Genomic DNA, 60,948 nt, shown 5'->3' on the forward strand with positions numbered 1-60,948 from the left:
ATTAAAAATCAAAATTATCAACTAAATTTGATCGAAAATATACCAAAAATGGAAACAAACAGAAATCTAATATAATAATTTTTCATCTTTTCACATTCTTTTAAAATTAACCCTCAATGTCACAAAAAAAAAACAAACTTGTAAAATAAAAAAGAGATACTAAATTAGATAATATGTAAATGTTGAGGGTTAATTTTTTAGAATCAAGACTAAATTGACACAACGTACAACTGTTGAGGGTTAAAGTTGTTATTATGCCGACTTTAAAAACTACCAAATGATTGTTTTGTTAGTAATTTAATGGTTGGTGACAAAAAAAGAAAAAATTAAATAATTGAGTGACTATTTTGTCATTTTTTATAGTTGAATAATAAAAAAAATTGCTAATAGTCGAACAACTATCAATGTAGTTTATCTTATAATAAATATTGTAGATTTATAGTTAAGCTTAATTTGCTCTTTGGTCCCTGAAGTATACCTATTTTTTTGTGTTGGTATTTAAATTATTTATTTATTTTAATTTGGTAGCTAAAGGATTGATCCGCTATGATTTTTAGTCCAATTTTTAACAAACGTTTTTAAAAAAAAACCGATGGCCAATTAAATAAAGCCACATGGCTTGATCTATATTTTCATAAACTATTTTTTGGTAAAAAGAAAATAAAATATTAAAATTAATTTTTTATTCACCTTCCCTTCTCAATCCTTGAAAAAAAAATCATTTCTACAAAAACCCATATTTGCATTTTCTTCTGTAATTTTTATATACTCTGCTTCTAATTTTACTACATTTCAGATTCAAATATCATTCTACTATCCATAGATCTATTGTTGCGGAAGGTGCGAAAACAATGGAGAAAATCTCAATCCTTTTTTGAAATGTTTGCGAAAGGTCAAGAGGAATGATGTTGCTTTTATGATGGTGGTAGAATACTCGGTTGTTGGTTCTTGATTTGAAGTTGTGGAATTTTTATGGTATAATGGATTTTTCATGAGGTTCGCATTTCAGATCATGGGTTCTAATTATGAGTTTTTCTGAGATCTTACATTTGTTGACGATGAGATATATCATTTTCAAGCAACAGGGCACATGCTAAATTTATTTGACGAAGCAGATGAGATATTTTTAGCTTTAGGGATACAATGCCAAAAGCTTTAGTGAATAGATGATGGAGCATTAGATTGTTATAATGTGTGAAATCTTAGGAAACCATGAAGAATTTTATTTTATTTTTTTTGTGATTTGAGATGATTCTCGCTTTCATGATTCGATATTATATTTGATTTTACACATTTAATATGGATAGTGTTGGATTGTTTGAGTTTAATCATTCAAGTGTTTCAAACGTATTCATTCGTTTGATTCCTCCATTTCAATTGTTTTCAAACTCAGATTTTGATTCTTCTCTTTTTATTTTGTTGTTGATTTGAGTTTATGACAGCACTTATTTGTACCTAAAAAATAATCATAGCAACAAATACGAAATAAAAAGAAGAGGGTGAAAAAAAAATTAACCAAAAAATTAATTAAAAAATACATTTTAAAATAATATTTTTTTCATTTAAAAAAGATTTTAGTTTTTGAAAATATAAAAAAACCACGTGTCATTATTTGTTTGGCAGCCAATTTTTTTTAAAATTTATATTAAAAATTGGACCAAAAATCATAACAGATTAATACATTAGGTATTAAATTGAGACAAAAAAATATTTAAGTACCAAAATGAAAAAATAAGTACACTTCATGGGCCAAATTGTGAATTAAGCCTTATAATTATTGGGTAATTATTTGATCTATCATTAGTGAAGTTTCTTAAACTCTACAAGCGAATTGAAGATGTAGTTAATTTTTTATATTCTTTACTATATTGTATAGTACATTTGTCAAACACTTAACTCACTTGTAAAGTCTAAAAAACTCCATTGATGGTGCATCAAATAATTTTCATTAATTATTAAAAACTATATGCAATAATTATTAGATTAAGGGAAATTATTTGATACACAATTAGTAAAGTTTTTAGACTCCACAAATGAAATCCTATAAAGATATAGTAAAATATTTAAAAATAAATATTTTAAAAAATGAAAACATTGATAAGACTACTTGTGGAATAAAAAAAAATACATTATAAATATACCAAATATTAACCCTTACCCTTAGGTCAAAATATGCTACCAGTCCTATGTTTTGAAAAGTTAAAAATTATTATTTTTAAAATAAAGTTTTTGTTAATTAAAGATATTTTAACCCAATCATCAATATTGATAGTATTATCTATATAAAAAAATTGTTCATCATGACATTAATGTTGATAAATTTTGACGAAAAATACCATATTTTTAATTATTGGATTAGAATTTTTTATTTAATTTTCTGATTTTTAATTTTTTAAAATCCAAGGACTAAATTTCAAACTTTGTCAAGTACAAACAGTAACAACATATTTTACCTAAATAATAACATATCCAAAGCAAAACAAATTTCTCTCATTATATGATATACAAATTTTGAAGCAAAAGTTCAAAGGGTAAGTTGCATTGTGGTGTGAGCTAAAATACTAATTAAGCCATCAGTAAAATTTTAAGTATGCATATACCCCATAACCTACCAATTCAGCTCATGGGAATCATGGGATCCTTACAAGAATTTGGTGAAAATCAAAACCTGCATGCGGTGACGTCGAGCTTTCAGGAAATATTTCCGGCTATAATGCCGATATTCGGAGTCCATTGTTCGTGCTTTGCTACCTTCAGTCTAGACAAATATGACTTCAAACTTTGCACAAGGGTTGCTTTGAATGTGGTTCTTAAGATCGGCATCTCGTTCGAACTTGAAGTTATATAGAGCCTGTCTCTGTGTCAACCCAACAGGGTATATTCTGTATACTTTTAGTTCATCACCACCTCTTATGGTTTCAGGTCTTTCCTGCTTCCAAACAGGCACGAGTTTTCGAGACCTGAACTTCGTAAGCACAGAAGACTTCAAGGCGTCTAGAGTCAAATTGCTCGATCTGTTCATCATTGTCAGAAATAAGGATTGCATCCCGTTTCAAAATCGAAGAAACAGTTAAAATTAGCTTCCACCAAGTGGAAGTTGCATTACACCACCTAATGCCGCATTGAGAGATTGGGTCATGCTTAAGAACTAAGATTCATGAGTTGCGACAAAGCAGCAGAAATTGAAGATAAATGGCCATGTATCATCGTGAATGAACACAACGCTACGAGATTTCAAGTTCTTTTTTCGATTGATTGTTTGTTATGATTAAAGAAAGTCTAATCAAGTCCGGGTTAAAGGATCATAAAATTGATTTGTAACATACTAATAGCTAAAGAGTAAAGAGGTTACCTCAAAAAAATAGAATCCATCTCAAACCTCCCTCGCTCTCGTACATATAAATGATATACGGTTTCTGATCCTTTGGTACACTTGCAGGGGCGTTTCCCGAAGTCTGAACTTTTTTCTTCTTTCTCCTGGATGATGGTAGCCAAGTGAATGCACAGACGACATGATGAATGAACCGCAGACATATCTAAAAGGGCCTTGAAAGAATCGGATGGGCCTTCGTACTTCCACCTAATCCATGGAGACCTCATTGTCAGCAAGATTCAACATAAGAAACAAGTTTCTCGTAAATTGACATAATTTATTACAGGGATTGAACCACACTACACCTTAATGATTGATTATAAGCATCAGGGTTTTCGGCAAGGTACTTCATTTTGTTTGCAACTGATTGAACTTCGGCTAATTCCTTAATATGTAAAATTGAACCGGGATAAGGAGCAAAGTCTTCGATATTCGGAGCACCAACCACCACGGGTATAGTTCCTATAAAAGTTAAATAATTCCATTAATCAAAGGTGAAACCAAAATGGAATGGTATAGCAATATTCAAGTCCAAAACAAACACACGAATTCTTTCCAGCCCAGACCGCAATTATCCTGACCCCATTTCTCAAAGCTTTTCCAGAAATTAGTTTTGTCACAATTGTTTTCAAATTGTTGGCAAAACTCTATTCATTTACTGATTTAATCCAAACACAAACGCGCACACAAAGAAAATCCTTACGGCGACATCTAAATCCAATTTACGAGACTCAAGTAGGAAATAACAAAGTTTGTAACATCAAACATCAGAAATAACGTTCATACCTGCAATAAGAGACTGGAAAAATTTTTCAGTGACATAATCTTCCTCATTGGAGTTCTCAAAAGCCAAGCTAAACTTATAGCGTTTCAGAGCCTCAACTTTGTCCACTGCAAAAATTTACATGAAATATGTTCTTAAAATAGATCCACGAAGAGTAACCGAAATGGCTGACCAGAAGCGCTGAGTTGACTAGGGTTGTATCATAGGAAAAAGTGTAAGAACTATAAAAAAAGGAAAGCTTCGGCATAGAGAATCAGCAACCTTAGAAATGCAGGAAAATGTTTAAACTAAAAGAAAATATAGACACAGATCGCTTGTAGATTACGCATAGCAAGTACTGCAAATTAAAAATATACAACGTTTAACAATAACAGTACATCTTTCAAAGTGCATATCAGTTTATAATTAATATAAAAAAGCATAAAGAAATGAAAATTCACCTTTTCCATTGCGATTTCTATGGCAACCACCATAAGAATCTATCTTGATATTCGCCTTTTCAAGCCCAACAAGAGCTTCCAAACGAAAGTTATGGGCACCGCAGTTAGAGATGAAAGCAGCTGCCAAAGCCTGTTCAGTCTTTGGCATCACTGGTGCCATGATATCATACTCGGCCCACGAAAAATATCCGACAGGAACATCTGATGAGAGGCTAGTCGTCATTACAATATCATAACCCCTCCTAAATAAAAATGTTTAAAAAGAAAAAACTGTTAGCTTTAGAAAGACTTCCCCATTAACTAGAATCAACAGTGGAGTCTAGTTTTCCAGTGAAATAATAGGCAAATATCGAGTTTGAAGGGAAATAGTCAAATTCATTTATACTGAACATTCCAAATAGAAGCCTGATTACTTCCAAATATATATTAGATGTATGGTAAACTATGGGAAATATAAATGCATATACATAGCCATGTCAATGTGCCTAGATTCTTGGAAACATCAAACATGTCTGTGTTGAAGCATCACAGTAGTATTGTTGTCCATAGATCATAGCTTCGAAGAGTAATTCACTTAAAATATCTTATTCGATACAAAATTAACTCTCATAGAGCAGGAAAAAAAAGCTTGCTAGAAGAGAATGTTGGGGGAAAAAAAAAAGCACTACTTAATAGAGCATCACAAAAGTCCCACAAAATTACAGGGAAAAAAAGGTGTTTGTTTCAAATGCAATGTGCTTACCCACCGTCGTGCCTGAGCAATATTATTCTCTGAATAGTACGAAGCTGATTCCATTGAGCGCAGCACAGTAGCTACTCCAGGTTCTTGAGACAAACCAAAGGCAGCATCGGGTTTCTTACTGGGATCAAATCCGAACTTACAACCCACAGCACAAGTTTTCCATTCCTACATACCATAAAAAAGGAAGTCAACAATAAACAAGGACATGTAATTTAGGCCTAAAAAGCCACTAAAACAACATTAAAGATGGGAAGAAGAATATGCAAAATGACAAGTCAACAAGCACTGGTATCATTTTAAGTCCTAACATAATTAGAGTAGAAACAAAGGGAAATGTCCACGATAAACTTAAACAATCTTTTATTGACTTCTAATACTACAAAAACAAGATCTTCTTTTTTGGAAAAGTGGTATTTTAGCATCCATGTGAGCAGAGAAAAACTCGGCTGCAGAATGTACATGCAAAACCAGCAGCGTATGGCAGCCCCTTACATCAATTACTACAAGCTGCTGAACCAATGGCCTAATTATTGAAACCAAAAACTTCTACAAAGACTTTTCATCCTGGTACATACATCAAAAACAATGAACTTCTAATATGCTCAATAGTATAGTGAAAAAGACCCGATGTTCCCTCAAAACAAACAAGTGCCATAAGCAGTATTTCATTTGCAAATAACACTTATCGGTAAACTTCAAAATTTCATAGACAAATCATTCAGAAAACTTCACAATCTTAAAAGCCAAAGGTTCAAACCAGCTCAGTGCTCAATAGTAATGTTGTTCAGACTCTTCATTTTTGTTGAACTATCCGTGTATGGAGATATAATTTTCAAAGATCCTCCAAACACAGAGAAAAACATTGAAAAGACTAATAATACCGTATCAGGTATATACTTGTATCCTACACTCACACAAAAGTCCGAGTAACATAGTCCAATACATTATATGATTAAAGAACTTGCAAAACATCAATAAAAAGTAATGAAGGAACCTGCTCAGTGCCTGAAACCCAAATGGGATCTTTGCTAAAATCCCTTGAATAAACCACGGCATCTTCTCTCTCAAGCCACTGTTCGCAGTTCTGTGCAACTCCGTTCTGATCACCACCCAAAGCTTCAATCTCATTGTCAACGCCAGATACTGCTACTCCCTCAGAAGAGTGGGATTTATAGAACATATCAGGCCATGAATCGAAAAAGGCGGCGTTTTTAGCCATGTCGAGGCGACCAAGAAACGAGATTTCAGCTATGACCACGACGGCCACTACTAAAGGCAGCAAATTGGAGCACTTTTTCTTGTGGGAAACAGATGTAGAAGATGGCGGCAACCCATTGGATACGGGTAAGCCTTCTTGGGTTCTTGACCCTTTTAGGTTTGAGACAATACCCATCATTCAAAAACAGAGTCTTCTTTTTTTTCAACGTCAAAATTTTGATGTATGATATTTTGAAGGAATTATCTGTTCATGTTTTTAGAAAAAAGAAGAAGAAAATGCTAATGACTTCAAAATTTCCTCGTTCAGAAATTCCAAGGGGACGGGGTCTACGGAAGACGTTGAAGTACTGCTTTTAGTTGAATATTATTTTGGATTTTTTTGGGGCTTTACTCTTAGGCGCCATGAAAGGAGAAAAAAAGCCTAATTCTGTTCTTAGTCCCTGTACTGTTCATATATTTAAGAGTTCGTTAAAACTTTAGTTAAATTGGATGATATAATTTTTTAAAATAAAAAATGTAGTCAATTATTATTTTTGGTAAAAGAAAAGAAACCAATACAAACTAAAATCTCAAAGGAGGTCCTCAAACAGTATTAAGCCTAGACTTCTAATACGAATAATCTGGGCTAAGCTATCGGCAATTAGATTACTTCCCTTAGGAACATGTTGAATTTTCAATTGCTCTATCTTTTTAAGCATCTGATGAATTTTTCTAATAATAGTAAAATTAGAGATTCCCGTATCATCTTCCATGATAACTTTTATAGCTTCAATACTATCAGTTTAAATAAAGACATTTTGGAAACACCTATCTACCATAAGATTGAGCCCATCCAAAATCCCCCGGAACTCTACCTGCAAAATTGAACAATTACCCAAATATCTCGCAAGCCTTATAATTCACTCTCCCATGTGATCTCTCGTGCAACCTATAGTAGCTGCAAAACTCTTGTCAATCCTAACTGAACTATCAACTATTGGATATAGGCCAATTAGGTAGATTGCTTCACATTTCAAACTTTGAGATCAAGGAAACTGAGGAATATTATACTTCAATTATTAAATAAAGAGTAAGAAACTAAATTACTGAAATTGAAAATAGTAAGAGTCAATTTAGAATGTGCAAAGAGTATAGGGACTCAATTTGTGAATAGTTTGTTTCAATTCTTTTCCCTTTTATTCCTTTTTTCGTTTTGCTAGATTATTATGAAATTTACACATTCAAATCGAGGCTATTTGTTAGAAAAGGAATTTATAATTTAAAATATTATTTTAATAAATAAGTCAAATATGTATAATTTTATAAAGAAATATCTTTTAAATAAAAACAGAAAGTTGGATATATAGGTTTTTTCTTCAGCAAAAACGATATTTTGTTTAATTAGTTGGTGTTGAGATTTAATTTGATTTTTTTTATTGATACCTTATTACGAAGTGTTCGAAACCTTATTAAAGAAGTTTCTTTTTACTGCAGAGAATTTGATATATTCTAAAATATATGGTCACATAATATCTTAGTTACGTATAAATATAATTGGTGTAATTCTAAATTCAGTCCCCTAACATTTACTATTTTTAACTTTTTATCCCCCACCCCCATGTTTTTAACTTCTTCCATCACTTTCTTTGTTAAATGTTTGTTTCTCTATTTCCTCCTCAGTGTGACTCATCGTTATATATATATAAGGTATAGTTCACTGATGTAACATATTGGAGGTAATTAGGCTACATATGTGGTGCTATGTTGCTCTTAGAATTACACGTGTTGGGGAGCTAGCCAAGCGAGTAGCTGAACCATACCTCACCAACTATAATGAGTAGCGAGCACACGTATCGGGCAAATAAAATTTACATGGTATGCTCTATATTATTTGTATAACATACTTTCGCCCCTAATTTTTAAATTTTATTCAATTAACTTTTTTAGATAGTGTACGCTACATAAGGTTTTAACAAATACATAAAAATTATTAAATATTCATAAAATACTCAAAAAAATCAATTCATATCAACAATTCAACAATGTGAACTGTAATGCAAACTATCACACAAAAAATAATTGTAATTTGATTAAAAATTGAAGGTTAAGGATTGAAATGATAAAAAAAAGTATTTAATATCAAATTAATAAAATGAATTAAAAGGTTATCTATCATTATACCAATATAATTTGGTTTGTACTGTGTGTACAAGTCTGCATCATGCGGCTGGAAACCAATAATAAATCTAAAGAAAAAAAACGCTTTACAGAGCAAACCAGCATTGGAATTTCAATTGCTTACAGTTTTAGGCAACATTAAGAATATTATATTGTCTGTTTTGCATTATACTATGTCATCAAGATTCTAAATTTATATGCCTTACCTCCAAATAAAAGCATCTTTGATACATCTGGAGTTCTTTTTTTTCTAAAAAAAAGGTACCACAACTCCTAACTTAGTTAAACAACCCTCCAACTCTAGTTCAGACTCAGGTTTTTCGAGTTCGGGCTCATTTTGCCATCTACAGATCCCTGGATAGCCAACGGTTCAGATAGCCTGGAGAAGTTTGCTAACAATTCAAGTCTAAACTAAGTAGGGAGAAAAAAAAAGGAAAAAGGAAACCCATACTTGAATTCAATGTATGCTAAATCTTCTGACAATCTGCACAATCACACCATGTTGTGCCCATCCTGTTGTATAAAGCCACTTGCAAGACAATCAACAGAAATCAACTCTTGCTACTAATGCATTCTCACCTACAATTTTTCTTCAAAAACTAGTAACATCAACTCATTTTGAGATCTATATATTGCTTCATTATGTTTCTTTATGCTGGATCTTACTAAAACACAGTTCCTCTTCTTCACATAGCATGTCTCCACTTCAAGTTTGTTTGGATGTAATTTAGTGATAAACCGGGGTTTGATATTGTTCGGTCCAAACTGGCATTACGTCCATTTCATACTCCGAAAACTAACATATCTTTAATAGTAACAAGCTACAAAATCCAGGCAGATGTCACAAGAAGCTGTACATTCACTAAATCTAGAGACACCAAAGAAGGATGACAACTAATCATGATACTTCACATCAGTAAGATCAAGCTGCTTGCACCAGTGACTGGTTTTAAACCAGTAACATAAACAAAAAGGGGCGTTCATGTTAGGGAAAGTAAACAAGTTTGCTTAAACAAAAGCTCCAGGTAAATGATGCACGTCCGAGGAAAAGTACAATACATATGTTAGTTAGCACGGAACAGAGGAACTCATAGCAAATGTGAATAATGATAGAATGAAGACAAAAACAAGATGGCAGATTGAGGATAATTAGATTTTACCGCTCATGCAGCTATCCAAGAGATGCTGCTCTGAATTTCTTGCTGGTTTGCAAGATAAAGATCTTATTACTTCTCGAGTAGATTTCATCGTTCGAAAATACAGTTTCCCTTGGAATGGGGAGTACTGAACTTATTCTACCAGCAGATGTAAAATGATATAAAAACGGACTTCCATGGATATCACAAGAATCAACAGCGCTTTCCAACTAAGGGTCACTGCTCTTATAGTTTATCTTCTAGCAGCGCCATCTTGTAACAAATGGAAGCTTTGCAAAGGGAACAAGAGCATGCTGTAAATCTACAAATCCAAATAAACGAAGCAATTCACCTCGATTATTCTTATCATAATATTCCCAGCATGCATTAGATCGGGCTAAGGGTTGCAATGTTCTCCAAGATACTTGTTTTAAGCCTGTAAGAAACTAGAATCACATCTTTCATGAAGATATAAAAGGAAACAATTGGAAATTTTCTAATAAAAATCACTAATTTTCAATAAAAAAAATTAAAATTTAACAACAATCCAATCCAGCACACTTTAAAATTTTCTAGTATTTCTAAACCCTAAATCTAAATCATGTCTTAGAATACAAAATTGAAGTTTAGAACTAAAAACTAATTACTATATCAAAAATTGTTATCGCCTCTATACAAAAAGTACACAAGAAATGAAAACCTCCACAATAAATCACTTTGGTCCGCGTGGAAACTGCCGCACCGAACATGCCACCACCTGAGCCCATTGACGCAACTTAATCTTAACCGTCTCCGGATCATCGCCTATAACACAAAATTTCAAATCAAACAATTAAGAACGCCGTTTAATTGAACTTACTAAGAAATTTACTTTGATACTGAATTTTACCTTGATCAATTATCGAGTTAGCGCTACCGGCGTCACTAAAAGAGTCCATCGATGACGCGGACGAAGACCTCGATATCCTGCCATTGTACTGACGATTAACGGCACAGTAAAACGGCAAAGCGGGTAAAGCATGGGATAGTTTCGGATCTAACTCAGGCGAATCTGGTTCGAAGCCGAAACCTAAATCTAAACAACCTTTGAGCTCATCCAAATCATCTTCCGTGAAGCTCTGACTACGGCGGATCCCCGAGCCGTAAACTTCCTTCCGCCTGAGCCACGCCTCGTCTCGCTCAGCGTCAGGAGACCATGACCGCTGCTTGAACAAAGGGCTTGATTGTTGCGAGGGAGGAGGTAGCGGAGGCACGTAGCGTTTCGACATTGAGTTCACGGCATCCACAAAACGACGTCTCTCGCGGAGGCTGGGGTTTTCGAGGTCGGCGAGGGAGAGAGAGGGATCGAGATTTATGCAATCATATATAAGCAAATTTATACACGTAATTGGACTTGGGAGTAATTTGCTACTTTTGAGAGGGATATTTTTGGAATATTTTATTCATCTATATAGGTTGTAATGTTTGCGATACCTTAGATTAATTGTTGAAAATTTTAAATAAATCAGAAGTTAAATTTTTTCAATAATTTAAATTTTTTATATAAAATAATTATTTTTATGGAAAATATATTCAATTAATTTTATTTCATTGATTTATTTATTTTAATATTACATCTATATTATATAGTCAAACCTATAATTGGATTCTAAATCATTGTTACATTATTAAAAGGTTTTATTTTAATAAAATAAATAAATATTATTTTGAAAATATTTTTAAAATTTTAATAAAAATCAAGAAAAATGCATGCATGAAATGGATTTTAAAACTCAAGACACTATAATCATTACTCTCTCGTCTTTTAACATTTCAACCAAAATCATATTTAATTTTCATGTCAATCTTTTAATAAATATATTACATAATTATTTTCACTCACATTGTGAGTGTGTTATACGGTAAATAATTTACATTTACAATTTAATTTTATTTAAAATAAGATGAAATATTTAAAAATAAGATTAAAATGTATAATGAAAATTTTCATAACTTAAAATTTACATTTATCAAACAATCTAATTATGTTTTATGCACTTAATTTTAAGTAGTTTCTCAAACATATTTTATAACTGAGGGAGTTGTTTAATAAATTGAAAATTTAAGTACTAAAAACTTGACATGCCTTTATTAAAACAACAAAAATTAAAATTTGTTCGATTCCCAAAGAAAAATGTTTACATAGCTCAAGAAACCTCCAAAACAAAACCATTTGAGCAAAACAAACCAGAAAAGAAAACACTTGAGTTCCTCTGTATGCCAGCCTTGAAAATCCTTCAACTCCAGTCCTAAATCGCCAATAGAACCAATATTATGAAGCATTTTCGTATAAACGATGTTTAAAATCGAATATGCAGCACATCTCATAGATCACACATTGTCTGAAACAACTCAGCTAGGCCCTGTCGCCTCCTCAGCCACTAGGTCCATAATCGTCGGAGGGCCCTCCTCCACCCACTACATGTCTCGCTTTCGGAGAAATCCCTCAATTGCTAAAAGGTGAGCCATTCAATTTCCACCCCTTTTGATGTGTTGATATTTAAACCTCTCAAAATGCAATACTAATCGGTTGGCCTCCTATATATAAGTACTAATCTCCAATCTGTCAACCTTTTGTGCTTTTAATTTTGAAATAACCACTATGGAGTCACATTCCAAAAGAACACGGCGAAAACTCATGTGTTGTGCAAGCGGAATGGCCTGAACTGCAGCTAAGGCCTCTGCCACTTCAGCAGATAGGACATTCCTGTTCCAAGTACTAGAGGCTCCCATTACCAACCCTGCCTCATCTTTTATGACGGATATTGCGTTGGAAAATTGTAGATTCTTATAAAAACCTACATCAAAGTTTACTTTTAACCATCAGGGCTCTGGAGGGCACCATCTCACCGGAGGTCCTTACGTGCTTGTCGGGTAAGTCTTCTCCAATAGCACCAGTTCTTTAACATATCCTAGCACAAAATTACACAAATCATTTACTATTTGTCTTCTGCCTTCATGCATCAATTTATTTCGCAACATCAGAGATTTGCCTACATATATGTAGATTTTGTCTAGTAGGCACATAGTTATGAATAATTCTCCATGTTGTAATTTTCATCTTTTCTAGGACTTTTGTTTCCCAAAGGTATTTGTATAAAAGCCTCATGTAGGTCTCAATATCTCTGTAAAGATCATCATCTGACATAGGAAAACCCCTCAATGGCACTCGGTAGCCACTCTGGACTGTATACATACCAGACTCATCAGGACACCATCGTATTTATCTACTAGGCCATTGGGCGGCAACGGGATACAAAGAATCCTCTTAGCCTCTTACTCATTAAAGGTATTCCTCACAACATAATCTTTCCAAGTCCCTTCTTTAGCATCAATCAAATCTGCAACCATAGAAATACCATCAACCTTGTCTAATTGAATAATCGTTGGTTTGTCCCCAGGCAACCAAGTTGTATCCCATACCAGAATATGCTCACTATTCCAAAGCTTCAGCTGCTACCTTTCAGCAAAAGTCCCTTTACGGCCAAGACACTCCTCCAAATTGCCAAAAGTTGACTCTTTAACTCAATTCTCATGAAATCACTATCCGCATAATATTTAGATTGCAAAATTGATGCTACTAGAGATATAGGGTTACAAATAAGTCTCCAACCTTGTTTAGCTAGAAGCGCAAAATTAAATTTCGCTAGCTGCCTAAACCCCAATCCACCCTATTTCTTTAAATTACATAAAGCCTCCCATGTACCCCAATGTATTCCACGATTTGATAGGAATTTTTGCCACCATTAGCAACTAAACACGATTTCAATATACTCGCAAAAGGTTTTTGGTAATAGAAAACATGAAATGACATAAGTAGGCCTAGCTTGTAAGACCGATTTAATAAAAAAAATTTACCTCCCTATGACAACCAACGATTGGACCACCCACTGATTTTTCCTTTAATTCAATCCAAAATAAGATAGAATGCAGCTCTCTTATTACGCCCTATTATTATGAGAAGGCCCAAATACTTCTCCGGGTTTTAAGGGCATCTCACCCTAACTCATTTTCCACTAAAACCCGGGTCTCATCAGCAACTCTTGAACTAAAGTAGACCAGAGACTTACTAAAGTTAATAACCTGCCCGAAACAAGCCTCGTATTCAGCCAAAACATTCTTAATATTTGTCGCCCTAGCCACTAATGCCTCCCTAAATAAAATATTGTTGTTAGTACGAGCGACTCAACTTTGCCCATTTTACCAACCTATCCTGTATCGCTAACCGGAGCAAAACAGACAACCCCTCTATGCAAAACAAGAATAAGAAATGGCTTAGAGGGTCACCTTGTTTTAGCCCACAAGTGGGTGAAATAAAACCTCTGGTTTGCCTATTCAACACCACTAAATAACTAACAGTCTTCACGCATCTCATAACCAGCTCAACCAAATCCACTCGAAAACCTATTTTTAACATCATATCTTCAATCATATGTCATTCCACCCTATCATAGGCCTTACTCATATCCAAATTAAGCGCAAAAAATCCACATCTATTCTCAGTCCTTTTTTTTTTAAAGAATGTAGCAACTCAAATACGACAATAACATTATATGCTATAAGTCTACCTGGTATGAACGCACTCTGTGCTTCATTAATACAATGAGGCATAATCATTTGTAATTGATGGACAATTTCCTTAGTAATAATTTTCAAAATAACATTACATAAGCTTATTGGACGAAAGTGTGTCATATTAATAGGCATAGATTGTTTTGGGATAAGCACAATATTTTTATGATTAACCTCTACCATTGGTCCTCTATTATTCATAATATCAAGGCATTAAGAGCTTACCTCTAAGCTAATAATGTGCCAAAACTGTTGGTAGAACAAAGTCGGCATACCATCCTCCCTCGGTGCCTTTGTAGGATACATTCTCCACATCGCCGCACCAATCTTTTCTTCAGTGAATCGAGAGCACAAAAAATCATCCATGCCATCAGAAACATGAACTAGAATTCCCATCAAAAGCCTTGTATTATCGCCCCTACCCCTTGAAGTAACCAGATCAGTGAAGTATCTACACGCAATTTGTTGCATCTCCTCATTTCCCGCACTCATTCTACCTTCTTCATCTTCGAGCTGTCCTACATAATTAATTTTCCTACGTTGGAAATCCATTCTTTGAAAAAACCCAGTATTACGATCCTCATTCCTCAACCAGTTAGCTCTTGCTCTCTGTTCCCAATAGCGTTCCCTTTTTAACAATCTCCAAATTGAGCTATATTTTTGTGATGACCAATTACTCCAGCGCTTCATTAGTCGGATATGAATTATTAAGCTCGTCAAGCTTCTACCTTAATTTATCCAAGGTCATTCGAGACAACTGTCTATTCTCTCAAGCCCAATTCATCAAACCACGCTCGACATATCGAATTATATCCAGTATAGACCCATCTGAGCTATTCCATAATCTTTTAACCTCTCTTTTACAAGACTCTTCAAGCAATAATGTTGCTTCAAATCTAAACTCACATGTACTTTGTTCCTGTTGATCTACCCTCCTACAAATGTTAAGTAAAATTGGGCAATGATCAGATATCGAATGCATGCAATGCTTGAGAGAAAAATTAGGAAATAAATTATTCCATTTTGGATTTGCCACTCCCCTATCAAGCATTTCCTGTATGTTATTGTGGGCCAATCTCCAATGTTCCCATGTAAACTAGTGGTCTTGATATCCCAAATTCGACAAATTACAATCTTCCAAAGCTATCATGAAAGCCTCAATTCCTCGCTCATCCCTCAGCCTCCCCTTTGTTTCTCATAAGAATACATAATCTCATTAAAATCCTCCATAATCAGCCACAGTATCGCACTTTTAGTAGAAAAATCTCGTAAATGATCCTACAAATAGTGTCTCAAGTTCTTTACAGGATGCCCATAAAACCCAGTAAACCTCCAATGAGCACTTTCTACTTCTTCAATATTTATATCAATATGGCTCAACGAGAAGCTCCATTCTAAAGATAAACCACCCATTGTACCATCACTACTAATATTGATTCCCTCCATCAATCCCCAGCTCCTCCATCTTCGAACTATGTAGCTTTGTTTTCATGAAAAAGTTACATCAGGATTAATCTCCCTCAGCACCTACCAAAGGCAAGGTCTTGCACGGGGGTTCCCCAAACCCCAGACATTTCAGCATAATATTTTCATTGCATTCGACTGCTCTGTCTGTAGAGCCAACCGATATCTCAGAATCATGAACAAAGACATATCCATCAATAGCTTTCCCTGAATTCATTCTACTAGAAACAAAAGAAAACCGAGTATTACGAGGCCTCTTATCCCTTTCCCCTAATTTCTATTGGACAATCCTCCTCTATCAACTCTCTATTCGGATCAAGATTCTCTAAATCCCCAACATCAAAATTTACTCTTCCCCCCATTTCAAGCCAAGATTGGCCTCTACTTGCCTTAAAAAAATTGCATGCATTTTAGAATAAACCTTGTATATTTTTATTCTTCCCATCTTGTCCACTCTCTAGAGTTCTCTTTAGTTCCCTCAATCGTGGTCCCTCCTCCTTCTCCCTTAATCACGGACTCGATGCCACCATTTCTTGTTTAGGGATCGCGTTAATCGATAAATTCTAGCTAGGCAGAACCTTTCCGAATGACCCAATTTGCGACATAGAAAATAGAACGCCGATAGTTTCTCATAATGGAAACACGCATAGAGATACCATTTACTACCCAAAATAAGCTTCTTATTCCTTATTAACGGATTTCTCATATCAATCCGAACCCGAATTTTTATATAGCCTCTATACCCTTGATGTAAATATTTCACATCATACTCTAAAAATCACCTTACAAAATCTCTAAACTATTTGGCCATCGTCTCTGACCTCAGGCTTGTTAGGAGATCGTGAACCTGGACCCAAAAATCAGACCAACACAGCAACCCTAGCATGGGATCCTCCTATTCCCGCAATCTATGAAATACGAACAAATGATTATTAAATGTCCAATGACTCACTTCCAAAAGTTGATCCAGATTTATCTTATAATAGAATTGAAACATAAATCGCTTTTCCCCTAGATCTGTTATTGTAACACCTCCATGCGAATGCCATAAATTAACCAAGGTTGCTTGGTATTGCACAATGCTCACTGTTAAGGAATCGTCGACTACACTCAGATCCGCCCCCTCCTCTCTCGTCTCCTTACCCAAATCGACATTCCAACCCACCTCCTCTCCATTAGTAATCAACAACGCCGTTAAGCCCTATTTCATTCTTGAAGCACTACCATCTATCAAAACCCTAAACTAGATTCAAAACGTGCTATTAGAAGTAGACTAAAAACGTGCTATTAGAAGTAGACTAATATGCTTCTTTTCAAAATTGAAACACAACACTAAAAATTAAGGGTTGAAAATTTAAACATTGAATTTAAGTTATAAAATTTGTTTGTTATACATATTTCTTAAATTTAAATATGAAATATAATTAGATGATTTGATAAATACAATTTTAAAAATTTTAAAAATAAAGTATTTAAAAGATAAAATAAATAAAATAAAAAGAATTGAAAATTTTCTACTAAGTGATAGGTAGCTCTTTATCTACTTATCATTTTCCACACTTTTTTATTGAAAAAATTCAATCATTTGATTTTTATTATGAATTATCAAATGTGTTAAAAAATTTAAATAACTGAAAATATTAATTTTTAGCTAATTTATTTTTCAATGGTTATCAAACAAGGCTTAGGAGTTGTCTGATAAATTGAAAATTTAAGTGTTGAAAAATTAAGTACTTAATTTTAAATATAAGTGTTCAATATAATCATATTATTTGGTAAAAGTAAATATTAATTTTGTTAATTTTAATTTTATTAATATAATATTTCATATTATTTTGGATAGATTTAGATAAAAGTTAAATATGATAATTGAATATCTCAATTTTAAAATATATATATATAAAATTTTAATAAAGTATAATCAACTAATTGAGTGTTAATTAGTTACCTATCTATTTATCCTATACAACATTTTTTTTATTTAAAATTTTATAATAAGTAAAATAATAATAAAAACATTATGAAACACATTTAAAATAATAAAATGTTGAAATGAAAATTTGTAATGATTGATTTTTTAACAATTATTGATCAACGCTTAATTTCTTTTCAATTTATCATAGGATGTTTGGTGGGTTGAATTGAACCTATTTTGAATTAGTGAAAACTTCTCTGATTCTTTTAGAAAAATACCCACCTAATAATGCAAGGTAAAAATGCCAATAAATTGCCAGTGTTTGAATTGTTTAGGAATATTAGTTTTGTGGGGAAAGGGTTTCTATTATTATTATTATTAAAAACTATTTTTTTGGGGATTTGTTATTCCTTGCATTGCTTTTATATTATTTTAATTTGATAGAAACGAATATTCTCTTCCTTTTTACTTTATATTTTACAAAGTTAAATTCTTTTTAAAACAACCAACTTCAGTGGATTGAGTTTTAGTTCAATTAACATGAGTATTATTATCAATATAGGAGGATGTAGATTCAAGTGCACTAAAACACATTGTAAAATTTGTTAACAGAATCCCACGTGTCTTAAGTTCACTAACAGCAATAATATATCATGTTTACGTGTCTCCTTAACGGTGGAATTAACTGTGGTCAAAGTATTTGATGAACCATTAAGTGCTGATGTGGCATGGAGAGCTTAATTATTTTTAATTATTTTGCAATAGTTCTTTTAACATTTAAGCCTATTTTAAAAAAAATTAAAATATTTTATAAAATTATTTAAAATTTTAAAAAAATAAAAAACTATAAAAACATAGACAATTACATAAAAAATTGTAAAATGTTATTATAATTATATATTACAGTTCATCATTGTGAACCCTGACACCAACTTTCCTCGTACTAAAACAATTATTATCACGCATCTCAAGCTGCAAATAATAAATTCATTGTCACTCAAACCTAAAAATGTCAATAAGTCGGGGTCGAGATTCGGTTTCAAAAAATTTGTCAAGTCTAAGCTTATTTTCCAACTGGTTTAACCCGCTTAAAACACCCGTTTTAGTATAAAAAATAAGATATATTAAAATATATTTTTAGTTGATATTTTTATAAATAAATTTAAATTTTAAAAATATTATTTTATTATTTAAATTGAATTTGAATTGGATTGGGTTGAGTTGAGACGAGGTGAAAAATCATTGTCCCTGAGTCGAGCCAAATGAGCTACCCTACCTTTAGACAGGTCTATTCAAACCCTTCACTTGGCATTCTATATAAGTCTAATCACCATTACAGTTCAATCTTCTCATTTCCTTATTACTAAAATCAAAGACTCCATAGAATTTTTTTTTCCTTTATTTTTATATATTTTTTTATAAAATTTTATTAATTTTCTATAATTTTATAGTTTTTTTTAATAATATTTCAGTAGTTCTAAAATGTTATAATACTTCAACATTACTTTTTCATATTATCATATTATTTAATAAATTTATGATTATTTATTTAACATTTTAGTCTATTATTTTCAACTAAAACTATTAAACTCGTATTCCAAATATATATTGAAAATGCAAGAAATTTCATTTATCTTTTTTATTATTATTACTTATTAGTTATTATGATGTTTTTTAATTGAAAAGAAATATATCATTAGATTGAAAAACGAAGGAAAAAATGGATTGAAAATCGAATTATGGTTTGACTTGATTTGACCCATGAATATGAGTAGTAATAAGCCTCTACCTTTTGCTTCTACCAAGCTGGCACCGTGGTTGGTACTTGATGCACAAGCAACAGTCAAGCAGTTGTTTATATTTAAAATTTTAATAAAAGAGAAAATATATAATTATTAAATATTAAATTAAAAACCACGTAATATTCTATTATTAGTACATGTATTTTGTATAAGTTATAAATTCGGTTTTTATATTGTATTATTAGTACATGTATTAATGAAAATTTGCCAAATAATTTGTTAGTAGAAATAATTAATGTTGTCATCAATGGTCTTTAGTAAGAGATTTTTTACTCTGTAGAAGAAGACAATAAAGTGTTATTTGCTTAGAGTTGATTGATTTCTTAAGAAATCCGATATCATTCTCAGAGAGGGATTATGTTTCTTGATTTTTTTTTTTGAAAGTCTGAATACTGGAAGAGGCAATGTGTTCATAGAGCTGACAATGCCTCGCACAATGCATAGGCAAACCACTTAGCACAAGTGGAATTCAACTTGCACCCATGCCTCATTTAGGACATAGGTTCAAATTCCATCAATTGCAACCTTTTTAGTTTCTTCAATGGCTCGCTTGTTTAGACTTCTGACAAAGTAATCCCGCTTTGTAAATCCGTCATCTCTTCAAATAATTAGGCTTTTGACAATACCGAGAGACAAAACTCTCATTAGGGACAATACCAAACTCGTTAAAAGGCATGCCGGTTTTATGTTGACACACTTTGTGTAACGACTCAACTTTTGTCAATGTAAAAAAATTTGATTTTCGGATTGAATTTCTTGAATCGAGTCATTCTGAATAGTTGAAACGAAAGTGGTGAAATAAAGAAATCATTAAGTAAATTATTAAGGAAAAATTTGAAATTATATTTAGAAGTTAACAATTATGGTACAAGGACTAACTTGTAAGGTAGCTAAATTTAAGAGATCTAATTAAGAGATTAAATCAAGGCCTTGTGAGCAAATTGGCCACAACACAAATTAAGTTAATGGGAGAATTATGATCTAAACCATTAATCTCCACTAACTAGTTTAGATATTATCATTAGCCATTGATTTAAGTGTTAAGATTTAATTAAAGTAAAGAATATAGGTTAGTGGTGAGAGAAAATAAAACATTTTTCACTTAGAATTTTTCATCTTCTTCCATCGAAATTGAGAGAAGGAAAAGAGAAAATCATTTTGAAAGTTCCTCCATTGCCGAAGCTTCAACTCCAAGAGTGGGTAAGCTTTCTCTGAATTTTTGTTTAATTAAATGGTGTTAAATGAAAGTTTAGAGTTAGCTATTAGTTTGAGTATAAAATTAAAAGAAACTATACTAAAATAACCATGGGTATGATTGAATGCTTGAAGGAGTTGAGTAAGGGTTTTATGCATTCATAACTTTCAATTGATAAATTAGCTATTAAGTGGCTACTTAATGATGGTTCATGATTTTGATATTTGTATTTGTATGTATTTATATGTGTTGAAGAGATAACTAGAGGGAGTTCTAGCAAGGAAAAAGACCAAGTCGTGAAGTGACGGCTTTTTGAAGAGTTTTCACTTGTTTTGGTCATTTTGGATAGGTAAGTTCACATGGAAACTTCCATATTTACTTCTTGTCTGAGTGTAATGTGAATTGAAATTATGATATGTGAAAATGTTTAAGTGTTATATGTATAATAGGTAAGTTATGGAGTATTGAAAATGTGGTCCAAATGGTTTTGAACTTGTCTTGCATGTGAATGTATTCAATGGTTAAATATATTCTTAGAGAAGAGAACCAGAAAGTTGATAGATTGATAAAGTTGGCTCACATAAACAAGGGTTGCAAATTTTTGAAATCTCTCCGCTAGGGGGTTTAAATTGTGTTTCTTTATTTTCTTATTTATCACCAAAAAACAATAATAATATTGTAATGGCCTAAATTCAAAGTTATCGGAATAGTGGTTTCGTAACAACCACAAATTTGATTTAAAGAGAAATTATTTTAAAAAATTATTGCATGAATATTAATATAATAGGAAAATTGTATGAAAATATCGATAGAAAAATTTTACCGATTTAGTGGTTAGTTAGAAAAAAATTTATTATTGAAGAAATTGGGTAAAAACAAGGTATCGAGATCTCGATCTCATAAAAATGATTTGGAAATATTTTTATAAATATTTATGAAATTTTAGTGATTCGGTATTAAAATTTCGTTAGAAAATTTTAATGTTTGGGTAGTCAATTAAATGAAAAGGACTAAATTGGAAAAGGTGTAAAAGTTACTAGAATGATTAAATAGCTTAAGTGTCTAATGAGAAAGGATTTAAAAGAAAATTAGACCCAAAATTTATTTGGGCTGGACGGCAAGGGCATGAAATCAGCAGGAAAATTGATGATTTAAGGGCAAAATTGGAATATTACATAATTAACTAAATAAAAATAGGACTAAATATGGAATATCTATATTTCTCTTCATTTTTCTTCATTCTCATCAGCCAAAACGCCATAGGAGGGGTTCTTTAAGTTGGTATTTCATAATTTTTGCACCAAGTGAGTTAATCCTTGCATATTTCTTGTAATTTTTTGTGTTTCTAAGACTTTTACAACTTGGTCCTACTATTAAATTCATTAGTTTTTGATTTTATGGATGAAATTGAAAGTCACCATGGTTGATTACTATAAGTTTATGATGAAATAGAATGAAATTGAAGCTTTAATTTGTTTATGAGATGATTTTATTAGGTAATTTCAATAGAATTGATTTTTAGGACCTAATTATGAAAATGTTTGGAATTAAAGTCTAGTACTGAAATTATGATTTCCAAAGACTGTAAAGTAGTTTAAAGTGATAGAATAAAGTGTTAATTGAGAAAAATCAGCTCAATTGAGAGGCTAATTGAGTAGAGACGAAATTATCATTTATTAAAAGCCTAGGGGAAAAATGGTAATAAACAGCTTGCACTAAAACAGTTTTAGACAGCAGCAGTAGGTTAACTTTGAAAAATCACCATAAATTATAGAAATTGAATTAGAAGATTAACAAAATATGGAATTAAATATTATTGAGTATAGTTTCTCATAGAAGAAACGGTGTAAGTAATAGAATTGTAAATCATGAGATATAATAAATTTTGTGAGACAAGGTCAGAATGAATTCGGGTTCCCCTGTTCTGACTTTGAAAAATCATAAAAAAATTTAAAAAATAATTAAGGGCTTAAATTTATATTTTTAGAATCCTGAATGAGTCTATTTTCAAGGAAAACAAACGGGAACATCATCCAAATCCTGTATGAAGAGATAATTAATTTTTAGTGAAGAAGGGTCAGAACTGTTAGACAGCAGAATAGGGGTGACTTTAAAAAATAAACTGTACTTATTGGCTAAACTAAAAATTCTGAAAATTTTATGGTAAGAAGATATGTGAGCCTAATTTTAGGGAAAATTAGCAGATCCTAATTTGGAGTTCTGTAGCTCAAGATAAAAATAATTTAGTGACTCTGACTTAAGTAGACAGCTTTTGATGAACTATAAATAACAGTGGAATTATAGAGAATGTTGCATATGAACATGAAATGTATTAAATTGATAATTAAATTTATTTATTTAGATCCAGAAGATTCAAAGACAAAGCTAGATCGAGGAAAGAAAAAAGTTCGGGATTAGTAGATTTTTGTATACGAACAAGTATCGAGGTAAGTTCATGTAACTTGAATTATATTCTTAAATGCTTGAAATGTATGTTATTGATGTGAATATGATTTTAATATTCATTGTATGGAAATCGATGAAACATTGATATATTTGATAAAAGGGGAAGAAATCTCGGTTGAATGAAAGGAAAATTTGATGGATCTCTGAAAAGGAATGACGATAAAAAGGATCTAGCCCGGACAGATGATCCTATCTTGATATAGCCCTCCCGAAGAATATGTGTAAAATGGATTTAGCCTGTATGGGTAATTTGAATCAGGGTCTGAATTTAGCTTGGACTGGTAATTCAGATCCAAGCTCATTAGAGTAATTGTCGTTGCAGGGAATTTAGCCTGGACTGATAATCCTGCTGTAAGGATGAGGTTCGCGGGAGTGTGCTCTCTGAAATGGAAATGTGCGCACATGAATATGAATTGACGGACCCAGAAATGTACACTAAAAGTGTACCTCTAAAAATCTATCGAAATTCTAAGAAATTCAACGGGATAAATATGGAAAAATATTAAAGGAATGGAAATCATGGTATTGATGAGTTCATCAATCATGGTATATATTATTGATACATGGAAATTATTGGACTAACTTGAATGTTGAGTTTGTGCATGTTAGGGTAATAATACATTGAATGTATATTTGAATTTTTATTGCATTGTATTGAAAATATTAGGTAAGTATAATTCTTGTTACATGAGCTTACTAAGCATAAGGTGCTTACCCTATTTCCATTTTTCCTGTTTTATAGTTTTAAGAGCTCGGAGGTCAGATTTGATCGGAGACACATCACACTATCAACTTCAAGATTTTGGTATATCAAGAAACTTTATTTTGGAAATCAATGGCATGTATAAGCTAATAAAGTAAATGTTAATGTGAAATGAATGTAAGGCCAGTCATTGGTATGGCTAACAAATCTTGGTTTTGGTATGTGATGAGGTTATCTTATAAAAATGCATGAATCTATCTTGAAAATATGTTGAATTAGATCGGTTAATATGGATTGGTCTCGGTTTAAAATTACAGGGAAGGTTAGATATCTATAAAGGGGCTATATTGAGTAAAAAAAATTAATTCGTAAACTCCGGTAATACCTCGTACCCTATTCCGGCAACGAATAGGGGTAGGGGGTATTACATTTATTGGTATCAGAGCTATGAGTTAACCGGTTCTAGGACCGATGTAGTAAATACGGGATTAGCTATACATGCCATTTAAATTATTATTGATAGCGTGATATCTCTTGACCATTTAAAATGTATTTTTCTTATAGTAATGTCATCCGACCGAACTCAATCTGAGGAAGTTGGGAGTCATGCTCTGACTTCAGTACAAAGAGAAAAAACTAGCAGTAGAAGGCCCGAGACAGAGTGTAATGAACCGAAAGTTACGGTATCGAAAATTGAGTCTTGAGTACTGTTTCCTTGAAATTTATTCATGAATATTTATTAGAAATATTTATGAATTATAGTTGAATGGCTATTTAGTGTTTAATTAAGTGAAGTAGCTTGAATTTAGTTTAAAGGATTAAATTGCATAAGGAATAAAAGTTTAATTATAGATTAAAGAAGTAAAAGGGACTAATCTAACAATTAGACCCTAAGTGCCATGTGTGTGAATGTATGATATAACATGTGTAATAGTTGGTATATATGTGTAATAGCTATAAGATATTTTATGTTATAGCTATTACACATGTTAATTTTATATTTATTATAGGTTAATAATATTATAATATAGTATAAAGAATAAAGAATAATGAGTAAAGAAACATAGAAAGAGTTACAGAGAGCAAACGTGAGAAAGAAAGAAAGAAATAAATAAAAAAGGGAAATTTGAGGATTAAGGCCCTAAAGCTTGATTGGTAAGTTGTTTTAGCTCATTTTCTTATGATTTTTATGTTTATGGATGCCTAATTCAAAGTTCTACATGTATGAGGTTAAAATGAAGAAAAATAGAAAATTTTTAGATATTGATTTAGTTGAATAAATTGAGGTTTTATGGGTTAAATTGATAGGAATTGAAGTTAGAAGTGAAAATTGAGTGATTTATTAAAAGAATTCTAAGTTAGGTTTAAATAGGGATTAAGTTGAATAGAGCTCAAAATTTATGTTTTATAATGAATTTTATGAGTTAGAAATTGTTAATGAGTTGATTAAAAGAGAATATGAAGCTTAAGTTAAAGAAAAAAAGATTAGTAATGGAAAAATGACGAAATTGGAATTTTTGTAAAAGTTTGATAGAAAGTGAAAATGTGTTTTATGAATTAGTATATTGATGATTTTTAATTGTATGATTGTTAGTAGCAAACGTAGCACCAGATACGTCATCAAAGAAGGGAAAAGAGAAAGTGAACGAAGATATCGATTAAATTCGATAAATAGTGGTTTGTATTTCTATAAACCGAGCTTAATCGTTATTGCTATATTTGATATTTATATTGTATGAAAATGTGAATGAGGTAAGTATTTTTACCATATTGAAATGAATGTGATTTTGAATACCCTATTAACAGTGTCGGACTAGTCGGATATAGTTGACATGTCATAGGAATTGGAAGTATTGGGATATTCCGACATTGAGTCGATGAGACACTATGTGTCGACTACTGTTAAAGTTCCGGATTTGTTCCGATGAAGTACTTTGTGTACTATAATGTTAAAGTTCCGGATTTATTCCGATGAAGCACTATATGCTTATCCCGGAGTGTGGGTTGGATCCGTGTATCCGTCAGTGTCCGAGTTATGTTAATAAGGGTAAATAAAGTAAAGATTATTAAAGTACTGATTGATATTGAATAATAGCAATAATGTGTTTGAATTACCATGTTTTAAAGTTGATTAAGCTATTGTTTATAGAAATACCACTGAGAGTATTCTCAGCGTACGGTTTGTTTCCGTGGGCAGGCTAGGTACGAAAGTATAAGGACTCAGCATACAAGCCGATCCCCGAACTCAAATTGGTGAAGTTTCTATCTTTTTGGAAAATGGCATTGTACCTAGGATGTCTTTTGGTCATTTTGAAAGTATCTAAGTTGTTAAGTGATATTTTGATATGTTTTGTAAATGTTACCAAAACCTTAAGTATGGTATGTTTTGATATGTTAGTGAAGAGTAACAAGAGGAATTGTTGGTAAATGTTGTAGAGAGAAGAAATGAAGATGTTATAAACTTAGTTATCAACATTTTTTACTAAAACAGATTTGGACAGTAGCGGTAGTCCAACTTTGAAAATATACCAAAAATAGTATAAAGTGAATTAGATAATGAATAAAATTTTTAATTGAATCTTAATGAATCTATTTTTATATGGAATAAACAAAATAGGTAAAAGAGTTGTATTTTATGAGATATTTACGTTTTGGTGAAACAGGGTTAGAACAATTTCTGGATTCTCTGTTCTAACTTTAGAAATTCACCATAAATTGTGTATTAAGAATTAGGACTCAAAATTTATTTGTATGGATTTCTTATTGAGTCTATTTTTAATTGAAAGAAATGACATAGTCATTGGATTTCTGTACAGGAATAAATTTGATTCGTAGTGCACAAGGGTCAGAGTAGCCGAACCCTGAAATAGGGGAGACTTCTTCTAATAAACTGTACTAATTGGCCTGACCAAAAATTCTAGAAAAAAATTAGTAAGTATATATTTGAGTCTAGTTTCAGGGAAAATTTACGGAATTGGATTTCGAGTTTCGTAACTCGAGATATAATTTTTTTTAGCGACCGTGATGCAGATGGATAGTTTATTACGAAAACTGTTTAAGTGCTAAGATAAGTTTTGTAATGTCTCCTGCTTGATTCCGGCAACGGTCTCGGGTAGGGGGACGTTACAATATTGATTGGTATCAGAGCTAATTAGGTTTAGTCAGTTCTAGGACTAAATCAAATGTCAATGTGAATCTAGAGGTACATGCCATTACTGAGTCAAATTTGAGTTGGGATTGGATGCTGATATGTTTATTGAATATTTTCGTTTTATAGCATTAAGAATGTCTGATAAAAGCATTGAGGATACTGATCAAGAGATGTATAGTGAAGATCATGAACCGTATAATGTGAATGAATTGGAGTCTGAATTGTCTAAAGTTATGATAGAAGTGTCTAGTCCACTGGGACAAACTACTTTAGTGAACCATATATGTCGAAGATGTTCGTTAATGATTCGAGATAGAATATTCCCTGTTGATCTGTTGATTATGCCATTTGGCGACTTTGATGTTATTTTGGGAATGGACTGGTTATCAGAACATGGAGTGATTTTAGACTGTTATAAGAAGAAGTTTATTGTTCAGAATGAAAGTGAAGATACGATTGAAGTAAATGGTATTCGGACTAGTGGATCAATTTGTATTGTTTCGGCCATTAAAGCTAGCAAGCTTCTTCATCGAGGTTGTAATGCTTTCTTACCATATGTGATTAATTTGGATTCAGTTGAAAGTCAGTGTAGTAAAATTCGGACTGTATGTGAATTTTCTGATGTATTCCCTAAGGAATTACCTAGATTACCCCCTGATTAAGAGGTAGAATTTGTGATTGAAGTCTACCCAGGTACAGATCCGGTATCGATACCTCCGTACCGTATGGCACCTACTGAGCTAAAGGAATTAAAAGTACAGTTGCAAGACTTATTGGACAGAGGTTTTATACGACCTAGTACATCACCATGGGGAGCTCCAATGTTATTTGTTAAGAAGAAAGATGGGTCGATGCGGTTGTGCATTGATTATCGACAACTTAATAAAGTGACTGTCAAGAATAAGTATCCACTTCCCCGAATAGATGATTTGTTTGATCAACTGAAAGGAGCTTCCGTATTTTCAAAGATTGACCTGAGGTCGGGATACTATCAGTTGAAAGTAAAAGAGTGCGACATATTGAAGACGACATTCCGTACGAGATATGGACATTATGAATTCTTAGCAATGCCATTTGGACTGACAAATGCCCCTGCTGCTTTTATGAATCTTATGAATCGGATTTTTCAGCCATACTTGGATCAGTTCGTAGTAGTTTTTATTGATGATATTTTGGTGTTTTCCAAGTCAGAAAAAGATCATGAGCAACATCTCCAGATTGTTTTGCAAATACTACGAGAAAAGCAATTATACGAAAAATTGAGCAAGTGTGAATTCTAGTTATCAGAAGTTGTGTTTCTTGGTCATGTCGTATCAACGGATGGAATTAGAGTAGATCCAAAGAAGATTGAAGCAGTTATTCAGTGGAAAGTTCCTAAGAATGTATCAGAGGTACGAAGTTTTCTTGGATTGGCTGGTTACTATCGAAGATTCGTCAACGGATTTTCAAAGATAGCCTTACCGATGACCAAGCTACTACAGAAGAATATTCCATTTGTTTGGAATGAGCAATGTCAGAAAAGTTTTGAAGCATTGAAACGAATGTTAACAGAGGCACCGGTATTGACTTTACCAGAACCAGAAAGAGATTTTGTAGTGTACAGTGATGTTTCATTGAGTGGACTGGGATGTGTACTGATGCAGAACGGGAAAGTCATTGCTTATGCTTCACAGCAACTGAAACCGCATGAACGCAACTATCCAACTCATGATTTAGAATTAGCAACTGTAATTTTTGCCTTAAAGATTTGGAGGCACTATCTTTATGGTGAAAAGTGTTATGTTTATACGGATCATAAAAGTTTGAAGTATCTGCTTTCGTAAAAAAAATTGAATCTGAGAAAAAGGCGTTGGATAGAGCTTCTAAAAGACTATGATTGTGTCATAGACTATCATCCAGGGAAGGCTAATGTAGTAGCCGATGCACTGAGTAGAAAAGCTGCGATTGAATTACGAGCAATGTTTGCACAACTTAGTATCACTGAAGATGGAAGCCTTTTGACTGAATTAAGAATAAAGCCAGTAATGTTTGATCGAATCAGATCAGCACAGTTAGAAAATGATAAGTTGTTAAAGAAAAGAGAGATGATTCCGAATGGTACAACAGAAAATTTTAGCATTGATGGAAATGGCTGTCTAAGATTTCAGAATCGACTTTGCATTCCGAATAATTCTGAGTTGAAAGAGTTAATTCTTCGAGAAGCTCATAATAGTCCATTTGCATTTCATCCTGGAGGTATGAAAATGTATCGTGATTTGTGTGAATTGTATTAGTGGTCGGGAATGAAAAAGGATATAACTGAATATGTGGCAAAGTGTTTGACTTGTCAACGAGTGAAGGCAGAACATCAAGTTCCATCGGGATTACTTCAACCCATCAATATTCCTGAATGGAAATGGGACCGAATAACGATGGACTTTGTGACGGGATTACCGATGTCTACAAGTAAAAAGAATGTTATTTGGGTAATAGTTGATCGACTTACGAAGTCAGCTCATTTCTTAGCTGTGAAAACCGATTGGTTGTTAAAGAAACTTGCTGAGGTTTATGTTCGGGAAATCATTAGATTATATGGTATTCCAAAATCAATAATTTCTGACAGAGATCCAAGGTTTACGTCAATGTTTTGGAAGCAATTACATGAATCTTTTGGTACTCGACTTCACTTTAGTACAGCTTTTCATCCACAGACTGATGGTCAATCTGAACGGGTAATACAAATTTTAGAAGATATGCTTCGAGCCTGTATGATTGATTTTGAGTCTAACTGGGAATATTATTTGTCATTAGCCGAATTTGTATATAATAATAGTTTCCAGTCAAGTATACAGATGGCACCGTATGAGGCTTTGTATGGACGAAGATGCCGATCATCCGTATGTTGGACAGAACTGAATGAGAAGAAGATGATTGGACCTGAATTGGTTCAAGAAACGGAAAGTACAGTTAAGAAAATTCAGGAAAGATTGAAAACTGCTTTTGATAGACAGAAATCGTATGCAGATTTGAAACGACGGGATATTGAATACTTAGTTGGGGATAAAGTATTTTTAAAGGTTTCACCTTGGAAGAAAATTCTAAGATTTGGTCAAAAAGGAAAATTAAGTCCCCGTTTTATTGGGCCTTACGAAGTTATTGAGAGAATTGGACCAGTAGCGTATCGATTGGCCTTACCTCTTGAACTACAGAAAATGCACGATGTCTTCTATGTTTCTATGCTAAGAAGATACCGATCAGATCCTTCACATGTTATTACTACCGAGAATATAGAGATTCGACCTGACTTATCGTATGAAGAAGAACCAGTTGAGATTCTAGCACGAGAGGTAAAAGAATTACGTAATAAACGTATTCCTTTAGTAAAAGTGCTATGGTGAAGTCACAGTGTTGAAGAAGCTACATGGGAACCAGAAGAAACGATGAGATCTCAATACCCCCATCTCTTTTCAGGTAAATTTCGAGGACGAAATTTATTAAGGGGGAGAGAATTGTAAGAACCGAAAGTTACGGTATCGGAAATTGAGTCTTGAGTACTGTTTCTTTGAAATTTATTCATGAATATTTATTAGAAATATTTATGAATTATAGTTGAATGGTTATTTAGTGTTTAATTAAGTGAAGTAGCTTGAATTTAGTTTAAAGGATTAAATTGCATAAGGAATAAAAGTTTAATTATAGATTAAAGAAGTAAAAGGGACTAATCTAACAATTAGACCCTAAGTGCCATGTGTGTGAATGTATGATATAACATGTGTAATAGTTGGTATATATGTGTAATAGCTATAAGATATTTTATGTTATAGCTATTACACATGTTAATTTTATATTTATTATAGGTTAATAATATTATAATATAGTATAAAGAATAAAGAATAATGAGTAAAGAAACATAGAAAGAGTTACAGAGAGCAAACGTGAGAAAGAAAGAAAGAAAGAAATAAAAAAAGGGAAATTTGAGGATTAAGGCCCTAAAGCTTGATTGGTAAGTTGTTTTAGCTCATTTTCTTATGATTTTTATGTTTATGGATGCCTAATTCAAAGTTCTACATGTATGAGGTTAAAATGAAGAAAAATAGAAAATTTTTAGATATTGATTTAGTTGAATAAATTGAGGTTTTATGGGTTAAATTGATAGGAATTGAAGTTAGAAGTGAAAATTGAGTGATTTATTAAAAGAATTCTAAGTTAGGTTTAAATAGGGATTAAGTTGAATAGAGCTCAAAATTTATGTTTTATAATGAATTTTATGAGTTAGAAATTGTTAATGAGTTGATTAAAAGAGAATATGAAGCTTAAGTTAAAGAAAAAAAGATTAGTAATGGAAAAATGATGAAATTGGAATTTTTGTAAAAGTTTGATAGAAAGTGAAAATGTGTTTTATGAATTAGTATATTGATGATTTTTAATTGTATGATTGTTAGTAGCAAACGTAGCACCGGATACGTCATCAAAGAAGGGAAAAGAGAAAGTGAACGAAGATATCGATTAAATTCGATAAATAGTGGTTTGTATTTCTATAAACCGAGCTTAATCGTTATTGCTATATTTGATATTTATATTGTATGAAAATGTGAATGAGGTAAGTATTTTTACCATATTGAAATGAATGTGATTTTGAATACCCTATTAACAGTGTCGGACTAGTCGGATATAGTTGACATGTCATAGGAATTGGAAGTATTGGGATATTCCGACATTGAGTCGATGAGACACTATGTGTCGACTACTGTTAAAGTTCTGGATTTGTTCCGATGAAGTACTTTGTGTACTATAATGTTAAAGTTCCGGATTTATTCCGATGAAGCACTATGTGCTTATCCCGGAGTGTGGGTTGGATCCGTGTATCCGTCAGTGTCCGAGTTATGTCAATAAGGGTAAATAAAGTAAAGATTATTAAAGTACTGATTGATATTGAATAATAGCAATAATGTGTTTGAATTACCATGTTTTAAAGTTGATTAAGCTATTGTTTATAGAAATACCACTGAGAGTATTCTCAGCGTACGGTTTGTTTCTGTGGGCAGGCTAGGTACGAAAGTATAAGGACTCAGCATACAAGCCGATCCCCGAACTCAAATTGGTGAAGTTTCTATCTTTTTGGAAAATGGCATTGTACCTAGGATGTCTCTTGGTCATTTTGAAAGTATCTAAGTTGTTAAGTGATATTTTGGTATGTTTTGTAAATGTTACCAAAACCTTAAGTATGGTATGTTTTGATATGTTAGTGAAGAGTAATAAGAGGAATTGTTGGTAAATGTTGTAGAGAGAAGAAATGAAGATGTTATAAACTTAGTTATCAACATTTTTTACTAAAACAGATTTGGACAGTAGCGGTAGTCCAACTTTGAAAATATACCAAAAATAGTATAAAGTGAATTAGATAATGAATAAAATTTTTAATTGAATCTTAATGAATCTATTTTTATATGGAATAAACAAAATAGGTAAAAGAGTTGTATTTTATGAGATATTTATGTTTTGGTGAAACAGGGTTAGAACAATTTCTGGATTCTCTGTTCTAACTTTAGAAATTCACCATAAATTGTGTATTAAGAATTAGGACTCAAAATTTATTTGTATGGATTTCTTATTGAGTCTATTTTTAATTGAAAGAAATGACATAGTCATTGGATTTCTGTACAGGAATAAATTTGATTCGTAGTGCACAAGGGTCAGAGTAGCCGAACCCTGAAATAGGGGAGACTTCTTCTAATAAACTGTACTAATTGGCCTGACCAAAAATTCTAGAAAAAAATTAGTAAGTATATATATGAGTCTAGTTTCAGGGAAAATTTACGGAATTAGATTTCGAGTTTCGTAACTCGAGATATAATTTTTTTTAGCGACCGTGATGCAGATGGATAGTTTATTACGAAAACTGTTTAAGTGCTAAGATAAGTTTTGTAATGTCTCCTGCTTGACTCCGACAACGGTCTCGGGTAGGGGGACGTTACACAGAGGGTCAAGGGGAGGAGGCAAGAACAGCCTTCTTTCAAATGATGAATGAATGGTTTAGTTAATACTTAAGAACTAACCCTGTAGTGCAGCAAATTCAAGCTCACCCTCCTACTCCTTTACCGGTTCCCAAGATCCCTATAGTATAGGTACTGAATCTGTCAGAAAATGGAAAGCTCTAGTAGATAAAATTCAAAAATATGGGGCCGAAGAATTCCGAGCAACAGTTGATGATGATTTCGAATGGGCTAAATTCTGGTTAGAAAATACTACTCGGGTTTTGGAGGAATTATCTTACACATTAGAAGAATGTCTGAAATGTATCGTCTCACTGCTAAAAGACACAGCTTATCATTGGTGGAATACTAAAGCTTCAGTTGTTCCGAAAGAAGAAATTACATGGGAGTTCTTTCAGAATGAATTTAAAAAGAAATATATCAGCCAGAGGTTTCTTGACCAGGAAAGAAAATAATTTCTTCAGCTGAAATAGGGCAATAAATCGGTATCTGAGTATGAAAGAGAATTTGTTCGGTTGAGTAAATATGCTCGAGAATGGGTACAGTCAGAAGTTGAAATGTGCAAACGATTCGAAGAAGGGTTGAATGAAGACATTAAGCTATTGATCAGAATTCTTGAAATTCGAGAGTTTATTACATTGGCAGAGAGAGCTTATAAAGCAGAAGAATTGAGCAAAGAGAAGAAACAGGCTGAGAGGGAAGCTCGAATTTTTAGTAAAAAACCTATGGGAAAATCTTAGTTTTCTGCTCCAAAGAAATTGAAGAAGTACCAGGATCGTTCTACCTCAGCCACTGGGTATTCGGGCAGAGAGCGAGGTTCTCAACGCACTAATCCAAGACCTTCTACTCCATTAGTGACCAGTGTTGGCAGTGTTGGTACCCCTAAGCCAAGATGCCAGTACTGTAATAAAGCTTATTTTGGAGAATGCTGGCTGAAAAGTGGGGCTTGTTACTGATGTAGTTCATTTGATCATTTCCTCAGAGATTGTCCTGAAAGAGGTGAAAAAGAAGCTAAATAGATATCGAAGCAGAGTAATTTAGTTTCGAGGGGTAGACCACCTCGTCCATCTGGTAATGTCAATGGTAGCCGAGGAGCTACAAAAGATACTGCAGGCAGGCCTGAGGCACGAGCACCTGCTAGGACATATACCATTCGTGCCAAAGAAGATGCCTCAGCACCCGATGTTATTACTGGTACATTTTCTTTACTTGACACTGATATTACTGCATTAATTGATCCCGGCTCTATGAATTCATATATATGTATAAAGCTTGCATGTGTTAAAGATTTATCTATTGAACCTATTGAATTTGTGGTTAAAGTCTCGAACCCCTTGGGCCAATCTGTTTTGGTGGATAAAATTTGTAAAAATTTTCCACTGATGGTAAGAGTTTATTGTTTCCTGGCTGATTTGATGTTACTGTCATTTGATGAATTTGATGTGATATTGGGTATGGATTTGTTAACCCAGCATGATGCAGTAGTAAATTGTAGACAGAAATATATTATGCTCAAATGTCAGAATGGTGAGTTGCTCCGGTTAAATTTGACCGGACAGAAGGGTTATCTGATGTGATTTCAGTAATGGCAGCACAGAGGTATGTAAAAAAAAAGGCATGATGCTTACTTGGCTTATGTACTCGACACCAAGGTATCTGAGTCAAAGATACAGGCAGTTCCAGTGGTATGCGAATTTTCCGATGTGTTTCCAGAGGAATTACCAGGGTTGTCACCAGAAAGAGAAGTGAAATTTTCTATAGATTTGATTCTGGGAACTACTCCAATTTCCATAGCTCCGTACCGGATGGCTCTTATAGAACTAAAGGAGTTAAAGACACAATTGTAAGAACTTGTTGACAGGGGTTTTGTCCGACCGAGTCATTCACCTTAAAGTGCTCTGGTTCTATTTGTGAAAAAAAAGGACGGGTCTTTAAGACAGTGTATCGACTACCGTCAGCTTAATAAAGTAACCATAAAGAATAAGTACCCATTACCCCGGATTGATGATTTATTTGAGCAGCTGAAAAGTGCTACAGTGTTTTCAAAGATTGATCTCCGATCAGGTTATTATCAGCTATGGGTAAAGGAGTCAGATGTGCCAAAAACAGCCTTTAGAACCAGGTACGGGCATTATGAGTTTCTGGTTATGCCGTTTGGGCTAACTAATGCACCTGCAGTATTCATGGATTTGATGAACTGAATATTCAGACCATACTTAGACAGATTTGTGGTAGTATTCATTGATGATATTTTGATTTGTTCTCGGGATGAAGAAGAACATGTAGAACATTTGAGAATTGTGTTGCAAATTCTGCAAGAAAAACAGTTATGTGCTAAATTCAATAAATGTGAAATTTGGTTTCGAGAAATGGGTTTTCTAGGACATATTGTATCTGCCGAAGGCATCAAGGTAGATCCAAATAAAATCTCAGCTATTGTTAATTGGAGTCCACCGAAGAATGTATCTGAAGGTAGAAGTTTCTTGGGTTTAGCTGGTTATTATCGGAGATTTGTACATGGATTCTCTATGATAGCTTCTCCGATGACTCGATTATTGCTGAAAGATGTAAAGTTCAAGTGAACTGATTAATGTCAGTAGAGTTTCAACTGATTGAAATATCAACTAATGAAAGCACCTGTATTAGTGCAGCTTGAACCGGGTAAGGAATTTGTTATTTGTAGTGATGCCTCATTAAATGGTTTAGGTTGTGTCTTGATGCAAGAAGGTAAAGTAATAGCCTATGCTTCAAGACAACTTAAACCACGTGAAAGAAATTACCCAGTACATGATTTTGAATTAGCTGCTATTGTATTTGCGCTGAAGATATGTCGGCATTACTTGTACGGTGAGAAATGTCATATTTATACTGATCATAAAAGTTTAAAATATTTGATGATACAGAAAGATTTGAATTTGAGATAGCGTAGGTGGCTTGAACTGATAAATGACTATAATTTGATTATTGATTACCATCCGGGTAAGGTTAATGTTGTAGCTGATGCTTTGAGCCGAAAATCTTTGTTTGCTTTACGAGCTATGAATACCCGGTTGTCACTAACTGATGATGGTTCAATCCTAGCTAAATTGAGAGCTAAACCGACATTTCTACAGTAAATATGTGAAGCTCAGAAGAATGATGAGAAGTTACAGGTTAAACGGGCACAGTGTGAGTCAGGTATTGATTCTGAATTTCATATTGGTTCTGATGGTTGTTTATTATTCAGAGGTAGGGTATGTGTACCTCAGAATTCAGAGCTCATACAGAATATTTTACACGATGCTCACAGCGATACTATGTCTATACATCCGGGGAGTAATAAAATGTATAATGATCTGAAAAAGATGTACTGGTGGTCGGGAATGAAACGTGATATCTCTGAGTTTGTATCAAGGTGTTTAATATGTCAGCAAGTTAAAGCTGAAAATCAGGTGCCTTCGGGGTTACTTCAGCCAATTACTATACCGGAATGGAAATAAGAAAGAATCATTATGGATTTTGTATCGGGGTTACCGTTGTCTCTGAGAAGAAAAGAAGCTATTTGGGTGATTGTTGACCGATTGACAAAGTCAACGTACTTTATTCCGGTATGTGTGGATTATTCTTTAGATAAACTGCTGAATTGTACATATCTGAGATTGTCAGGCTACATGGAGTGTCTGTCTCCATTATATCGGATAGAGATCCCCGATTTACGTCTCGTTTCTAGGACAAATTGCAAGAAGCCTTGGGTACTCAGTTGTATTTCAGCACTGCATTTCATCCTCAGACAGATGGCCAATTTGAGTTTGTAATTCAAGTATTGGAAGATATGCTCCGATATTGTATACTAGAGTTTGAAGGTAATTGGGAGAGGTATCTACCTTTAATTGAATTTGCTTACAATAACAGTTATCAGTCCAGTATTAAAATGGCTCCGTATGAAGCTTTGTATGGTAGAAAATGTAAAACACCTTTATATTGGATAGAGCTCAGTGAAAAGAAGATACATGGGGTTAATTTGATCCGGGAAACAGAAGAAAAAGTAAAGGTTATTCGGGATAGTTTAAAAGCAGCTTCCGATCGTCAAAAATCAAATGCCAATCTTAAACGAAAAGAGATTGAATTTCAGGTCGATGACAAGGTATTCCTGAAAGTGTCTCCTTGAAAGAAAGTTCTCCGATTCGGTCGAAAGGGTAAATTGAGTCTAAGATTTATTAGGCCATATGAAATCATAAAAAGAATTGGACCGGTCGCTTATCGATTGGCATTACCACCGGAACTTGATAGAATCCATAATGTTTTTCATGTATCTATCCTACGACGATATCGATCAGATCCTTCACATGTTATTTCTCTGACAGAAGTGGAGATTCAATCTGATATGACTTATAGTGAAGAACCGGTCAAGATATTGGCACGGGAAATAAATGAGCTTAGAAATAAAAAGATAAATTTGGTGAAAGTATTGTGGCAAAAGCATGGTATTGAGGAAGTGACATGGGAACCAGAGGAGGCAATGAGGAAAAAGTACCCAGACCTCTTTACTGGTAATATTTTCGAGGACGAAAATCTTTAAAGGGGGGGAGAGTTGTAATGGCCTAAATTCAAAGTTATCGGAACAATGGTTTCGTAATCATAAATCCGATTTAAAGAGAAATTATTTTAAAAAATTATTGCATGAATACTAATATAATAGGAAAACTGTATGAAAATATCGATAGAAAAATTTTATCGATTTATTGGTTGGTTAGAAAAAAAATTATTATTGAAGAAATTGGGTAAAAACAAGGTATCGAGATCTTGATCTCATAAAACCGAGTCAGAAATATTTCTATAAATATTTATGAAATGTTAATGATGTGATATTAAAATTTCGTAAGAAAATTTTAATGTTTGAGTAGTCAATTAAATGAAAAGGACTAAATTGGAAAAGGTGTAAAAGTTACTAGAATGATTAAATAGCTTAAGTGTCTAATGAGAAAGGATTTAAAAGGCAATTAGACCCAAAATTTATTTGGGCTGGATGGCAAGGACATGAAATCAGCAGGAAAATTGATGATTTAAAGGAAAAATTGGAATATTGCATAATTAACTAAATGAAGATAGGACTATATAGGTAATATCTAGATTTCTTTTCATTTTTCTTCATTCTCATCAGCCAAAATGCCATAGGAGGGGTTATTTAAGCTGGTATTTCATAATTTTTGTAACAAGTGAGTTAATCCTTGCCTATTTCTTGTAATTTTTATGTTTCTAAGACTTTTACAACTTGGTCCTACTATTAAATTCATTAGTTTTTGATTTCATGGATGAAATTGAAAGTCACCATGGTTTAGTGCTGTAAGTTTACGATGAAATAGAATGAAATTGAAGCTTTAATTTGTTTATTAGATGATTTTATTAGGTAATTTCAATAGAAATTGATTTTTAGGACCTAATTATGAAAATATTTGGAATTAAAGTCTAGTGCTGAAATTATATTTTCCTAAGGTTGTAAAGTAGTTTAAAGTGATAGAATAAAGTGTTAATTGAGAAAAATCAGCTCAATTGAGAGGCTAATTGAGTAGGGACGAAATTATCATTTACTAAAAGCTTAGGGGAAAAAATGGTAATAAACAGCTTGCACTAAAATAGTTTTGGACAGCAGCAGTAGGCTAACTTTTGAAAATTCACCATAAATAGTAGAAATCCAATTAGAAGATGAACAAAATATGAAATTAAATCTTATTGAGTCTAGTTTCTCATAGAAGAAACGATGTAAGCAATGGAATTGTAAATCATGAGATATAATAAATTCTGTGAGACAAGGTTAGAATGAATTAGGGTTCCCCTGTTCTGACTTTGAAAAATCATAAAAAAAATTAAAAAAAATAATTATGGGCTTAAATTTATATTTTTAGAATTCTGAATGAGTCCATTTTCAAGGGAAACAAACAAGAACATCATCCGAATCCTGTATGAAGAGATAATTAATTTTTAGTGAAGAAGGGTCAGAACTGTCAGACAACAGAATAGGGGTGACTTTAAAGAATAAACTGTACTTATTGGCTAAACCAAAAATTATGAAAATTTTATGGTAAGAAGATACGTGAGCCTAGTTTCAAGAAAAATTTTCAGATCCTAATTTTTAGTTCTGTAGCTCAAGATAAAAATAATTTAGTGACCATGGCTCAAGTAGATAGCTTTGAATGAACTATAAATAATAGTGGAATTATAGAGAATGTTGCATATGAACATGAAATGTATTAAATTGATAATTAAATTTATTTATTTAGATCCAGAAGATTCAAATACAAAGCTAGATCGAGGAAAGGAAAAAGTTCGGGATTAGTAGATTTTTGTATACGAACAAGTATCGAGGTAAGTTCATGTAACTTGAATTATATTCTTAAAAGCTTGAAATGTATGTTATTGATGTGAATATGATTTTAATATTCATTGTATGAAAATTGATGAAACATTGATATATTTGATAAAAGGGGAAGAAATCTCGGTTGAATCGATGAACCTCTGAAAAGGAATTGACGGTAAAAAGGATCTAGCCTAGAGGGGTGATCCTATCTTGATATAGTCCTCTCGAAGAATATGTGTAAAATAGATTTAGCCCGGACGGGTAATCCGAATCAGGGTCTGAATTTAGTCTGGACTGGTAATTAAGATCCAAGCTCATTAGAGTAATTGTCGTTGCAGGGGATTTAGCCTGGACTGGTAATCCCGATAATACTCTATGAGTTTATATTACAGGGGATTTAGCCTGGACTGGTAATCCTGCTGTAAGAATGAGGTTCGCGAGAGTGTGCTCTCTAAAATGGAAATGTGCGCACATGAATATGAATTGATGGACCTGAAAATGTACACTAAAAGTTTACCTCTGAAAATCCATTGAAATTTCGAGAAATTCAAAGGGATAAATATGGAAAAATAATAATGGAATGGAAATCATGGTATTGATGAGTTCATCAATCATGGTATATATTATTGATACATGGAAGTTATTAGACTAACTTGAATGTTGAGTTTGTGCATGTTAGGGTAATAATGCATTGAATGGATATTTGAATGTTTATTGCATTGTATTGAAAATATTAGGTAAGTATAATTCTTGTTACTTGAGCTTACTAAGCACAAGGTGCTTACCCTATTTCCTTTTTTCCTGTTTTGTAGTGTTAAGAGCTCGGAGGTCGGATTTCATCGGAGACACATCACACTATCAACTTCAAGATTTCGGTATATCAAGAAACTTTATTTTGGAAATCAATGGCATGTATAAGCTAATAAAGTAAATGTTAATGTGAAATGAATGTAAGGTCAGCCATTGGTATGGCTAACAAATCTTGGTTTTGGTATGTGATGAGGTTATCTTATAAAAATGCATGAATCTATCTTGAAAAAATGTTAAATTGGATCGGTTGATGTGGATTGTTCTCGGTTTAAAATTGTAGGGAAGGTTAGATAACTATAAATGGGCTATATTGAGTAAAAAAAATTTAATTCGTAAACTTCAGTAATGCCTCGTACCCTATTTTGAAAATGAATACGAGTAGGGGGTATTACAAACATTGTATGCATTTTATGAAAGAATATGTATAATGTTACTTTAAAGAATTTGAAAGTTCATAATATGTATATGTGTTTGAGTGCCCCCGTAATTTTGGTAGAAAAGTTCGGATACAATTGACATGCCAATAGAGATTTATTAGCGCTAGTATGAGTTTATAAACTTGAAGTTTTGAAAACCTACCTTTAGCTTGGCATTTCAATGTGGGCAAAAGGGATAATTTCTCTTGTTATTTCTGGTTGTGCTGGTTAGAGCACTTTCGATGCTATGTTCATGATTATGTTGGTTGGAATGCACATTTAGTGCAATACTCTGTTTTGGTTGTGTTGGGTGGATTCTCAAAAGTCTGAGTCCCATTTTATTAAGATTACAAAGAGTCCAAATAAAATATTTGTATTTGAGATCGTACCATGAATCGTGAACTTGTAATGTTACATTTGAATGAATTATGAATTGTGCATTGCTATGCTTATAAGTCTATTCTTATGCTACACATGGAAATAATAACACTTATTTATGAAGCAAATATGTACTTGAAATTTTGATTGATCACATTACCTTATATGATATCGTACTACTTATTTTGTCTTTAGTTTGTCTTTTGGGAGAATGACTAACTTGGTTTGCTTCCTTAAAAGGACATGGTAAGTATGATATTTCCATTTGAATTTACTAAGCTTTATGCTTTCGCGTTATTGTTTTGTGCATAGACTTTGTTTGGATTGGGAAGTCTCGTTCAACTATCGGATCACCACACTATCATCGAGGCTAAAAAAGTATGAAACTAGTATAAATTAGATGTGCCATGTACCTAGTGAGTCTTTTATGTGATGTTTGGATGTGTTAGATTCGTGATAATTTGGGTTATTTTATTTGGTGTTATCTATGTTTGAGCTTGATAGCTCCATTTGGTGTCTAAATACACTACATTTCTTTCGATTAGCTAGGGACATACATGTCCACTTTTCTAGTGTTGTTAAGTATTTTCTTTGACATGTTTTAAGTCTTTTCTTAAGTTACCAAAGTAGTTATAAGTTACATAATGATGATGTTTGGATGGACAGCTGCAGGGTCATCTAAATGGCAAGATTTAGCCATCTGGATGGGAGGCAAGTTGTCTTGTTTTTTCGTAACTCTTAATTTTCCGTCCAGATAGAAGAGATAGCCATTTGGACGGTGAATGAGTTGTTTTCTTACCCATCACTTTTATAAAGATTGTGTTTCAAACATTTTAAATTCTCGATTATGTCCGAACTTGCTCAAACAACTATGAAATTATTTGTTTTAAAGAATGATGACTTGAGATATTAAGTTATATATGTCATGAATTTATCTTAGCAACATCTCATACTTGTAACGTACGAGTAAAGAGTGTTACATTTTTTAAACTTATTTTAAAGGAGTTGAAAATCTTTTGGGAGACTAAAGTGATCTTCTAGATGCTTTCTTGTGCTTTGCCTTATTTGGTTACTAGTGTAATAACATGGGAAAAAAATTATTTATTACATATGTATTACAATATTTATAAATAAAATAAAGAATAATTAATACAAGTTAAACTCAAAATTAGAAAAAAACTAATAATAACTTTGATAAAAAAATAAGACCTCTTCAAAAATAAGTGAAAAAAACTTATTTTCTTTGCTAAACGTAAGTCATGGGAGCAGCTAAATATTACCAATTAAATTGATTTATTACTAATTCATATACTAAAATATATATAAAAAGTAATACTCCTATCAAACGTAACATAAATATATTTATTTTCTGTAAAATCGGTACCAGCTAATTCCATATGCTTGTCAAAAATATTCTTAGGTTCATGAAAATTCGATGTATTCTATAATTGCCAATCTCTCACTTAGACTAAATAACTAAATAGGGCAATGTTGTTTGTCATTCTCCTCAACATCATCAAAGTTAATAGAGTGATTTTTTTTTAAGTTAATCGAGTTGATAATCTTTATTTAATCATTCTAATTTAATTTGAAATTTTTTTCGAATTAAATCGAGTAAAATAAAATTTGAATCGATTTAAAAAAAATTCAAATTAAACGAAAAAAATCAAATAGATGAAACCAAAATCTTATTAATAATATGATTAATTCTAAGGTTGAGCATATAAATTTGCCCAAATGAGATCATATATTGAAACCTCTTTCAAAACAAATTAAAAGAAAATACAAGATAATTTAATATGATAAAAACTTGGTTTGGTAAATTAGTTGTTTAACTTTATAACCTCGACTTTATCATTTCGATTTTTAAAATTTTTTGTAATTAAACATTTTTAAAATTTATATATATTTTTATAAAATTTTAATTTTTTTATAAATATGTTGAATGTTTTAAATTATTTTGATTGTTTTAATTTTTGGAGAAATAAATTTGTTTATTTTCAAAATTGAAAATGAATCAAAGGAAATTTACATTAATTTGTTGTTCGAATTATCTCAAACTATAAAATTCAACACTTAAATTAATTAAAAAAAATCAATTCAATATACTCAAATTTTGAAATAAAAAATTAATCTTCTCGAACTAAAAATCTAAATTAACTCGAATTTGAAATAGAGTTTAGAGTTTAGGGTTTACGGTTTACGGTTTAAGGCTCAAACCGTAAAATTGAACACTTAAGTTAATTAAAAAAACTCAATTCAATATACTCAAATTTTGAAATAAAAAATTAATCTTCTCGAACTGAAAATCCAAATTAACTCGAATTTGAAATCACTATCTAAAAATTTCATCCTCAAACTCAAATCACTCTAATCATCAACCTGATCATCTTCATCATTCATTATACAACAAATTAAACCACAATGTTAGGACACCATATAAATTCTGAGAAGTAATTAAAATATAATGTATAACACAATATATTATCAATTTAAAACCATATAAATTCTGAGTATTAGTTCGATTGTCAATTTAGGAGGACGTGAGTTCGAGTACGCTGAAGCATATTATCTTCCTATTTATGGGTTGGGAAAATGCTATGTATAATTCTAGGCATTGTATCAAAAAAGGTCAAATATGACCAGAACGTATAATGAGATTGTTAAAAAAAACATAAATACATCAAAATTTATATAAAAAAGGTATACGGTAAAATTTTAAATAATACATAAATTTTATTTCAATGTTTAATGTAATACATGTACTTTAATTTTGTAGTATTGTGTATATGAAAATTGACTTGATTCATTTTTCACAAATTACTAATACTGTTATCAACGTAAGACCATTTTACATTTACATATTGCATTATACAAACAATTGTATTTATTCAATATGGAAATGAATCTGTGTTTATTTTTTAAATATGTATGGTTGAATAAAAAATCAAAGTTTTTTATGTATAATTGCATCAAAATTCATTTGTAAAAATGAGATTTATCTCAAGAAACTAGAAGATAAATATTTCATAAATATGAAATAGTTAAAAAATATATGAAAAATTAGTCCAATGGTTAAAGCAACATTTAATCCCTAAGCTCGGTAACTTTTTCTAACTTGATCCCTAATTTTTTTTATCCACATTAGATTTAAAACTTGACATTTTTTTCTTAATTTGATCTTTGAACTTAGATTCAATTAAGATATAATGACGCGATATTATGAATTATTGCCACATAGTCAATTGATTTTTTTTTAAATTATATAATAAAAAATACAAAATATTATAAAGAAATTATAATATTTTAATTTTTTTAAGTGATAATGTGACACAATCTTATAGTGCCACATCATCATCCTGCTTTAACAGAATCCAAGTTGGTGCCAAATTAAGAAAAGCTGTCAAGTTTCAGGACTAAGATGAATCCAAAAAATTCAGGAACTAAAGTGAGAAAAGGTATCAAGTTCAAGGACTAAATTTCACTTTAACCCAAAAAATTTAGGTGAACCAAATAAGTAAATAGTCCAAACATTACCATCAAATCAGCTTTAAGAAAGTTGATCCGACGGCGGTAAATTTCCCAAATTTCATTTATTCATTGGCCAGACATCACATCAAAATTTAAATCTCTATTTGAATTGGACCACGTTGCGCGATCTGCACGGTTAATCAGTTTTCCACTTACAATATTATTAATATAAAAACAATAAAATAAAATCACAATTAAATCCACCAAAATCTGGGAAAGCTCCTTAAATCTCGATCCATGTCGAGGCTGAAGTATTAGACACTTGTCGCCACCACAGAGCTAAAGCCTCCCCGTTTCGCTTCAAAGAGTAAGCAACATCACAATCTCTCTCGATTTTCAACATTTATTTTAAAATTTTTATTTTAATTGAATTTTTTTGGGGTTTATCAAAAAAAAAAAGTCTCTTTCCTTGCTCTCTCACTCTCTTTTTTGTCCACTGTTCTATTTTTTTTGGTCATTTTCTCTTCTTTTTTTTTAGTTTTTTTTCTTGAATTGGGTTAAGGAATATATTTTGTACTTGGAGTTTCGTTTAGCTGATTATAAATCTGTTCTATAACGAGAGGAATTTTTTTTTCTGTTTATGTTTACATGCTTTTGATAGGTTTTAGGATTTGGAATAATGGGTTGGTTTTAAATTTTGTTGAAGCTTCAATTTTTTGTTGTTGTTTACTATAGTATTGGAAATGACAGTTTGATACTTGTTAGCTGTTAATTAATTTCTAGCTGCAAAATTGTTTTTTTTTTTCTTTTTAGTTTTTGGATCTGGGTTTTGTTGAAGATAATAAAATGACAAAAGTATATAGTCAGCTTATTCCTTGTTATCTGCATAAATTGGATGGAATTTGACGAGCATTTGTTTGGCTATGTGTATGATTGTATGTTTTGTGCTAGTTGTTAGAGAATCTTGAAATTTAGAGATTTGACATGAAAGTTCTAATCTTTATTGGTTCTAATGTATGATCAAGTTACACTTTGCTTTGTTTGGTGATCATTGATTAGATCTCAAGTTAAAGAAAGAAAGAAAAAAAAGTTATATCAAAGGGAAAGTGAATAATGTCATGATCATCTTATCTACTTCAGTTGATTGGATTTTATAGGGGAATTTGAATTGTGTTCTTTTGTGTTTGTTGCTGTTTGAAACAAGAAATGGGGTCTAATCTGAATTTCAAGAGGTTTGGTGAAGCTCCAAGTATGGAAGGGAGTGGATCAAAGGCAGTGGGCAATTTCCCATTGGCTAGGCAGTCATCGATATACTCGTTGACCTTCGATGAGCTGCAGAACACATTCGGTGGACTCGGCAAGGACTTCGGATCTATGAACATGGATGAACTCTTGAGGAACATCTCAACTGCTGAAGAGACTCATGGTTTGATGACAGCTTCAGTTCCTGGAGGCGAAGGTGTTTCTGGTGGTAATTTGCAGAGGCAAGGTTCATTGACATTGCCAAGGACTCTGAGTCAGAAAACGGTTGAAGAAGTATGGAAAGACTTGTTTAAGGAAAATGATGGTGCTAAAAATGTAAGTAATGGTGGTGGTGGTGGTGGAGCTAATTTGCCACAGAGGCAACAGACATTGAGAGAGATGACTTTGGAGGAGTTCCTGGGGAGGGCAGGTGTTGTGAGGGAAGATATGCAACCGGTTGGTGTGCCGAATAACAATGGATTTTTTGATAACAACTCTGGTTTAGCCCTTCAGTTTCAACAGAGAAATGGAAACAATGGTTTTTTGAGTAACAATAACTCAGTTCTTAATCAGCCTCCAATCTTACCATTAGACGTGAGTGGAGCCAAATCATCACATTCACAGCAGAAACAACAGCCACTCTTTCCCAAGCAACAAACGGTTGCATTTGCTCCATCTATGCACTTGATAAACACTACACATTTTCCTAGTCCTGGAGCTCGGGGGTCGGTAGTTGAAACCAGTGACCTTTCAATGAATACTAATCTAGTTCAGTCTAGTGGCCTGCAGAGTGGTGGGATGGGAATAGTTGGTTTACCATCTCCTGCAAGCCATATATCTCCAGATGTGATTTCAAAGAATAGTGTAGATACAACTTTATCACCGGTTCCTTATGTGCTTGGCCGGGGAAGAAAACGCAGTGCAGCATTGGAGAAAGTAGTTGAGAGAAGGCAAAGGAGAATGATTAAGAACAGAGAGTCAGCTGCAAGATCACGAGCTCGCAAGCAGGTGAGTTGAGTGCCACTACACTGTTGTTTCCTTTCCTTCTGAGTTACCAGATCCTATTTCATTTCTCCTATAAAATCTTGCTCAGTTGTGTGGATTACTTGTTTAAAAAGTTCATTAGTTTTGAATTTTGTTGCTTTCTACAAACATGCCACTCATAATGTTTAGGACAATGCCCCTACATTGCTTGTGTGAAAGTAATGGTTTGGTATGGTTTATAGTTGGCTCAAATCCAATGCCAAACAAGATTGTATTAATTGCTCTGAGTTCTGGCAGGCTTATACATTGGAACTTGAAGCTGAAGTTGCAAAACTTAAAGAAATGAATGAAGAATTGCTGAGGAAACAGGTAAGTACTTATCACCTGGACTTCGATTCATCGTATTCTATTGAAACGTTGGTGGATCGGCCCTTTTCTTGACAGTGCTTTGGTTGGTGCAGGAAGAAGTGATGGAAATGCAGAAAAATCAGGTAATGCAACATTCCTGCTGCTTCCATCTTGCATTTATGTTATAGCATTCATATGCAGCAAACTAGCTTTTAGATGGGTTCCAAAGCCTTAAGAACATGGCAAACCATGATATATAACATGTTTTGTTCCATGCACATTTATTGAAATGCTTCCTGTTTTTGGTCTGCTCTCTGTTGCCTTTTCAAACAGATGCTAGAAACACTTAATCCAGCATGGGGAGGTAAAAGACAATGCTTAAGAAGAACACTGACAGGCCCTTGGTAGAGTTTGAGGAACTGCTGATTGTAAAAATGTTGCTTTGATACACAATCTTGGTCGGTGCTACAGTTTAATGATTGGGATCTGCATCCATTATCTATATCTTGATACTGCTTAAGGCTAGATAGCTGTGAATATAGAAGCAAAGGGTTTTGAGTTGTAAGTTATGAACTTGACAGTATTAGTTTGTAGTTTTGATTTTGTTATTGGCTTGATCTCTGTTTGCCTATCATGATCTAACCTTGACAACAAGGGCGGGCTTGTAAGATAACTAGATGGATGCTCCAATATGGTCTTTATGCTCTGCCTACAGACTTGGTCAGTTTCATCCTGATTTGACTTGTAAATTTAAGACATATCTGTTGTAAGAAATAAGCTATCGGTTTTGATTCTGGGTTTTTTGTTTCTACTTTCTAGAACAGCCTTAAGAACAACAGTTTACCTTTCAAGAATCTGAATTCAACATGCAATCACTCTTAACATTCAACAGGTTTCTATGCGAATAAATTTCTGCGTGGATATCTGCTTGTTTGAATTGGAACAGAACGGATTGCAATAATCCCAAGCTTCATCCATTGGAATCATTTATCCCACCAACATCGATATCTCAAACACTTTCTAATTTGATTCGGTGCCCGGAAGGCACAAAACTACCTTATAAGACAAAAGAAGCCTTTGAAAGGAAATGACTGCAGAAAAACATACGATTGATGAAAGTGAACCAAAGCATCCAAGAAAATCATATGCTTACGAAATCTACATGCCCCTAAAAGACATAAATAAGGCTAAAACATTGGGGGGTATCATAGTAAGATTAGAACCTTGACATGTTTCATTTTAGACCCTTTAACATGTTTCATCTTCTTGGAGAGGGTCGAACAATAATATAAAAGCTAAGAATCTGCAGCCTTATCAAGAATTTACTTCTACTAGGTTCTACTAAATATTTAATTACCTGTATCTTGATTAGCCACATTGGTAGATATTTGAAGATTCAGTACCAGATCTTCACCCAAATATGGCTATCGAGCTTGATAACATTTTGCCATTTTGCTGCTTTGGACCTCACAGATACATGTGACCTCTGTTCAAGGCTGAGCAAGTTTCTGTGACGGTTTTCTCCTTCCACTAGATGTTCAAGTTGAGGGATTATAGCCTTGCGTTTATATCATAATGGCATCCGGAAAAATTGCCATTCATCAAGTATGACTTGTATTTAGATCTTCTAACTTCTGGGGTACTCAAAAACGAGGCCTTCTGCAACACTTCTAGCCCTTGCATGGCCAAAAAACTTGCTCACAATAGCCAGTGCGAAATCTGAAACTGTAGCAAGTCCCATGCTTGTAATCAGTTTACCATCAATAACTACTTTGGGACCATCTACTGGATTGGAGAGTTCTGTAATGGCCGAGGGATGAGCAGTGGCTTTCTTTTCCTGTATTCATCCGAGGTTGTCAGTGTTGCCAAATGATACTCAAAATTTAATAGGCAGGCAAATGTAAATACTATTATCTCGAGTCTTGAGGCTTGACCTTGAGCAGTCCATGTTTGTGCAGGACTGTCAGAGAAGAGCAAACAGCTCCGAGCATTCTTCCGGCCGCATCTTGTTCTTTCAACAACTTCTTGAGAATTCGAGATTTCTGTAGCTGTCCGGTACCAGCAACTCCTCCCTGCTAGTTAAAAGGAAACCAAGAATCTTCAATATCCAGAGATGCAAGATGCAGGGTATAATTAAAAGTAAAGGCATCCAAATGTATGCACTACATAAGCGATTTTAAGCAATATATACGAATGATGTGGCAATTACAATCCAAGTGCCATTATGTAATTAGTTGAATTGCATGCCATTGTCTTCATTTAACAGTGTTATCTCGAATATTAAGTCAAAGCATGGGAGGATAGTATAAGTACCACGTGGCACATTTTAAAAGTAAAAATACCATATTAAAAATATCTTAAATCCAGAGCCAAATATTGATAAGAAAAGGATACTACATATGGTAAGTCCTTAATCCGTAATTTATATTGAGACAGGATGCATCTAAAACTATTTGTTTTGGAAGGCCTTTGTTTTATCTTACCGGAAGAATAATCAAATCATATATTGACCCTGCGGCATCACCAATTAACTTGTCAGCAATGATTTTTACACCCTGAGATGCCAAAATCTTAACTGATTTTTCAACCGAAGCAACCACAACATCCACCTTTGCTCGACGTAGAATGTCTACAATAGTAACTATTTCGATCTCCTCTGAACCATTTGCAACTGGAACCAGAACCTGCAAAAATATTTCGACAATAAGTACGTAGGGGGAAGAAAAAATGGCTAAAACAAAGATTCCATATCGAACTTGTGATAAAAATACAGAAGAAATTGTTGCAAGCAAAGCCAGAGTATTGGCACAGAGAGAGAGTATCCAACCAAAGCAAGTAATAACTCACTCGAGGAGTGTGACTCACAGCCCAGTCAACTTTGTTGAACTCTTCCTTTCTTGGTTTATCATCAGCAGAATGCATGAACTGGAAAACAGTAATCGTATAAGGTTAAATGCAAGCTTGCCGTCAAGAACTCAGAAGGAAAACAAAATATATAAGCACACATTCTCCCATAAGCACGAATGAATGTGATTCTCTATCATGGTGGATACATGGATCTAAAAAAGAAAGTCCGAAGCATCATAAAGTGGCTTCGTAAACAATGGAGTAAAAGGATTTACCAACAATTCCCCAATCTCCCTAGCAACAGACTCCCCGAAAAGCTGTTCTACCAAGGCCAGGGCAAACAAGAAAGAAGTTCCCGGGCCTTGGCTTGTCGTAAGCTCTCCTGAAACTTGAATATTTGATTTGACAGCCCAGAAGGTCGGAAGCCGGTCAAAGAATGCAGGGTGGCAAGTTGTCTTGAATGGAAAACTACACCAAAATTAGCAATCAAAATACATAGATATGAAACAATGATTTTAATATAAACCGGCACTCACCCGCTTCCTCTTCAAGAGTCCCCAAGGGAGAAGTGTAACAGCTGGAGCAGTAGATATACCTCCATATAGCCTCTTTTCCTCAGCTTGTTTGCTTGTAATCTTCTTCAGAATTTCACAGTCTCTCAGTTGCGCTGATCCAGGCATTCCTCCCTTCAAATAGTATGCAAACGTTAATTGCTACAACAACTATATATTGTACAAAACAATTTACCAAAGAAATATCAGCAAATCCCATGTGTACTGAGGGTTCTTTCCTCTAGGAGAATCTCAATTTCCAAAACATTAATGTGGGAATATGCAGGGCAACATTATATTCTAAGCAAATATGAAGATCAAAGGTTTGAAGAACTAACTGGCAATGCCACGAGATCGAAAACACGGTCAGAACAAGTGGAGATTCTGGTATCAGCAACCAACTTGGTTCCTCCCGATGCATGAACCTCGAGCTGCGGTTCCACTGAGGCCACCGTCACCTCTGCCCCAGCACGGCGTAGAACATCAACCAATATAACAGCTTCCATTTCCTCAGTACCAAATCCAATTGGAACCAAAGCCTATCCATCCACATAAATAATAAGGATCAAAACTTTAAATTTCACACAGCAAAACTAGAAAAAAAATAAAACCCCATTCAAGCTAAATGCTTAACAACGCAAGCAAACTAAGCCCTTTTTCACTCTAAGAAAGTGTAGTGAAAAAGGGTTTTACATATTTTGAGATACAAATAAAATTGCCAAAATATAACAGCATCCATTCCCTCCTTGCCATATCCATCCAACTAGACAAATTAATTAAACCCCATTTAAGCTAAGTCGTAAAAACGCAAGCAAACCGAGCCCTTGCCACTCTTTAAATCTATAGTGAAAAGGGTTTAACCTATTTTGAGATACAAATCAATTGCCAAAAAAACAAATGAAGCATTTGAATGAAAGGAGACACCTTTTTGGTAGAAGCGGCGGTGGGGGAGCTTGCAACAGTGGACGTTGTTGAAGGGGTTGTGGGAACTGTAGAAGTGGAGGCTCTGATGGGTTTTAAAGCCAGTTTTGCGGTTGTTATGGGAAGCTGATAGTCCATGGAAGGGGGGAACCCAAAGGTAGAGCCAGGAAGTGCCATTTGAGGAATCCTTGGAGGAAAGAATAACCTTGTTGGAGGTGATGGTTTCAAAACCAGACACGACAAACTCTCCATTGGAGTTTGTAAAGGAATTACTTGTCCAGCAGCTTGGCCAAACTTTGACAACGAAGATCACTTTGACGCTTTTATCTTATCCAGTGTGCAGTGCACCCACACTGCCAATGTGAACTCAACGGCGTCGTTCTGAGTTATGCCAAATGCAACCATATCTTAGTTATGCCAAATTCAACCATGGTGTAACCATGCGGGAGTTCACAATTTGAATAAAGTGGTGATAAAATTTTTTGTCAAACATTTATTTATTATGAGTTTAAATGACATTACTATTTTTTTTACTATTAATATTATATAAAAAAGTCTAAACATTTAAAATATAATCTCTATTATTTCACTGAAAAATATGTTATTTTAATAAAAAATAAATTAATCAACAGAAAATGATTTATTGCTCAATATAAAATAAGGTCTTTTTACTATAATATGATTTATTGTTTTGATTATAATTGTCTCAAAATTCATAATTATTACGAAGGTTGAAGATTGTAAAAGTAAAACTAGTATTCGAAAAATAGAGTTATTAGTATCCTATCAAAGAACTCTTATACAATTCTATAATTGAGATAAAGAATTGTCAATGTTAACATTAGACTAAAACTTAATAGATTTTAGTTCGTAAATATGATTGAATAAAGTACTTGATTGATTAAAAAAATTTTATTAAATAACTTCATATTACTCAACTTTAATAATTCTTACTTACAACTTAATCATATGATATCATTTATCGACAATAATGTATCGAGTTAGACTCGATCCAAACAATTGTGATAAATTTTAAGTTAAGCAATCTAAAGTTCGAAATTAATTTTTGAATAAAATATATTAAAATTTAAGTTAGAATGTTAATATATTAATTACACCGACCTAGTTGTAGTGCAAAAGAGTATGAAATTCCCCATTGTTCTTTACAAAGACAAAAATCTAGCCGTCCATAAAGCGAGACAAACAACTCTGTACGCATGATTTGTTATGCTTTTTTTAATTTCCTTCCAAATTATTTGAGAATGTCTTTATTAAAACAAAACAAAATCAGTCACTTCTGCAAAAACCCAAATCTATTAGCTGTACTAAGATAGCAGCCACTTCTTCCCACAGCAATGATCTTGTAATTTCTCTCTCCTTTTATTTAAACCTTCTTGATTCTATTGTTTTGTTAGATTTTCTCAATTTTTTATTTTTTCTTTTAATGAATTAAAGATTAACCCATCAAGGAAAAAACCTTCCTTTGTTTTTTTTTTCTCTTGAAACGAACCAAATTTCCTGCTAAATTCTTTTTTGTGGATTTGAAATAAAGATCTCTTTTTTTTTTTTATAAGTAGATATTAGATCTTTTTTGGTTTCAGGATCAGGGTTATTGGTTTTCTGGCGAGAAGGGCTATGGTGTTATGGTCCTGACATAAAGGTACCCCTTTTTTTTTTATCTTTTGTGTTAATCAATGTTCGTTTGTTTATTTTACTTGATTGATTGATTGATCATTGGGTATTTTCCTATTTTGTTTGTGTTGATTTGTATCATGATTTTTTTAACTTCGTTCTAGCTATGGATTTAGTGTTAGAATTTAGGGCTCTGAATGGGATTTATCAATTTCAATTTATAAATATTAGAAGTTAGGGTCATGCTTTAATGGAAAGTTGAAACAATCCTCAATTGTGTTCTTCAATTCAGAAATTAAGAAACTGATTTGGTGTTGGGAATTCTTTTTAAAAAAAAATCAATTTCGTGCGACGAAGGGACCCTTCGTAAAGCTATTTACTTTTTGGCATCTTTGAAGTGCTTATGAATAAGCATTTGGACTGTTTTAAGGAACAAGTAACAAAGTAAATTATGTCACCCTTTTGTTCTCTCAAGCACCATATTATTAGGTGTTCTTTTAAAATGCTTCTTGGAATGATCTATGCAGCGAGAGTGTATTTAGAATAGATACTAAGGGAAGCATCAAGATTGTAGTTAGTTTTCGTAACCATACAGAACATTGCCATAATTGTAAGGCTATCTTTATGGTTTTAACTATTTGAGAAGCTAGTTGTGCTATATCACTCCTAATTTTTTCTTTCATTTTTGCACGTGGATTGCCTATGATCATTCGCCCGTGCTTTTTTGTACCCTTGATTTTTTTCCCGGTTTTCAATTGTATTAGAACTTGTTGTTAGTAATCGTGTTTGTACATTGTTGAACTTATATGTGTGTGCGCGTGCGTGCCTGTTTTCGTTTGTGCAATCAACTTAGCAAGCTTAATTCTAGTACTTTGACTTATTTGCTTTTATTCTTCAGATATTGGATTGGTCTGTGACATACCCAAATTTGCTTTGTTCAGCCTTAAGGATTTTCTGCTTGTTGATTTTTTGATAAAAGAGGGTGATGGCCAATCTAAATGCCTCAACGACCTTAGTTCCTTCAGAGTCCTCGGATCAAAGGCGTACACTTATGGTGGACTTAAATGTGAATGTACTTCAACCTTCTATGAACCAGCAAAACCGAACATCATCCCATGATGGTCCTGTGGCTATCCTTTGGGATATAGAGAACTGCCCTGTCCCTAGTGATGTACGCCCTGAAGATGTAGCAGGGAATATAAGAATGGCTTTGCGAGTGCATCCTATAATTAAAGGAGCTGTTGTGGTGTTCTCTGCATACGGGGATTTTAATGCCTTCCCCAGGAGACTCAGGGAGGGCTGTCAGAGAACTGGAGTCAAACTCATAGATGTCCCAAATGGAAGGAAGGATGCCGCCGACAAGGCTATCTTGGTTGACATGTTCTTATTTGCCCTCGATAACCCCCCACCTTCATCTATCATGTTGATTTCGGGGGATGTTGATTTTGCTCCGGCTCTTCACATTCTTGGTCAACGTGGCTATACAGTCATTCTTGTTATTCCTGCCGGAGTAGGAGTTTCATCTGCACTGAGCAATGCCGGTAATTTTGTTTGGGATTGGCCTAGCGTTGCTCGTGGGGAAGGCTTTGTACCTCCATCTAAGGCCATAATGCCTCCTCAAGGAGGAACAGCTGATATTGCCGGGTATTTCATGGGCTGCCATATTAGTGACAATCCAGATGGCCAAAATGAAGAAGAGGCAATAGTTTATCGGGGCATTTCGAAAAGCTATTACAACTCAAGAGATTTCTCGATTGTGTCGCAATCTTTATCTGAATATACAAGTAACTCTTCAATAGCCATACCTTCGTGCCCTACAACTTTGAGGTCGCAAAGTCTCCCATCTGGTTTGAATGAAGTGTCAGGATGTCCGAGCACTTATGTTCAGAATGACACTATGTGGGTACAGCCCGGAGACATAAATGGGTTAAAGGGACAACTGGTGAAATTGCTTGAACTTTCAGGAGGATGCATGCCCCTTATCCGTGTTCCAGCCGAGTATCATAAGTTTTTCGGAAGGCCTCTTTACGTAGCAGAGTATGGAGCATTCAAACTTGTTAATCTTTTCAAAAAGATGGGTGACACACTAGCAATTGATGGAAAAGGTCATAAGAAATTTGTCTACCTTCGAAATTGGAAAGCCTGCCCAAGTGCACCTCCTTTGGTTTTAACAAGGAAAGATAAGAAGGGTAAGGGGAACCAGGAGGAAAGTGTGGACATTGCTGCAGGTGTTGGCTCTTCTGATGAGTTCTCCGATGAAGAAAGAGTAGTAGTTGAAGAACATTACGAGAAGAGGAATGAAGGAAGAACCAACTTTGGGGAAGCAGAATGTGAAGTCGATGACCGTAACCTCGAGCAATTTAAATATGAGTTGCAGGAAATTCTCGTGAGTTATTCTTGCCGAATTTTCTTGGGTTGCTTCGAAGAAATATACCAGCAACGATACAAGAAAATGCTGGACTACCAAAAGCTAGGCGTGGAGAAGCTGGAGGAGTTGTTTGACAAGGTGAGGGATGTAGTCTTCTTGCATGAAGAACCACTAAGCAAGAGAAAATTTATCTATGCAGTAGGCAGCTAGAAGAATCTGACAAAGCCTTTTATTTTAAAATAAAAACAAAAATACTAGAATAGATCTTACAATTGAGCTAATGTTGATCAATGTTTGGTCTCTGATGTCTTCTTTTTTCCTGGAATTTTTTTGCCAAGGTTTCATAAGATATAGATAGGAGAGGCTGGGAGCACTTTTATTATTGTCGTGCATTCATACATGGATTTGAAGGTTGAACTTTCCATGTATTTCCCATGCCTTTGTCATTTGTAATTGGTCAACCACCAATGTAGAACTCCTGTAAATTATATTCCAGCTATAAATCCTTTGTTTTTATATATATATATACATACACGCACATAAATATATGATCTCCAGTTATCTGCTCTTTGATTTTGTTTTTAAAAATTTTACATTTATGTCTTAGTTATCCAAAAGGATGCCACCTTTGGGTCCTTTTTTTGTACATGCCACAAGTTTGATGGTATCCCTTGCATAACAAAGACAATGCATACCTGCTAGCTCACGGGATGAACAAAAGATTGGCTTCAAAGGGAGAGTATGTTTTGAGGGGATCGTGGCGAACCGGTTTCCAGTAAAAAGCTTCTACTGCAATATGACCTCGATGTGCTTGAAGATGAAGCAAGGTATCTTCCGTCCCCGCTGTGAAATAGAGGTCCACTCCTAGGAATTTTCACTCTGCTTAGCCGTCCTCTTCCGTCGCTACCACCTTCATAATCTTCATCTTCAACGGCTTGTATAAACCCACTTTGCATCGGATCTGAACTCTCGTACAAAAGCCGAAGGACTTGTTTCATTGAAGGTCTAGCCCGCCCTTCTCTTTGGGTGCACCATCTCACAATGGACACAACTGTCTGAAGTTGGTCTAAGTTGAAGGAGTCCTTAATATGGGGGTCTAGAAGCTCGGTTAGCCTTGACTCTGATGCCAACAGTATTTGGGTTGATTCTACCAAAGTCACACCATCTTGTACGACTCGTCTTGCAGTGACCATCTCCAAAAGTAGCACACCATAGCTGTACACATCGCTTTTATCAGTGAGCTCTTGAGTGACCACATATTCAGGATCCATATAACCTGAAAGTCATCTAACATTTTAGATCTTTATTTAAGAGCATAAGACATTATTTAAACCTTCCAATGACTGGCTAACCTGGAGTTCCACGGATGTCGGTTTTTGCAGGTTCTAAGCAAATAGAGCCACCTTTTGAAGCATGTGCAAGGCCAAAATCTGCAACCTAGAGGATACAATAAAGCAGAAAGCATTGACGAAAACTATTCATACTTCATTTTCTATTATCCAAATATATGTATACCGAGAAAGAAAAATGTTATACAAACCAATGCATTGGGAAGATTAAAAGGAAATCAGAAGTTCTGGTGAATTCAACGGACCCGATACCTTTGCAACGAAATCCTCATCCAACAGAATGTTGCTTGATTTGATGTCCCTGTGGCACAGAGGTGGATCACAATAAAAGTGAAGGTACTCCTGCAAGGTTCGTACGAGGAAAGAGAAATGATTTAGCAAGACTATAATTTTGTATTAACGAACTGCAAATCCGAAAAAGAACAACTGCTACTACCAAAGCATTAGCCACATCAATCGCAATTTGTATTCTGGTTTCCCAACTCAGTGGAGTTTTTCCGGGGGCTGCGCAAATATGAAATCAATGAACAAATGGACATAAAAAATAACATGGGAAAGAAATAGTCCATTAAGTCCATATATTGCTTTAAGCATGTGTATTTATCGTTCAATATCAGAAAAGTTAATCCGGTGTCCAATAGAGGCAAAAATCTCTTCCTTTGAACCAAATAATATAACCGAATGCCGAATGCTCCTTAGAACCCCTTCCTAAACCTATTTAAGGATAATATCAAACTTATAGAGAAGTAAATTGAAGGAATGCAGAAGCATACAATGAAGATGATCTTTTAGGCATCCATTTGACATGTACTCATACATTAGAAACCTGCCACGAAGTAAAGGGATTTAATTTGGTAATAGATTGATCAATCACCAGGACATACATACAAGAATAAAATACCTCTTGCGCTTTTTAATGCAAAATCCTCTTAGAGCAACTAGATGCCGATGGTGTAACCTAGCGAGGAGTTCTATCTCTCGACAAAATTCATCTTCTCCCTGCTCCGAGACTCTGTTCATCCGCTTCACAGCTACCATTGAGCCATCAGTATATTGAGCTTTGTACACTGTCCCGAATCCTCCTCGTCCAATGATGGTGCTAAAACCATAAGTTCCCCTTTTTGTTTCCTTGTAGCTGTATTTTCGAAACATCGATGAAGTACCTGCAATTTAATAGCCTTCAATAAGAGAACAATGTTCGAAACTTGCCTATTATCAAAGGAACTAGGTGATATCAAAATATACCTTCCTGGAATTTATGCATGGCCCTACAAGTAGGAAAGTGTTTTGAAGAGTTCGTGTTCACATTCTCGGAATCCTCCAACTCTCTGCTTTTCTTACGAATCAAGACCACCAAGACTATAAGCATCATAATGGCAGCTACCGTAACTGCTATGCCAATGCCTAGAATAGACATTAGGTGGCGTTCATGGTGTTTTTGGTTCGGAGGAGCTCCCAACACGAGTTGATTTGGTGTAGCAGCAACCAGTGGACTAGGAGAAGCCTTAGGGGCAGGTGGAGATGGAGATGACCCCAAGACTAGCATCACAGTCAGAACATATTATTAGCTGATTGGAAGGATACATAGAAGTTCCTTTACTTAAAGAAAATAATCCATGGATATATATATATATACATATGCACATAGTTCTCATACAAAATTAAATGATTGTTTTTTTTTTTTTTTGTTTCTTATGAAACAAATTATACCTGGTGGGATGTTAAATCCCCCAACTTGAAAAAAACAACTTGCAATTTCGACGGCTGAAATGTTATCAACTTGGCTTGCAAGTGCAGCAAAGGTCGCATCTCGGCAAGTACTCAATGTGATATTATCTTGAGATCCAACTAGATGATGGACGTAGTTAATACCAGCATTTAAACACTTTCGGCATTCATTTTCCTGCGATAGTGGCAGTTTGCAGTTCTTTGTGACATCCATAAATTTTGGAGACTCAAGCATCTGAGATACAGTTGTTCGATCCCTACAGTAATAACTAACGGGGATCTTCGTACCAAACCCGCAGAAATTCGTGGCATTTCGAGGGACTCCATATAGCTCCATGGTTTGCAATATGGATTGGATGCAAACATCAGATAAATTCGATGTAACCCCTAGGTTGCCTGTCACATTTGCATGACGAGCAACGGAAAATGCAACGAAAGCATTCATATAGCGGCAGCACTTTCCTCTCTCGTTTTTATTCGAGCATAAAGAAGCCACGAGAGTAAAATTTGATCCACTCAAATCTAGGGGGCAATCTGCAAAAGTAACAAATAGTCATCATTGTTTCGCAATCAAATCAATTACAAAATAGATCACCAACTATCTGGAACTGTAGAATGCATAATCTAGTTACCCCAAATTCACAAAATCACATTGACTGCCCTATATTTGACAATCTACCATAAATTATCATTGCCAGATCCACACCAAAACTATAGGAAACACATTTCTACATCATTTTTACTAAGCAAAGACGAACAATGTCAGAAAAATCCAGCTGTGAGGACACCATTTTAGCCATTAACTCTTGATACATAGCTCTAAATATTCATTAAACAGTGAACCAAAGAAAAGTACCCATAAATCATCTTAATCACATAACTGGTTTACAAACTGCAAGTAGCTCAAACATTCTAGTCCCCCTTTTCTCTTTTATGAACGCAAATCATAATTCAAAGTTTTCTGCTTCAAAAACCCAAACCCATTTTCAGGACTCTATATATACCCCAAACCCCTTTTTTTAAGCATAATAGAATGCCCAAAATGATGCCTTCAACAATAAGGAAAAACAAGTGATAACAACAATTACAACTTGCTTAAAAAAGGGTAAGCAAAGCTCAACAAATGGAAACAAGAAAGCAAAGAAACTTAACCTGCCAGTATCAAAGGAAGCTGCAACCCAATAAAAGCCAGAAAACCCAACATTGCCTTTGCATAAACCACCATGGTAAACCAGCAAAGAACCCCTCTTTTCAAAAAATAAAATAAAAGCCTTGCCCAAATGAACTGAGAAATGTAAGTAATGGGGTCAATATCAGCACATGATAGAACCCAAGGAACTAAGCAACAGAGAAATACAAAAGAGAGAAAGGGTTTTTTGAGGTTTGAACTTTGACCCTCCTCTTCCAGTCTTTAAACAGTGTAGTGTGGTGTTTTCCTCTGTCTTAGAGGCTGAAACTAATTTTGATCGTTGAAATGGGAAAATTGGAAATTGGAAATGGGTGTGGTCCCGGAGAATCACGTTGAAACAGGTCAGTTTTTTTTTTTTTAAGATTATTTTGAGGATCCTTTTTACATGTGTTACAACAGATGTTGCCTCGATGAGATGAACAAAGCATTTAGGGGCTACAATGTCTGATTCATTGTTTTCTCAGTTTGGGGTTTGTTTCTAGTTTTGTTGTACTGAACTTCATGTGGGTAGGAACTGAAATCTGAGTTTATCTTCGTCTTGTAATATTTCAATGTAAGCTTTCTAATTTCCATGCATGTAAGCAGATACTAAAAAGGAATTGGGAAAAAAAGGTACATACTGAAAAGGTTGATTGATGCTTTATTAACAAACTTGAAAAAAATTATATTTAAAAAAAAAATCATTGGTACAATTAAAATTATAAATAAAGAAAGACTGTGAGAAAGATACAAGAATAAAAACTCGTAGTTAAATAACATTAAGAGGTTGACAAATATCTTATAAGAATATAGTAAAATATTAAAAAATATATAATTTAAAAAAAACACATCAATTTTTTAAGGCTGATGTAATTATTATATTTTACTACCAATTCAATTATTATTTTTCTTAATAAATAATTAATCAGTATTTAATTTAAATAAGAAACTAGTCGCTTGGGATTTTTTTTATAGACAAAGAAAAGTACTGGTGATCCAAGAATCAAACTCGGAATTGATCGTTTAAGTCTTACTATCTACAATTACGATATATGTATTTTTAAGTTCTATCAATTAGAGTCTAATTTTTCATATTTTTGTACTTTGTATTGATATAATTATATTTTATAATTAATCTAATATGTATAAAAAGATTGAGGATAATAAGACAGCAAGGAGATGATGACCTACTTTGCAATAAACCAATAATTTGACATGTCATCTATTTGATTTTAAAAATACAACTACTGCATTATTATGCAATTTGATTCC

The 60,948-nt window shown here is 33.5% G+C and overlaps 7 protein-coding genes and 1 long non-coding RNA gene across 19 annotated transcripts; 3 read left to right on the forward strand and 5 right to left on the reverse strand.

Moving 5' to 3' along the window:
* Window positions 1-2,468: 2,468 nt before the first annotated feature.
* On the reverse strand, window positions 2,469-6,975 carry LOC107894268 (glycoprotein 3-alpha-L-fucosyltransferase A). The gene is made up of 7 exons (XM_016819531.2): window positions 6,334-6,975; window positions 5,344-5,504; window positions 4,598-4,839; window positions 4,160-4,264; window positions 3,679-3,835; window positions 3,353-3,580; window positions 2,469-3,014 (listed from the first exon to the last, which is right to left on the reverse strand). Exons 1-7 carry the CDS (start codon window positions 6,733-6,735, stop codon window positions 2,759-2,761), a joined length of 1,551 nt encoding a protein of 516 aa, XP_016675020.2. The 5' UTR covers window positions 6,736-6,975; the 3' UTR covers window positions 2,469-2,758.
* Window positions 6,976-8,684: 1,709 nt separating this feature from the next.
* LOC121212209 (uncharacterized) lies at window positions 8,685-11,901 on the reverse strand. 3 transcript variants are annotated; one of them, XR_005907391.1, is made up of 3 exons: window positions 10,740-11,901; window positions 9,166-10,654; window positions 8,685-9,068 (listed from the first exon to the last, which is right to left on the reverse strand). XR_005907391.1 is itself a non-coding variant. In XM_041084572.1 (3 exons), exons 1-2 carry the CDS (start codon window positions 11,116-11,118, stop codon window positions 10,563-10,565), a joined length of 471 nt encoding a protein of 156 aa, XP_040940506.1. In that variant the 5' UTR covers window positions 11,119-11,205; the 3' UTR covers window positions 8,685-10,286; window positions 10,551-10,562. The 3 variants fall into 3 exon arrangements, 1 of the variants encoding a protein (XP_040940506.1); XR_005907390.1 differs by having other exon boundaries at window positions 8,685-9,093; XM_041084572.1 differs by having other exon boundaries at window positions 8,685-10,286; window positions 10,551-10,654; window positions 10,740-11,205.
* A 55-nt stretch (window positions 11,902-11,956) lies between these two features.
* On the reverse strand, window positions 11,957-15,151 carry LOC107894270 (uncharacterized). Its single transcript, XM_016819533.2, has 2 exons — window positions 14,687-15,151; window positions 11,957-12,801 (listed from the first exon to the last, which is right to left on the reverse strand). Exons 1-2 carry the CDS (start codon window positions 15,149-15,151, stop codon window positions 12,736-12,738), a joined length of 531 nt encoding a protein of 176 aa, XP_016675022.1. The 3' UTR covers window positions 11,957-12,735.
* On the forward strand, window positions 12,431-25,065 carry LOC107894271 (uncharacterized). Its single transcript, XR_001683205.2, has 3 exons — window positions 12,431-12,763; window positions 21,093-21,186; window positions 23,200-25,065. It is a non-coding gene; the product is annotated as an uncharacterized lncRNA (long non-coding RNA).
* A 19,641-nt stretch (window positions 25,066-44,706) lies between these two features.
* Window positions 44,707-47,906, forward strand: LOC107894693 (ABSCISIC ACID-INSENSITIVE 5-like protein 7). 3 transcript variants are annotated; one of them, XM_041084577.1, is made up of 5 exons: window positions 44,707-44,905; window positions 45,696-46,788; window positions 47,062-47,133; window positions 47,226-47,255; window positions 47,446-47,906. In XM_041084577.1, the coding sequence occupies exons 2-5, from the start codon at window positions 45,745-45,747 to the stop codon at window positions 47,518-47,520; spliced, it is 1,221 nt and encodes a 406-aa protein (XP_040940511.1). In that variant the 5' UTR covers window positions 44,707-44,905; window positions 45,696-45,744; the 3' UTR covers window positions 47,521-47,906. The 3 variants fall into 3 exon arrangements, with proteins under 3 accessions (XP_040940511.1, XP_040940510.1, XP_040940512.1); XM_041084576.1 differs by having other exon boundaries at window positions 44,736-44,905; window positions 45,743-46,788; XM_041084578.1 differs by having other exon boundaries at window positions 44,748-44,905; window positions 45,598-46,788.
* Window positions 47,907-48,188: 282 nt separating this feature from the next.
* LOC121212210 (protein DJ-1 homolog C) lies at window positions 48,189-51,902 on the reverse strand. 2 transcript variants are annotated; one of them, XM_041084574.1, is made up of 8 exons: window positions 51,435-51,902; window positions 50,849-51,049; window positions 50,496-50,645; window positions 50,235-50,414; window positions 49,960-50,037; window positions 49,596-49,796; window positions 49,047-49,187; window positions 48,189-48,949 (listed from the first exon to the last, which is right to left on the reverse strand). In XM_041084574.1, the coding sequence occupies exons 1-8, from the start codon at window positions 51,681-51,683 to the stop codon at window positions 48,740-48,742; spliced, it is 1,410 nt and encodes a 469-aa protein (XP_040940508.1). In that variant the 5' UTR covers window positions 51,684-51,902; the 3' UTR covers window positions 48,189-48,739. The 2 variants fall into 2 exon arrangements, with proteins under 2 accessions (XP_040940508.1, XP_040940509.1); XM_041084575.1 differs by having other exon boundaries at window positions 49,047-49,184; window positions 51,435-51,801.
* A 669-nt stretch (window positions 51,903-52,571) lies between these two features.
* LOC107894273 (uncharacterized) lies at window positions 52,572-55,949 on the forward strand. Of its 4 annotated transcripts, none has more exons than XM_016819539.2 (3): window positions 52,572-52,794; window positions 53,016-53,091; window positions 53,962-55,949. In XM_016819539.2, the coding sequence occupies exon 3, from the start codon at window positions 54,049-54,051 to the stop codon at window positions 55,639-55,641; it is 1,593 nt and encodes a 530-aa protein (XP_016675028.2). In that variant the 5' UTR covers window positions 52,572-52,794; window positions 53,016-53,091; window positions 53,962-54,048; the 3' UTR covers window positions 55,642-55,949. The 4 variants fall into 4 exon arrangements, with proteins under 4 accessions (XP_016675028.2, XP_016675027.2, XP_016675030.2 ...); XM_016819538.2 differs by having other exon boundaries at window positions 52,578-52,794; window positions 53,033-53,091; XM_016819541.2 differs by having other exon boundaries at window positions 52,598-52,794; window positions 54,005-55,949.
* On the reverse strand, window positions 55,649-60,200 carry LOC107894272 (probable receptor-like protein kinase At1g49730). Of its 4 annotated transcripts, XM_016819536.2 has the most exons (10): window positions 59,661-60,187; window positions 58,491-59,042; window positions 58,026-58,319; window positions 57,682-57,943; window positions 57,554-57,606; window positions 57,217-57,284; window positions 57,033-57,122; window positions 56,784-56,868; window positions 56,127-56,707; window positions 55,649-55,909 (listed from the first exon to the last, which is right to left on the reverse strand). In XM_016819536.2, exons 1-9 carry the CDS (start codon window positions 59,731-59,733, stop codon window positions 56,160-56,162), a joined length of 2,025 nt encoding a protein of 674 aa, XP_016675025.1. In that variant the 5' UTR covers window positions 59,734-60,187; the 3' UTR covers window positions 55,649-55,909; window positions 56,127-56,159. The 4 variants fall into 4 exon arrangements, 3 of the variants coding, with proteins under 3 accessions (XP_016675025.1, XP_016675024.1, XP_040940507.1); XM_016819535.2 differs by having other exon boundaries at window positions 55,649-56,707; window positions 59,661-60,186; XM_041084573.1 differs by lacking the exon at window positions 55,649-55,909 and having other exon boundaries at window positions 55,980-56,707; window positions 57,026-57,122; window positions 59,661-60,199.
* Window positions 60,201-60,948: the final 748 nt, after the last annotated feature.

This window comes from Gossypium hirsutum, chromosome A13, assembly GCF_007990345.1.
Source record: "Gossypium hirsutum isolate 1008001.06 chromosome A13, Gossypium_hirsutum_v2.1, whole genome shotgun sequence".
Taxonomy (NCBI): Eukaryota; Viridiplantae; Streptophyta; class Magnoliopsida; order Malvales; family Malvaceae; genus Gossypium; species Gossypium hirsutum.

Bases quoted from the DNA above. Each gene is read 5' to 3' on its own strand.
- LOC121212209 (XM_041084572.1), bottom strand. From the start codon at position 11,118: ATGTCGAAACGCTACGTGCCTCCGCTACCTCCTCCCTCGCAACAATCA. The intron at 10,655-10,739 runs GTAAAATTCAGT...TTTGTGTTATAG, and splicing joins TAACTCGATAATTGATCAAG to GCGATGATCCGGAGACGGTT.
- LOC107894272 (XM_016819536.2), bottom strand. From the start codon at position 59,733: ATGGTGGTTTATGCAAAGGCAATGTTGGGTTTTCTGGCTTTTATTGGG. The intron at 59,043-59,660 runs GTTAAGTTTCTT...TTACTTTTGCAG, and splicing joins GCTTCCTTTGATACTGGCAG to ATTGCCCCCTAGATTTGAGT. The intron at 57,607-57,681 runs GTATTTTATTCT...ACTTCGTGGCAG, and splicing joins TGCATTAAAAAGCGCAAGAG to GTTTCTAATGTATGAGTACA.
- LOC121212210 (XM_041084574.1), bottom strand. From the start codon at position 51,683: ATGGAGAGTTTGTCGTGTCTGGTTTTGAAACCATCACCTCCAACAAGG. The intron at 50,415-50,495 runs GTGAGTGCCGGT...TTTCCATTCAAG, and splicing joins GACTCTTGAAGAGGAAGCGG to ACAACTTGCCACCCTGCATT. The intron at 49,797-49,959 runs GTGAGTTATTAC...ATATTTTTGCAG, and splicing joins CTGTGAGTCACACTCCTCGA to GTTCTGGTTCCAGTTGCAAA.
- LOC107894270 (XM_016819533.2), bottom strand. From the start codon at position 15,151: ATGAAGCGCTGGAGTAATTGGTCATCACAAAAATATAGCTCAATTTGG. The intron at 12,802-14,686 runs GTAAGCTCTTAA...ATTTTGTGCTAG, and splicing joins GGCACATTATTAGCTTAGAG to GATATGTTAAAGAACTGGTG.
- LOC107894268 (XM_016819531.2), bottom strand. From the start codon at position 6,735: ATGATGGGTATTGTCTCAAACCTAAAAGGGTCAAGAACCCAAGAAGGC. The intron at 5,505-6,333 runs GTTCCTTCATTA...TATGGTATGTAG, and splicing joins GGGTTTCAGGCACTGAGCAG to GAATGGAAAACTTGTGCTGT. The intron at 3,015-3,352 runs GTAACCTCTTTA...AATGATGAACAG, and splicing joins ATGGATTCTATTTTTTTGAG to ATCGAGCAATTTGACTCTAG.
- LOC107894273 (XM_016819539.2), top strand. From the start codon at position 54,049: ATGGCCAATCTAAATGCCTCAACGACCTTAGTTCCTTCAGAGTCCTCG.
- LOC107894693 (XM_041084577.1), top strand. From the start codon at position 45,745: ATGGGGTCTAATCTGAATTTCAAGAGGTTTGGTGAAGCTCCAAGTATG. The intron at 46,789-47,061 runs GTGAGTTGAGTG...GAGTTCTGGCAG, and splicing joins GATCACGAGCTCGCAAGCAG to GCTTATACATTGGAACTTGA. The intron at 47,134-47,225 runs GTAAGTACTTAT...TGGTTGGTGCAG, and splicing joins AAGAATTGCTGAGGAAACAG to GAAGAAGTGATGGAAATGCA.